The 72,089-nt window shown below is 47.4% G+C and overlaps 1 protein-coding gene and 2 long non-coding RNA genes across 5 annotated transcripts; 2 read left to right on the plus strand and 1 right to left on the minus strand.

Annotated features, from left to right (window-relative positions):
* Positions 1-13,899: 13,899 nt before the first annotated feature.
* Positions 13,900-49,106, minus strand: LOC123078222 (uncharacterized). Of its 3 annotated transcripts, XM_044500645.1 has the most exons (9): positions 48,547-49,106; positions 48,390-48,452; positions 47,093-47,800; positions 45,093-45,227; positions 44,183-44,266; positions 39,931-39,987; positions 39,723-39,809; positions 14,515-14,591; positions 13,900-14,389 (listed from the first exon to the last, which is right to left on the minus strand). In XM_044500645.1, exons 1-9 carry the CDS (start codon positions 49,006-49,008, stop codon positions 14,329-14,331), a joined length of 1,734 nt encoding a protein of 577 aa, XP_044356580.1. In that variant the 5' UTR covers positions 49,009-49,106; the 3' UTR covers positions 13,900-14,328. The 3 variants fall into 3 exon arrangements, with proteins under 3 accessions (XP_044356580.1, XP_044356579.1, XP_044356581.1); XM_044500644.1 differs by lacking the exon at positions 14,515-14,591 and having other exon boundaries at positions 48,547-49,105; XM_044500646.1 differs by lacking the exons at positions 13,900-14,389; positions 14,515-14,591 and adding an exon at positions 29,051-29,083 and having other exon boundaries at positions 48,547-49,105.
* Positions 14,811-16,266, plus strand: LOC123078224 (uncharacterized). Its single transcript, XR_006437191.1, has 3 exons — positions 14,811-15,307; positions 15,381-15,618; positions 16,031-16,266. It is a non-coding gene; the product is annotated as an uncharacterized lncRNA (long non-coding RNA).
* Positions 16,338-16,959, plus strand: LOC123078223 (uncharacterized). The gene is made up of 3 exons (XR_006437190.1): positions 16,338-16,402; positions 16,525-16,646; positions 16,745-16,959. It is a non-coding gene; the product is annotated as an uncharacterized lncRNA (long non-coding RNA).
* Positions 49,107-72,089: the final 22,983 nt, after the last annotated feature.

Consider the following 72,089-nt stretch of genomic DNA (forward strand, 5'->3'; position numbering starts at 1 on the left):
TTGGATCAGTGATGGATAATTATGTCGGATGCGATTCTTCATGCAACAGTTATAACATAGGGTGACACAAAACTAGCTCCAGTTCATCAATGTAATGTAGGCATGTATTCCGAATATAGACATATGTGCTTATGGAAAAGAACTTGCATGACATCTTTTGTCCTACCCTCCCGTGGCAACGGGGTCCTATTGGAAGGCCTCCTTTTAATAGAGTACCAGACCAAAGCATTAACACTTAGTGAATACATGAACTCCTCAAACTACGGTCATCACCGGGAGTGGTCCCGATTATTGTCACTTCGGGGTTACCAGATCATAACACATAATAGGTGACTATTGAGTTGCAAGATAGGATCAAGAACTCACATATATTCATGAAAACATAATAGGTTCAGATCTGAATTCATGGCACTCGGGCCCTAGTGACAAGCATTAAGCATAGCAAAGTCATAGCAACATCAATCTCAGAACATAATGGATACTAGGGATCAAACCCTAACAAAACTAACTCGATTACATGATAAATCTCATCCAACCCATCACCGTCCAGCAAGCCTATGATGGAAATACTCACAAACGGCGGTGAGCATCATGAAATTGGTGATGGCGGAAGGTTGATGATGACGACGGCGACGGATTCCCCTCTCCGGAGTCCCGAACGGACTCCAGATCAACCCTCCCGAGAGAGATTAGGGCTTGGCGGCGGCTCCGTATCGTAAAACGTGATGAATCCTTCTCTCTGATTCTTTTCTCCCCGAACGTGAATATATAGAGTTGGAGTTGAGGTCGGTGGAGCTTCAGGGGGCCCACGAGACAGGGGGCGCGCCCAGGGGGTAGGCGCGCCCCCCACCCTCTTGGACAGGGTGTGGGCCCCCTGGTCTTGATTCTTTCGCCAGTATTTTTAATATATTCCTAAAATATTCTCCGTGAAGTTTCAGGTCATTCCGAGAACTTTTATTTCTGCACAAAAATAACACCATGGTAATTCTGCTGAAAACTGCATCAGTCCGGGTTAGTTCCATTCAAATCATGCAAGTTAGAGTCCAAAACAAGGGCAAAAGTGTTTGGAAAAGTAGATACGATGGAGATGTATCAGGGAGCGATGACGACTTCGATGACTCACCACGCCCCCACGTTAAGAAGGAGGAGGACTCCGACTAGGCACTGGCGAAGCTGGAGCCGGGGCCTCGGGAGTGGCATACTCCACGAGGGGGTTTCTTTTGTTTTTCCTTTTCCTGCATTGGACAATGTGGGCCCCGTGAGGCCGTGTAAGAACTCTGGCGCTTGCGCCTTAATTTAAATGCTTTTGGCTAGGCTTTAAGTTGATCACGGCACCCCTCGCTTAGACTTAACCTTTTCTTCGCGATCGCGTTAATGCTCTGCGTCGCTAGGACCCGGCCCCGAGCAGGCCTCAGCCATCACTGGCATGTCAGGTCACGATGCCTTGGACAAGGCCACGAGGTGAGGGGCTCGAGGTCCGGTAAGAGCTCCTGAGGCGCAATGCTCAGGAGGTCCGCCTTCACGCGCAAGCGGCTCATGAGAGAGCAAAGGTTTCCGCCCCAGACAAGATTGCGAAAATAAGGAATGTTATTAGCAAGATTTGCGCGCCACATGAGGCAGTTAACTTAGCTTTTGGAGTGCGGCGTAGATATGTCGCGGCTCATGTGAAGCCCTTGCCACTCGCGGTGCGTTTCCACGAGGTCGGGCTTCCTACACGTCTTCTTCCTATGATAGATCAAGATAAGTCCGGTGAGGGGTGCGTGAGGAGTCACTGCCCTTCGCGTTTCAAACAATGCTTTCGTGATTTTAGTCGTGCGTCTCTTCCCCGCGTTTCCTCATGGGGCCCGCTTCTCTTTTCCTTGCTTGCCAAAGTGCTCTACACTCCCGGGGCCCGGCCCTCGCGCAAGCCTCAGCCGCCCTTGGAATGCAGGGTCATGATGCCTGGAACAAGGCCAAGGAGTGATGGGCGTCGAGAGCCAGTGAAAGCCCCCGAGGCACGATGCTCTGGGGCCCCTGTCAACGTGCAACGACTCACGCGAAAAAGAGGCGGCGTGCCTCGCCAAGGTTGCGTGGAGAAGGAGTTCGAATGATGCGATGCACCGCACGAGGTGGTTGTACTTAGCTCTTTGATGAACTACAGCACCGACCGAGTCGCCGCCCGCGGCGGGGCTGGCCGACATGTGCCATCCTAGGCCGGGCTCCTGGGGCAGAACGAAACGCTGGTTGCGCGGCATCTGGGCATATAGCTCCTCAAGCTATATGCTGACAAGTTAAGAGTCATATGGGCCGACGAGCGCCTGCCAACTTACACACGATTGTTCCATGAGGGACCTCGTGAGGTGACATGCATGGGGAGGGCCTGCGAGCCAGAGCTCGGTCGCTTGGGTTTCTCAGCGCTGCAGGGATGGACCCGAGCACATACGTCGTGCCAATAGTAGCCCCCGCCCATGGGACTTTCGGGGGTAGGGTTGTGGCGCGTGACGCTCGTGGTGGCTAAGCACTAGACTCACAGTATTATAACTTGGGCCGCGCCCTTACTCTCCTGTTCGTGATGGTCCCATGAGGGGACGGGACACCAAGGACCTCTGGAGGTGACGTGCACAGGAGCTGGCCCGCGAGACAGAACTCAGTAGCTTGGGTTTATCAGCGCTGCAGGGACGGACCCGAGCACAGACACCGTGTTCGGTCCCGGTCATGGGGTGGTCAAGAGCATAGTCACGAGGGCGTGGCGATCCAAATGGCGTCATGGCACCAGTCACACAATTTAAGCCGGTGAGAGAATTTCATCAAAGCATAACTAGGTCCATCACAAGACCAAAATTGACACGGCCGCGGGGACGGACCCTGACCGGCCTGAGGATGATGCAGCCCTAAGGGCGCCCTCAATTGAACAAACCAAAAAGTCACCTGGCAATCGTGCTACTGTGGAAGCACCGGGGTGGTCGACGAAGCGCGTTGCGAAGGGTCGCCCCTCAGGGGCCTGGCGGCTCCTGAGGCCCCAGAGGCTCGTGGGGGGCGGGGCCCCATGAGACGCCAGCGCCAAGCGTCGAGCCTTGTGAGACGCCAGCGTGAGCTGCGCGAGCCGCTGGTACATAGCACCCACATTCAGCAGGCCAAAGGGCATGTGGACGTAGTTGCAGGGGGAGCCCCCTCTTCGGTCGACGCGCGACGGCCAGAAGAGGTCCTGAGAAGCGGCCTTGTTGAGGCCCAGGATGTTGACGAACATGTGGAGCTCGCCGCCCTTGTCGGGAGCGGCAGCTAAGCCGGTGGGGTGCGTGGGGCGACGCTCGCCGCGCATGGCCCGAGCTTCCTGAAGCTCGCGAATCTCCTGGGCGATGAATTCTTATGCTCCTGGTGGCTGGTGTCGTGCTCCTTGCTTGTGGGGGCGCGCATCAAAGCACGCCTCCAAGTGGTGCTCGAGCACCTCCCTCCTCACACTAGTCAGGTCAGACGCCCTACAGATGGAAGCCCCCGAGCCTGCCTTGAGGGAGGCGCCGGGCGCGCCTTCCTATGCAGGAGGAAGGCACGCCCCGACGGCCTAGGCGGAAGTCTAGGCATCATCGCCAGTCGGCTGCTTCTTGGCTTCAGGGCGGCTCTTGGGAAGGAGCTGCTTCTTCCTCGTGGGGGTGGCTTCAGGAGGCTCGACGATGTTCTCGCCGTCAGGGTCGTCGGCCGCGGCGGCCGTGTAGGCGTGCTCGAGGGAGCAAATTGCATCCTTCTCATCGCAGGTGACGGTAATGATGCCGCTACAGCCATGCATCTTGAGGACGTTGTAGCCGTGGTGGGTTGCTGCCGTGAACTTGGCGAGCGCAGGGTATCCCAGGATGGCGTTGTATGGGAGGCCAATGTGGGCCACGTCGAAGTCGATGAGCTCAGTGTTGTAGTTGTCGCGGGTGCCGAAAGTGACGGGGAGGCGCACCTGCCCCAGGGGAGTGGTGGAGTCGTCGGTCACCCCTGAGAAGGGCCTGGTGGGCATGAGCTGGTCATAAGGCACTTGGAGCGTCTCGAAGGTCTCGATGGAGAGGACGTTGAGGCCAGCGCCGCCGTCGATGAGGGTCTTGGTGACAGAGACGTTGTTGGTGGTGGGCGTGCATAGCATGGGGAGTGCACCGACGGTGGCTGAGCACCTGAGGTGGTCCTTGGAGTCGAAGGCGATAGCGTACTGTGACCACTTGAGGGGCCCCGCGGCCTCGAGCCTCGGGAGGGCAGCATTTACATCGCGAGAGAACTGCTTGAAGATGCGGTTGGACGCGGGAGCCTGAGCTCCGCCGAGGATACAGGCTATCGCGCGAGGCTCCTGGTAGCCCCCAGCCCCCTCGTCATGCTGGTTGTCATCGTTCCTTCTGGGGGCGATGGCAGCGGTGGAAGGTTAGCGTTGCCCTAAGGGCGCGCCTCACGAGGCTTATCACTCCAGGTGCCCTCACGAGGCTGGTCATGCCAACCATCCTCGCGAGGCTGGTCACGCCAGGGTCCGTCGCGGGGCTGGTCACGCCAGGCCTGGCGCGGGTTGCCGTTGTGGTTGTCCTACCGGCCGCCGCCGCGGCCGCCTCCACAGCCAGCGCCACGATCGCCGTGGTCAGGACGACGGCCCGAGCGCTCGTCGCGGAGTGCCCTGAGCTCCTGGCAGTCGTTGGTGTTGTGGGTGCGCACGTTGTGGTAGGCGCGGAATAGGTGGCTGCTCCCTTTGGTCTCATCACGAACGCGGCCGCGCTTCTGCTCGGGCTCAGCCACCAGCACGACAGGGCCCTTGTGCTTGACCTCCTTTCCCTTGGCCTTGCTGTCATCGAGGGGCGCATCAGGTCGTTGTGGAGGAAGAGGCGGCCCTCCTCAGCCTTTGTGCACTTGTCGGCGAGGTTGAACAGCTCTAGCGCCATGCTCAGGTGGTCATGGATGGCAACCTTCTAGCACATGCGAACGTTGACTCCATTGGTGAATGCCATGATGATGGCCTCGTCCGAGGCGTGCTGGATCTTGTGACGCACTTGGCTAAAGCGCTGGATGTACTGGCGGATGGTCTCATCGGGGCGCTGCTTCAGCACTGGAGGTCGCTCATGGTGAGGGCACGGTCGTGGGTGCCTCTGAAGTTGCCGACGAACAGCTCGCACAGCTCAGCCCACGAAGAGATTGACTCTTCGGGCAGGTCCATGAACCAGGAGTGTGCGCCGTCCTTGAGGGCCATGGGGAACCAGTTCGCCATGACCTTTTCGTCACCTTTTGCCGCCTCAATGCTCAGCGCGTAGAGCTGGAGGAACTCTGTAGGGTTGGGGCCGCCATCGTAGCGCGGAGGCAGGTCCGGCTTTAACTTGGCGGGCCAAACCACCCGGCGCAGCTCGCGAGTGAAGGCCCGAAACCCGACCCTACTTGAAGGAGCGCCGTGTGCGAGGGCGGGCGGTTCTGGCGTTCGGCCGCTGCGACCTCCTAGACGGCTCGGTCTTGGCGTTGCTGCCGCTGCTCGAGGAGCACGTGCGCACCGGGCAACGCGCGGTGGATGATCTGGCAGCTGGCCTCGTCCCGGGCCGGTGCGGGCGTTCCGCGCAGCGGGTCACGCGGGCGCGTTCGCGTCAAGGCTCGACGATGTCGCCGCACAACGGAGGCGGCGGAGGTGCCCCATGCGCCACATCTCCGGCGCGGGACGGCGCAGCCTGGGATGGCGGAGGGCGAAGCGAGTGAGAGGGCGTCGGGGCCTCTCCTGCAGCGTTGACATGCTCAGTGATGCGGCCAAGCCAGGCGTCATAGCCCTCGTTGGTCGGGCGGTAACGCAGAAGCTCGCGCGCCATGAGAAGCGCAGCCTGCGCATTCATCGGCCCCTGAAGACCGTGGGAGGACGAGCCCGTAGCAGCGGCGAGTGACATTGTGGCGGTGTGACTGTCCTGCCACACAGAGGGGTGCAGGGAGGAGTCCTGCTGCTCATGGGCGGCAGGGTCAGTGGCGGCATTGGTCGTGCCGAGGCGAAGTGGCGGCGGCCACCGCGGCCCGCGGGCTCCGTCTGGGTGACACGAGCCGCCCGACGCTCGACTCGAGCACGACGAGCGTCGACCATGGTGGCGGCGGAGCAGAGGCCGGAGTGCAGCGGAAGAACTCAGGCACACCCCTACCTGGCGCGCCAAATGTCAAAACAGGGGCTCCAGGGACCCAAGAAAGGTTCAAACTCTGGGGTGTGCTCACAGAACTTTGCTACGCTTGGCCTCGCTGCTCACTGCCTCACGGCGATGCTCCGACGTGCTCGAGCGAGAGGGGAGAAGGATCAGAGACACAGCAGTTTACCCAGGTTTGGGCCACCTTGCGGTGTAAAACCCTACTCCTGCATTTTGTGGATTGCCTCGTGAGGGAGGATGAACATGCGAGTACAAGTGTGGGCTGCCTTTAGAGGCCTCGGGACTCGATGGATGGATCTCCTCCTATGGTGGTGCTCTACATGTACTTATACTAGCCTTGGTCGTCTTCCCCCCAAAACTCTAGGCGGGAAGGGTTGCCACAATGGCCAAATTCGAAGGGGGCAGCAGTACAGCTTATCCTGGCAAAAGCAGTCTCCGCCTGCTAAAGCTTCTGGGCATGACGCTTCGGTGGGCTCGGTGATGACCTCCGTCCTAGCGAGCCCGCAGTCCCGGTCTTGTTGCACCGGAGTGGCAACCTTTAGAGATTGCCTTGGGAACTGGCGAGCTGCCCTACTCCTTTAGCACGGAAGAGGAAAGCTCCACCATCCACGCCTGCTGGCACGGCTCTGGTGCCGCTTGTTGTGGCTCGCGTCACCCACATGCACCGCGAGGCGGGACTTGGCGCCCTCGGAGTATCCACCCGCGAGGGGGCCTCGGGAGGCAGCTTGGGGATGTCGCCTAGCACGAGGCCTCTGGAGCTCCTGTGTAGCTCGTCGTTGGGCGCCTCGCGAAGCAGGGGCCCTCGCGAGGGTCTTGCTCTTGAAGTCTTGAAGATGGGTCGTACTGGACTCGCACCGAGCGTCGTGCCTTGGGCCACAGGCAGACGGGCCTAGGTACCCCTAGTCCCATGGTCCCGACAGCAACACGGTAGATGGCTGGATCTCGCTAAGCATGGAGCATTAGATGTTAACGGACTGCATGGACCTGGTCGGATCCAATGTTGGATATGGGTGACTGGATCCGAGCTCAGATGGACATTAGGTCGGACAGACCCAGCCATGAGGCGCGGCGATAAGTCATCTGTGAGTAACTAGTACAACATTTGTTCTGTGTCCTAAGACCTGAGCTGGCGCATGGACTCGGGATGGTGACCGACCTACTTTGGGCCGACCAAACGCTACTCTAAAACTGTGTAGTTATAAAGGTTGGCTTTGGGCTTGTCCAGACCCATGTCGCGAGACATTGGTCAAGCAAGATGGGATTTGCCCCTCTGATCTGAAGAGATATACTTTGGGCCCCTCGTGTAATCCGACCTTGATAAGTATGGCCATGCAACATGAGTTTGAGATAATCCGGTTGTAGGTCGGCATCATTGGAATGAGAGAGTTCGAGCTGCAACAAGGATGACTGGTTCACCTTGAGCCCGACAACACATATCGTGAGGCAAAGGGAATAGAAGTGTGACACGTTGTACATGTTCACCAAACCGGCTTCATTGTCTGCTTGGTGCTTGGCATGCTTTGCTAGAGGCCGCTACCAACCGAGCAGGTCGAATGTGATCTGACTTGCGACCAAGCCGACATGAACCTAAGGGGTCGCACACTTAAGGGAAGGAACCTACGAGGTCTGATTCGACTTCATGGGTCGAATGTGATCCAACCTGAACTTGGATTTGGGCCGAGTAGACATGTGGGCTTTAGGATCCATGTGGGGCCCATGTGTTGAGCCCGCGATGGATGCTTATATATAATGGAGGTGCCGCACACGTATTCAGTTGATCGCTTCAGTGTTTTTTGTTAGGCTTTGCATGTGTTGCAATTAGCCACATCCACTCGTCGCTGGCTGTGCGATCGAACCTAGCGGTCCGCCGCACGATGTTCCTCCTGCATGCGCGGATATAGGTGGCGCACTTTGATATGTCTCTGACGTATCTATAATTTTTTATTGTTCCATGCTATTATATTATCTGTTTTGGATGTTCAATGGGCTTTATTATACACTTTTATATTATTTTTGGGACTAACCTATTAACCCGAGGCCCAGCCCAAATTGCTGTTTTTTTGCCTATTTCAGTGTTTCGAAGGAAAGGACTATCAAACGGAGTCCAAACGGAATGAAACCTTCAGGAACGTGATTTTCTGAACAAACGTGATCCAGAGGACTTGGAGTGGACGTCAAGCAATCAACGAGGAGGCCACGAGGCAGGGGGCGCGCCTACCCCCCTGGGCGCGCCCTCCACCCTCGTGGGCCCCTCGTAGCTCCACCGACCTACTTCTTCCTCCTATATATACCTACGTACCCCGAGAACATCAGAACAGGAGCCAAAACCCTATTTCCACCGCCGCAACCTTCTGTACCCGTGAGATCCCATCTTGGGGCCTTTTCCGGCGCTCCGCCGGAGGGGGCATCGATCACAGAGGGCTTCTACATCAACACCATAGCCTCTCCGATGATGTGTGAGTAGTTTACCTCAGACCTTCGGGTCCATAGTTATTAGCTAGATGGCTTCTTCTCTCTCTTTGGATCTCAATACAAAGTTCTCCTCGATTCTCTTGGAGATCTTTTCGATGTAATCTTCTTTTGCGGTGTGTTTGTCGAGATCCGATGAATTGTGGGTTTATGATCAAGATTATCTATAAACAATATTTGAATCTCCTCTGAATTCTTTTATATATGATTGGTTATCTTTGCAAGTCTCTTTGAATTATCAGTTTGGTTTGGCCTACTAGATTGATCTTTCTTGCAATGGGAGAAGTGCTTAGCTTTGGGTTCAATCTTGTGGTGCTCGATCCCAGTGACAGTAGGGGAAACGACACGTATTGTATTGTTGCCATTGAGGATAAAAAGATGGGGTTTATATCATATTGCATGAGTTTATCCCTCTACATCATGTCATCTTGCTTAAGGCGTTACTCTGTTCTTATGAACTTAATACTCTAGATGCATGCTGGATAGCGGTCGATGTGTGGAGTAATAGTAGTAGATGCAGGCAGGAGTCGGTCTACTTGTCACGGACGTGATGCCTATATACATGATCATACCTAGATATTCTCATAACTATGCTCAATTCTATCAATTGCTCGACAATAATTTGTTTACCCACCGTGCTCTTGAGAGAAGCCACTAGCGAAACCTATGGCCCCGGGGTCTATTTTCCATCATATTAATCTCCCGTGTGAACAAGTTATTTCTATTACCGTTTATTTTGCTTTCTTTACTTTTAGTCTTTATCATAAAAATACCAAAAATATTATCTTATCATCTCTATCAGATCTCACTTTTGCAAATGGCCGTGAAGGGATTGACAACCCCTTTATCGCGTTGGTTGCAAGGTTCTTATTTGTTTGTGTAGGTACGAGGGACTTGAGCGTGGTCTCCTACTGGATTGATACCTTGGTTCTCAAAAACTGAGGGAAATACTTACGCTACTTTACTGCATCACCCTTTCCTCTTCAAGGGAAAACCAATGCAGTGCTCAAGAGGTAGCAAGAAGGATTTCTGGCGTCGTTGCCGGGGAGGCTTACGCGAAGTCAAGTCAAGATTTGATTGCCCGACAACGAGCCATTTCTGGCGCCGTTGCCGGGGAGTCTACGCACAAGTCAAGACATATCAAGTACCCATCACAAACTCTTATCCCTCGCATTACATTATTTGTCATTTGCCTCTCGTTTTCCTCTCCCCCACTTCACCCTTGCCGTTTTATTCGCCCTCTCTTTCCGTCTGCCTCTTTTTCGCTTGCTTCTTGTTTGCTTGCGTGTTCGATTGCTTGCTTGTCACGATGGCTCAAGATAATACTAAATTGTGTGACTTTGCCAATACCAACAACAATGATTTTCTTAGCACTTTGATTGCTCCTCTTACCGATGTTGAATCTTGTGAAATTAATGCTGCTTTGCTGATCTTGTCATGAAAGATCAATTCGCTGGCCTTCCTAGTGAATATGCTGCTGCCCATCTAAATAACTTTGTTGATTTGTGTGATATTCAAAAGAAGAAAGATGTGGATAGTGATATTGTTAAATTGAAGCTATTTCCTTTTTCGCTTAGAGATCGTGCTAAAACTTGGTTTTCGTCTTTGCCTAAAAATAGTATTGATTCTTGGAATAAGTGCAAAGATGTTTTTATCTCTAAGTATTTTCCTCACGCTAAGATCATCTCTCTTAGAAACGATATTATGAATTTTAAGCAACTTGATCATGAACATGTTGCACAAGCTTGGGAGAGGATGAAATTAATGATACGTAATTGCCCTACACATGATTTGAATTTATGAATGATTATATAAAAAATTTATGCCGGATTGAATTTTGCTTCTAGAAACCTTTTAGATTCGGCCGCGGGGGGCACTTTTATGGAAATCACTTTAGGATAAGCTACTAAACTCCTAGATAATATGAAGAAAAGCTTGAATTGGAAGTTTCTATCCTTAGAAAACTTTATGATGAGTGGGAACCTACTATTAAAATTAAAATTAAAGATCATGAATGCTATGCTTTGTGTGATTTGGGTGCTAGTGTTTCCACGATTCCAAAAACTTTGTGTGATTTGCTAGGTTTCCGTAATTTTGATGATTGTTCTTTAAACTTGCATCTTGCGGATTCCACTATCAAGAAACCCATGGGAAGAATTAATGATGTTCTTATTCTTCCTAATAGGAACTATGTGCCCGTAGATTTTATTGTTCTTGATATAGATTGCAATCATTCATGTCCTATTATTCTTGGTAGACCTTTCCTTAGAACGATTGGTGTAATTATCGATATGAAGGAAAGGAATATTAGATTTCAATTTCCGTTAAGTAAAGGCATGGAACACTTCCCTAGAAAGAAGATTAAATTACCTTATGAATCTATTATGAGATCCACTTATGGATTACCTACCAAAGATGGCAATACTTAAATCTATCCTCGCTTTTATGCCTAGCTAGGGGCGTTAAACGATAGCGCTTGTTGGGAGGCAACCCAATTTTGTTTTATTATCTTGCTTTTTATTTCTGTTTAGTAATAAATTTTTGATCTAGCCTCTGGTTAGATGTGTTTTTTATGTTTTAATTAGTGTTTGTGCCAAGTTAAACCTATAGGATCTTCTTGGATGATAGTTATTTGATCTTGCTGAAAATTCCAGAAACTTTCTGTTCACGAAAACAATTGTTTAAAATCACTAGAACGTGATAAAATACTGATTCCAATTGCAGTAGATCAATAAACAAATTACCTAGGTCGTCCTATTTTGGTAGATTTTTCTAAGTTACAGAAGTTTGCGTTAGATACAGATTACTACAGACTGTTCTGTTTTTGACAGATTCTGTTTTTCGTGTTGTTTGCTTATTTTGATGAATCTATGGCTAGTAATAGAGCTTATAAACCATAAAGAAGTTGGAATACAGTAGGTTTAACACCAATATAAATAAACAATGAGTTTATTACAGTACCTCGAAGTGGTGTTTTGTTTTCTTTCGCTAACGGAGCTCATGAGATTTTCTGTTAAGTTTTGTGTTGTGAAGTTTTCAAGTTTTGGGTAAAGATTTGATGGATTATGGAACAAGGATTGGCAAGAGCCTAAGCTTGGGGATGCCCAAGGCACCCCAAGGTAAAATTCAAGGACAACCAAAAGCCTAAGCTTGGGGATGCCCCGGAAGGCATCCCCTCCTTCGTCTTCGTCTATCGATAACTTTACTTGGGGCTATATTTTTATTCACCACATGATATGTGTTTTGCTTGGAGCGTCTTGTATGATTTGAGTCTTTGCTTTTTAGTTTACCACAATCATCCTTGCTGTACACACCTTTTGAAAGAGACACACATGATTCGAAATTTGTTAGAATACTCTATGTGCTTCACTTATATCTTTTGAGCTATATAGTTTTTGCTCTAGTGCTTCACTTATATCTTTTAGGGCACGGCGGTGGTTTTATTTTATATAAATTATTGATCTCTCATGCTTCACTTATATTATTTTGAGAGTCCTACAAAACAGCATGGTAATTTGCTTAAGTTGTGAAATTAGTCCTAAAGTGATGAGCATCCAAGATAGGTATAATAAAAACTATCATATAGAGTGCATTGAATATTATGAGAAGTTTGATACTTGATAATTGTTTTGAGAAATGAAGATGATGATATTAGAGTCATGCTAGTTGAGTAGTTGTGAATTTGAGAAATACTTGTGTTAAAGTTTGTGATTCCCGTAGTATGCACGTATGGTGAACCGTTATGTGATGAAGTCGGAGCATGATATTTATTGATTGTCTTCCTTATGAGTGGCGGTCGGGGACGAGCGATTGTCTTTTCCTACCAATCTATCCCCTAGGAGCATGCGCGTAGTACTTCGTTTCGATAACTAATAGATTTTTGCAATAAGTATGTGAGTTATTTATGACTAATGTTGAGTCCATGGATTATACGCACTCTCACCATTCCGCCATTGCTAGCCTCTCTAGTATCGCGCAACTTTCGCCGGTACCATACACCCACCATTACCCTCAAAACAGCTACCATACCTACCTATTATGGCATTTCCATAGTCATTCCGAGATATATTGCCATGCAACTTACCACCATTCCGTTTATTATGACACGCTTCATCATTGTCATATTGTTTTGCATGATCATGTAGTTGACATCGTATTTGTGGCAAACCCACCTTTATAATTCTTTCATACATGTCACTCTTGATTCATTGCATATCCCGGTACCCCGCCGGAGGCATTCACATAGAGTCATATTTTGTTCTAAGTATTGAGTTGTAATTCTTAAGTTGTAAGTAAATAAAAGTGTGATGATCATCATCATTAGAGCATTGCCCCAAGTGAGAAAAGGATGATGGAGACTATGATCCCCCCACAAGTCGGGATGAGACTCCGGACGAAAAATAATAATAAAAGAGGTCATAAAAAAGTGAAAAGGCTCAAATAAAAAAACACTTACACCGCTCCAGCAAACCTGTTCGTGGGATCCAACGACTAGATGTTCGAGGAATCGACGAGGAGAAGACGACTCAGAAAACGTGATGCCCCAACTCTACTTCCGCTGCATGGCAACGCGCGACTAGTGATATTGATCTCGTGATCTGTCTCCATTAGCATGTTCCTGATTAATCTGCGCGTAGGAAAATTTTATATTGCAGCCAATGCACCTAGCACAGCCCAACAGCTAGGGTTGTCGGGCAACTAAGGGCAGAGGGAAGATGAAATTGGGAAGTGGACTGGACGGCCCCATTGAACGTGTGACATTAAAAAAGGAACGGGGGAGGTTGGGTGGCTCACGTGCAAGGCCTCCCACCCGTGTGGAATTAAATATGAGGTAGGTGGTGGTTGGATGGCCAACGTACGGACCAAGCTAGACACCAAGCTAATGTGCGTCATGTTCGAGCGGACACGCAACAGTTTGTCTGGTGTTTAGACCGGATATGCATCCACACGGACACGTGAGAAAACCAGACAAAATGGGCCGGCTTTACCCTCGTCACTCCATGTCAAGCAGCAATAAGGTTTATCCTCTTATTACAGTACGTGAACCGGTAATTCTGCAAATGGATCTCCTGAGCTCACGGTTCTGTAGAGTCGTCTTGGTTTGTCCTCTTATTACTGTATGTGAAGCGGTAATTCTGCAAATGGATCTCCTGAGCTCACGGTTCTGTAGAGTTGTCTGAAAACGGTTTATTCTGCTTCGCTTAACATTCCGCTCGTCTCTTGCACGATATATTTGGTTGAAATCACCTAGAGCCAACCACTTGGCCCTCACTGGTGGCTTTTGCCCTAAGAGTTTTTTAGTGCCAACCGTAACAAGAGTGAGAACAAAAGTAGCTTGGGGAAGTATGAAACTAGTTTATCGAAATTTTTAACGATAGACTACAAGAAAGTGTTGTCATCCTATTCATGCTTCTACTGAATGTTTAAGAGCTGCCGGTGTACAATCTCTGAAACATTGCAACGCCCATGATCATTCACTAATGACTAGCCGAAGGTGCAGAGGGTTCCTCCGGCTTTGGCTTGGTGAACGCCTTCTGTTTCTCCAGTGTGGGTGCAGAGGGCTCCTCTGGCTTCGGTTTGATGAATGATTTCTGCCTCTCAAGTTTAGGAATGGACGCCACCGTGTTCTTCTGGAGAGCATCAGCACTTGCCTTATTGTCTGGCTGATCCCGAGGGCTCACCAGCTGCTTCTGAAGGACATCAAACTTTGCTGTTGCCCAGGGAGCGGTGCCTACATTCCCACCAGAACTTGGAGTATCGACCGTCAGCGATGAGATGGCATCTCTTGACGAAAACCATGTGTAACCACAGGAAATACATTCAAGCTGAAAAAAAGAGGCAAATTCAATGAGACGGTTGTGACAAATTCAGGCTTATTACAATCGTGTGAGGGAAGAAAATTGATAGAATGATAGATGAAGTTTATCCTTCAGAAATCAGCCTTGCATACACTTCCTGCAGAGGAAAAGTGCTTGCGAGTCCACTTCTTTGAGTTAACAACTCTCCAGGCCTCCTATAGATGAGATACTGTACAAACAATTTGATTTGAGATTCAACTACAAGAACTCTTTTAAGTTTCGATCTAGCAAAAGTGAACTGCCTTTCCAACACATGCTCAACAGCCACCCTCCAGTAGGAAGCCAAACCAAGTAACATTATAACTAATACTGTTGCCAATGTATCTTCACGCTTTCAGCATTCGCTAACAAGTACACCGTATGTTATAACTATATAGTTATAGTTGACTACTTGTTCTAGGATTTGATAATGCGTTGGTGTCACTGAGCATAAATTCAGCAATATAACGAATCGGTTCACCTAATATGGATGAGCGGTAAGGCATTTTATTCACAATAGTCTCTACTATTAAAGGGGGATCGAACGTCGTGATGGTTCGACCTCCCCTCGTGGTTCGACCTCTCCAGCCTCGTACGTAACTTGTGCCCGTGAAGGAAAAATCGGACCTCCTCACAACCCCTCCGTGCACGATAGAAAAAAAGAAAAGAAAATAAAACAACCCACACGTACGCACGTCCCAACTCCCACCTCCCACCCCCTTCCACCAGACCCCTCGCTATCGATCCCGTGTCTTGCAGAGAGGAATCACCGCCGCCGGCCTCCTCCTAGATTGAAGCGGTGGATCCGCATCTCTTCTCTTCATCACCGAGTCCATGAGGTGCTCGATGTGGCAGGGGCGACGAACAGGAGTGCCGCATCAATAGCAGCGACGAACGACGGCCCAGGTAATGCCATCTCCTTACCCTCGCTCCACCGCATCTTCTCACGCCAATCAGTGGATATGCAACTGCAGCCCAGACTTGGTGGCCGAGCAGCAGCGACCTCGACGCGGCGCATGCGTGGTAGCTGATGCACGGCACAGCGACCGCGACCAGGACCGGTGGCGGGAGAACGGCGACGGCTGACAAGACCTGGCGTGACGGCCATGAAGATATCGACTCCGACGACTCGCCTCCGTTCAACAGCGCCCTGCTTTTCCGCATCGCCTCCGTCAAGCATCACCTTCTTTTCCGCGCGCACAGCACCTCGGTCACTGGTAAACCGCTGTATCTCTGTACTCTTTTGGCAGTCTGGATTTAGGAGCTCTGGGATTTGGAGAATGCACGAGCTGGAGTTGGGGAATAGCTCGGGCTTCCTTCAGAAGACGATAGGTCTTGTTTGGATTTTTTTTAGAAGAATTAATTTGATTTGGATGAGACTAATCAGTACGTCATGTGGGCCTCCAATCGAAATTTGTGGTGGGAACTTTCCTTCCATTCATCTTCTAATCAGATTTTGATATTTGTGCCATTGATTTGAGTGCTGATGAAGAGCTTTCTATGGACGAAGAGTCAACAATGCATTGGCATTCTCCAAGTCCATTCCCTGCTTTTAACTATTCAACTTTCTTCTCTCTTTTTTTGGAGAACTAACTTCTTTTCTTTGTGAAAAAACTATTCACGAATCAGAATCATCGAATTCACGAACTGCTCATCGAATTCACCCCACCGAACTCGATTCGTAGGCACTACCGAATCGCAAATCCCAAACCTGAATCAGTGGACTACGAATCCGGTAACTATGGCAGGGACTGGCAAGTGGCAACATACGTCTGGTGGCGTAAAGGACGACGGGTGGTGGTAGGGCTATGGGCGGAGCCGGTAGACGGAGGAGGTTGCATGTGGAAATCTGGCATGTGGCGGCATAAAGGTATTATGGTTTGATGTTTGCTTTTTACCTAGATGAATACTTATAGCACTGAATTTATGAATGTAAGCGTAAAGGACGACGGGTGGTGGTAGTGCTATGGGAGGAGCAGGTAGGGCTATGGCGGCATAAAGGTATTATGGTTTGATGTTTATTTTTACCTAGATGAATACTTATATATAGCACTGAATTTATGAATGTAGATTTATAGTATTGTGTTTTTGATGTTTACTTATTGTCGTAATCTCATGTATAGGTTGTGTAGAAATCACTCAAGTCTGCTTTTTATTGTGGAAGCTCGTTGTATGTGTAAAATTATTTATACTCTTGGTCCCGGCGCACGGAGCCTACAACACACCGAATGTTCCTGCTGCTGCTGTAAGCATTTCATTTGATTATGTTTTCACCTGTTGCTGCTGTGAACATCAATTATCTTTACTACTGAGTCTATCATATTTTGGTTATGTTGATGGCAGTACCAAGCAGGAAAACACCAGAATAAGTTCAACTTGGGGAAGAGCATGAAGGTGATGAACTCGCTCGGCGGCTTGTACCGTGTTTTGTGCTGGAGGAACATAAAAATCTCCGTTTCCTCGTTACTTTATTCTGATGGTTTATTTGCCATATGTTAGATTGGCGAGAGGTGGGGTACCAGAAAGAGGCGACGTTAAAATCGGTGCCAGTGACGACGACGGTGGACACAATGAGCTTGGCGACAGCGGCTGCCGCAACATTGTTGTACTTGGAGCCCATGCTATCCGAGCTCGACAATGCCAATAGCTCAGTCCTTTAGCGTGTTCATTGACAAGTTGTCCGTACAGTACCTTGGCGTCAACAACCACGGCCATGATGACGGAGTCGTGCTGGCCGACTGCCCTGCTTCCATGGGCCGAGCAGTCTACTGGTTTGAGATGACCATGAGGACTGCTGGGCTCAAGGGGTTGAATCGGGTTCACCACATGTGGGGTGGCAACCTGGGTCAGCTAACTTTTGTTGGCCCTTTTTGCTATTTGGTATCTCTAGCCTGGTTTTAGTGCTCTGACAGCACTTAACAATGCTAAACTTGAGACCAAAAGGAGTTGTAAGAAGTGTTCCTTAGAAATTGTACACTAAACTGCTTGCACGTTTTCATGCATGTCGGCACTCATCTTGGAGCACAATTAAATGGAAATCAGTAGCAAAAATACAATCTGCATAGTGGTAATCTAATCCTAGAATTTGGCTTCATTTATATATTTCGAAGTGGTTCCATGATTTTATATTTTGCGTACTATGTTCACACTAACTTTTTACCTGGGATTTTAAGTGCGCGAACAGTTGATATGGGTTACAATTGAAACTTACATTCGTTCTACTGAATAGAAGAAGTGGCTTCTGATTTACTAAAATTTGTTAAGAGCTATAGTAACTTTATTCTGTAGCAATCAGTTAATTTAGAAGTGATATTTCCCCCTTGCTTTGAAGTGAATGCAAATTTCGGGGCATACTCTTATTCATTGCAAGCATCACTAAGGGCAACTTCTGGAACTTTAATTTAATCAAAAGAATACTGAAAAATACTATTTGCATTAATTTTCTACTCCCTTTGGTACACCATGTCTTATAAATGTGATGCAAATTGTTGTAGGTTTAGTTTTACATTACATTCTCCTCCTTCCCAGATCACAAGTGTCTATTTCAATATATTCCCTTTTTTCTATTTTACAAAATACACTTTCCACCATGGAAGTGACATGTGTTATTCCTGAGAACTAGTTTAGTTTGAGTTGATACCATTTATTTTTTCTTTTCCATTATTGTTAACAACATCTCCTTGATTCATAGGTCGTACCTTCTGCTAGACTGTTTTATTTTCTTCATTGGAAGACTTATGTAATACTTGATGTCTTTTTTGTAATAGAAACTTCATCTTTGCTTATAGTTTTGTTGGTGTTGTTCTGCGCATGATTCCTTAATTCGAATAGACAGTTAAAATTATGATACAATATCATATCATTCTTTTGGGAATATCAAAAGAGTAACTTTAACTTCTCAGCACACGTGCATTTTTGACTGCTCTTTGTAAACCAGAACATAAGAAAACCAACAGCCAGTTAAAGATTAGCCAGATTAACGCAAGTGATTTTTTGTCTTGTTCAGTGATATGCATTTCATCAACTATTGTTTATCGCCATTGCCGGCTGTAGTGATACTCCAAATGGAAATGAAGTGATCAAAGTCGACAATTCTCGCCATATGGCTTGATTACCGTAAAATTTACTACAAATCTTGACCTCCGTTGTGTTGCAGTAATTTCCTCGAGATTATCTTATTAGCATGCTATCATTTTTACAGCCTGACAAAAATAGGTGAATTGTTGAACTTCAGACTGCAATGGAGGTGCACTGGATGAACCGGAGGTGATCATTTTGGTCTGTGCACGTATGTTCTTCTGTTAGGTCTAATGGTGCCTGCTTAATAGATCAAACAACCACATATAATATTTGATAAAGCTTTCTTCTTATAAACATTTTATATGCATAATCGAAATCCAACCCTTTGTTGTGGCACAAACACACTGACATCCAAAGAATGGATTAAGTGCTAGGGAGAAGGGAGGGCCAAGATGAGCTGTGTAGATGTCCTTGGTGTAACTAGAGCGTTCTTTGACCTTGTTAGAGACTTAGTGATAGAGCAATAAATTATTTTGTTAGGATAATAAATTGTGTGTTAGGTTATTCTTTTATATGGGTGATTTTAATCCCGAGGTAGGAGTGTTTGTACAAGTGGAACTATGAGCTCTCATGCAATGTTTAGAAAAAAATGGCGACTGATAGGCGCCGGTCGACCGGCCGAAAGTTGGGCCGGTCGCCGCGCGGCCGTTGGATCTGCAGCTCGAAAGTCAACCGTCTCTCCCTGTCATCTCCCCGAAATCAGATCGTGCGCACACCTTCTCTGCCCCCCACGCGCAGCATGGACACTGTCCCCCGGCCACCATCCTGGCCTACCGTAGCAGATCGCCGCCGCTCACCGTCGGACAGATCGCCGCCGCTCGCCGTAGCCTTGCCCCCTCGTCTGATTCAGATCGCACGCACACGTCTCTGACCCCCACGCGCAGCGCGTGCCCCGGCCACCATCCTCGCCTTCCATAGCAGATCGCTGTCGCTCGCCATCGCCGCAGATTGCTGTCGCTCGCCGTCGCCGCAGTGTTGTGATTGTAGCCTCACCAGTACTCACCGGTTGCAACAAATTTTGCACAGATTTCCAGCAAATCCAATGACTGTTTCCAGCAAAAATTCCGCGAGCGTCACCGTTTGAAGCAAAAAATTCCGCCGGTTCGAGCAAAAACTGAAACCACTTCCAGCAAAAAATTCATTGCACAATGTCTGATTGAAGCTTTTTGCATCTACGTTGAAGCTTTTTCTGTCCAATGTTGCGATTTCTTTATTTCATAGTGCCCGGTTGAAGCTTTTTCATCTAAGAGTAGAAGCTTTTCTGTCAACGGTTGTAGCACTGGCCAGCCCCAGCTTCCGCGCCATCTCGGGTTGAAGCTTTTTCATGGCCGGTTGTAGCTTTCTCGGATGCCGCTTGCAGCTTTGTGGTTGCACATGTTAGGAATAAGCAACTTGTATTCCCATGAGGCCATAGGCCGATATATATATACATGTACAGGTGTGGAACATATGCAGGAAACCCCTTATACAACGGGATAAATACAAAGGGATACATGACTTATATTATAACTCTAACACCCCCCTCAAACTCATGGTGGAGGAACAACACTGAGTTTGGAGAGATAAAAGCCATGTTGTGCTCTAGTCTGGGCCTTCGTCAGGAAATCTGCCAACTGTAACTCGGAAGGCACATACTGAAGAGCAATAACCTGATCCTGCACAGCAGCGCGCACATAGAAAGCATCAACACCAATATGCTTGGTGAGCTCATGCTTCACAGGATCGCGCGCAATGCTAATAGCACCTGTACTGTCAGATAAGAGCAGAGTCGGTGTAGTGACAGAAACACCAAAGTCCTGAAGTAACCACCGTAACCAAGTCACCTCTGCGGTCAAAAGAGCCATGGCTCGCAACTCAGCCTCAGCACTCGAACGGGAAACTGCAATCTGTTTCTTCGTCTTCCAGGCAATAAGAGAACCGCCAAGAAAAACACAGTAAGCAGAAAGCGAACGGCGATCAGAAGGATCACTAGCCCACGTAGCATCCGAATAGGCCTGAAGCTGTAAAGAACTGGAGCTAGGAAAGAAGAGACGGTGAGAGATCATGCCCCGAAGATATCGGAGAACACGAAGAAGATGGCTATAGTGAACCGATGTGGGAGCAGAGACAAACTGACTCAGAATATGAACCGGATAAGAGATGTCCGGACGAGTGACAGCTAGATAGACAAGACTGCCAACGAGATGACGATAACGCGTCGGGTCAGGGAGAGGATCACCATCAGTAGCACGGAGGTGAACATTGAGCTCCATAGGAGTCTCAACAATGCGCTCGTCAGTAAGAGCAGCACGAGCAAGAAGATCCTGGATATACTTCCTGGGATATAAAAAAGCCATCAGAGGTAGAGAAGACTTCAATCCCAAGAAAGTAGCGAAGAGGTCCAAGATCAGACATAAGAAACTGCTCACTAAGATGGGCCTTTACAAAGGCAATATACTCGGGGTCATCCCCAGTGATGATCATGTCATCAACATAGAGAAGAAGAAGAGTCCGACCACGAGGAGAAAGGTGAATAAACAATGCTGGATCATGAGCACTTGCTGAAAAACCAGCAGTAGTGACCACAGAGGCAAAACGCTCAAACCAGGCGCGAGGGGCTTGCTTAAGGCCATAGAGAGAGCGACGAAGACGACATACCATGCCATCAGGAACAGAATACCCAGGTGGGGGCTGCATGTACACCTCCTCACGCAGCTCACCATTAAGAAAGGCATTCTTAACATCAAGCTGAGATATAGACCAGTGGCGTGCAGAGGCAACGGCAAGAAGTGTACGAATAGTGGTCATATGGGCCACAGGCGCAAAAGTCTCGTCATAATCACGACCATGCTCCTGCTGAAAACCACGAGCCACAAGACGAGCTTTGTGACGCTCAAGAGAACCATCGGAGCGAGTCTTAACCTTGTAGACCCACTTACAAGTGATGGGACGGACTCCGGGAGGAAGAGAAACAAGATCCCAGGTACCAGTGCGTTCAAGAGCAGCAATCTCCTCTGCCATCGCAAACTGCCATTCAGGATGAACAACAGCCTGACGATAAGAAGTTGGCTCAAGAACAGCAGCACTAGCGGTGGGAAATCCAAAGCGATCAACAGGCGGACGAGGACGAGAACGCAAGCCATAAGTAGGCTGAGAGGAAGAGGACGACTCATCCAATGAGGCATCCACAGGTCGTGAACGACGAGTGTAATGCTGAGGATAAGATGGAACAATAGAAGGAGGAATCGCCAAGGTAGGATCGGGGGGTGGTGACGAAGAAGTCACCGGAGAGGAAGGCGTAGAATCCTGTGACATGCTAGACGAGGAGACCGGAGAGGATGGTGGCTGCAAATCGACGAGAGGTGGAGAAGCAGAAGGAGTGGAACGAATAGGCACAGGCGCGACGGGGGTGATAGGTGAGTCAGGAAAAGTGAGGAAAGAGATATCCTCCACTGAAAAAAGCGAGGAAGATGGGCGTGGGTAAAAGGGACGAGACTCATCAAAAGTCACGTCTCGAGAGATACGCATCCGACGACCGATAGGATCCCAACAACGATAGCCCTTATGCTCATCACTGTAGCCTAAGAAGACACACTCAACAGACTGAGCGGTCAGTTTGGTGCGTTCGCGAGGGGCAAGAAGAACATAGCAAACACAACCAAACAAGCGAAGCATCGAATAATCGGGAGAACGGTCAAAAAGATGCTCAAAAGGAACACCACCCTGCAAAGCAGCAGACGGCTGAAGGTTGATGAGATAGGCAGAAGTGGAGATAGCCTCGGCCCAAAAATGAGGCGGAAGAGAGGCAGCGATCATCATCGCACGAGCCGTCTCAAGAAGGTGACGATGCTTGCGCTCAGACACGCCATTCTGAGCATGAGCACCAGGACAAGAGAACTGGGCAAGAGTACCCTGCTCAGCAAGGACACCACGCAACATCTTAGAGATATACTCGCCAGCGGAGTCAGCACGAAAAACACGAATGGGTGAAGAAAACTGTGTATGAACCATGGCAGCAAAACGCTTATAAATAGACAACAGCTCACTACGAGAAGTCATGAAATAAAGCCATGTGTAACGAGAGAAATCATCTATGAAAATAATATAATATTTATGACCACCTTTCGAAGAAAAAGGAGCCGGACCCCATACATCAGAATGGACTAAATCGAAAGGACGCTTAGACACTGACTCACTATGTGAATATGGTAACTGAATCTGCTTGCCAAGACGACAACCCTGACACTCTAAAGAGACATCTCCTGAGACAGACCCCAGAAGACCTCGACGAACTAAAGACGACAACCGAGAACCACACAGATGACCAAGTCGATGGTGCCACTGCTTGAAGGAACCAGTAACAGAGGCGACAGAAGCGGAGGAACTGGCGATGGTGGTGGCAGCGGAAGGAACATGAAGCAAGTCCAACTCCCAAAGACCCTGAGAATCACGGCGGCGAGGGCCAGCCCCAACCAGAGTGTGCGTGCGACGGTCCTGAACAGAACAAGAGTCAACATCAAGGATGACACGACAACCAGAATCAGTAAGTTGACCAGCAGAAAACAGATTCATAGTAAGTCGAGGAACATGAGTAACATCAGAAACAGAATAAGGAGTGGAAAGATTGCCTCTACTAGCAACAGAAAGTGGAGTACCATCAGCAGTGAAGACATGAACAGGAGAATCCAGCGATCGAAGAGAGGACAAAGCGGAAGAATGAGAACACATATGAAAAGAAGCTCCAGGGTCCAGAACCCATGGGGATGTACCTGACTGTGTAGAGGGCGGTTGCGCAGTGGGGGAAGCATCAGTCACAGAACCAGCAGTACCCGTCGAGGAAGAACCTGAAGCCGCGAGCAGACGCTTAAGTCTCAGAATATCCTGCTCAGTCAAAGCAATGGCTGAAGCTGTCGAGGGAGATGACGAAGTCCCTGAGGATGGTGATCGCGCCTTGCGCAGGTGTTTCCGCTTTGTGTAGCACTGGGACTCAATATGACCATCATTGTTGCAGTAGTCACAATGTGGACGGGGGCGACCTGAGCCTCCAGAAGGAGTGGGCAAAAGCGGCGGAGCACTGGAGCGAGAATGAGTCGGTGCAGCAGGTGGAGTGGAAGAAGCCCGAGTAGCGAGCACAGAGGGAACCTCCAGCAAACCAGCACCACGTAAGCGAGTCTCCTCAGCACGAATCTCCGAAAGCGCCTCCATGAGAGAAATACGGCCACGAGCAAACAACTGAGCACGCCGGGGCTCAAACTCCTTACGGAGCCGAGACAGGAACTCGTAGACGCAATGAAACTCCAAATTGGCCTGGACAGCCTGGCAGCAGGGGCAAGTACGACAACCAGCACTGCGGAGAGAATCAAGCTGGCGCCAGATAGCAGAACTCTGTGCATAAAAGTCATCAACAGTAGAGTCACCCTGCTGAAGAGCATGCTCCTGACGAACCACAGAAAGGTATAAGGCATCACCAGAGGGCTCATAGCGCTGACGAAGACAGGTCCACATCTGAAAGACAGTAGGAAGGCCCAGAAACTCAGAAGCAAACTGAGGCAGAACACTAGCAGTAAGAACAGCTGCAGCACGAGCATCATCATCAAGCCACTGGGTGTAAACAGACAAAGCACCATGATACGTCTGAAGAGCCTCCTCATAGGCCAAAACCCTCTCATCATAGGCACGATCAGCAGCCTCATCAGCAATCTTAGCCGCATCCTTGGCGGCCTGATTAGCGTCCGTAGGAAGAACCAGTGGAGTCGGCGGAGTAGGGGCCACTGGAGGAACCGGACGTGGCGGACAGCAGACCTCGCCAGAAAGAACACCCCAGAGACGAATGCCATGCATGTGAATGCGCATGAAGCCAGCGAACTCGGTGTAGTTAGTACCATCGAAGATCACCGGACAGCGAGGGACAGAAACATAGCCCGATGCAGCAGACTTTTTTTTAGCAGAACACAGGCCTATCAGCCGAGTAGCACGGCGGCCCACCAGCAGCCGAAGCAAGCAGAATAGCACGGCCGTGGATCACGCGAGCCCGACGCAGTCAACGCACACGGGCTGCACCAAGTGGAGCACGGGAACCGGCAGAGATCTTGAGCGGATGCGGACGGCGGCCTGGGCAGGATCCGGTGGCCGGCGGCCGAAACTTGGACGAGAGCCAGCGATCTCCAAGCAAGGCGGCCCACGATCTGGACGCCCACGGTAATCAATAGTGGCCGGCGCGAATCGACTTCTGGCGGCTTGAGCAGAAGAGTTGCTGAAGACGAGATCCGATAGGTGGCGGTCTCGATTGAGGCAAGCAGTGTAATCTCCACGGCCGGCAGCACGAACGGGGAGCGGGAGGGAGCGACGGCGGCTTCGAGCGGGAGGGAGAGCGGGAGCAGCGACGGCGGCTTCGAGCGGGCGGGAGGCGTCGAGCGAGAGGAAGACGGATCAACAGCACGAGTTGCAGCGTGCAAAAAATTGACCTAGCTCTAATACCATGTTAGGAATAAGCAACTTGTATTCCCATGAGGCCATAGGCCGATATATATATACATGTACAGGTGTGGAACATATGCAGGAAACCCCTTATACAACGGGATAAATACAAAGGGGTACATGACTTATATTATAACTCTAACAGCACAGAACTGGTTGTAGCACCCACGAAGCAAAAAGCAATGCTGATTCAAGCAAAAATTATCATCGGTTCCAGCCAAAAATCTCTACGGTTGTAGCATTGGTGGGGCAGCAGTTTGAGGTGTGTGGGGGAGGAGATGCTTGCAGCGGGGAAGGAGGCGCTCGCAAAAGGAGCCGGAGGTCGCGCCATGGGCGCTGGCGAGCTCACTGTGCATAAGGTGAGAGAAAGAAGCGACTAGGCGAGAGGAAGAAGAAGCATAGGAAAAAAACGTGATAATATAAGAAAGAGATGAGGAAAGCGACATCTCGCTTGAGGCCCACCTAGCATACGAGGCCTGTTCCCGCGTGAAAAGAGCCAGCGAGCGAGGGGAGACCGGCCGAGCGCTCGGCCGGTCGTCCGGAGGCAAACGTTTCCCAAGAAAATAGGCTCCTTTGGGATTTCTGACGTATAACATTGCAAAAAACAAAATTGGGTATCAGTTGAATTACTCAAATGTTGTGGTGTGCAGTTGCAAACCATATGAAGTTAGTGACATTGGGAATGACTTTGGCAATCTGGCATACTTGGAGAAAACTCGTGCAATTTTCTAGCGGGGCTGGGAATAGCAACGGTAGTTTGCAGGACTTGGAGAAAATATGGCAGATTCGGAGCAGGGTGACAACATACCAAAGGACAGTGTGATGACCCAAGAGCTGTAGCCCAGGGCTCGCCATAGATTCATTTGTTGGCCCGTGGCAACGCACGGGCATTCAACTAGTGTGATCTTATTGGGCAAACATAGCATATAGATACACCCTCCGTTCACAAATATAAGATGTTTTGGATATTTCAATATGGACTACAGACAGACTAAAATGAGTGAACAAACATATTAAAACGTGTCTATATACATCCGATTCAGAAAAAAAAAAGTTAGAACATCTTATATTTGTGAACGGAGGGAGTACAATTTTAGAAAAATATAATCATGACAATTGGGTCATTCGATGTGAAGAGAATACGATGAATTTTCGTCTACCGAGAGATTTCCCAACAGGTATAACGGCCCATAGTTACCAGGAACCTGGTCGATCAGATCAAGGAATGGGATCACAGAACATGTGTCATGTCTGAATAAAAATGCAGGTGAAAGTTTGCATTATTCGCGGCGCTAAGACATGATCCCAACAAATCTGAGACAACGATACAATTACCAAGCTTCTAGTTAAGGTGTGCCATCAAACTTATCTAACATCGACTATATATATATAATGATAGTTGAGATTAGTTAAATGAGGATAATATTATTCAAAAATAATAGCACGAGTAATACGTTTGATTTGTCATGAAAAATATCATAATTATGTGATTTTCTATTTTTTAACAATATATTCACATCATAGTAATGGTCGGAGTTGCATCTTGGAGACTGTGTCCATATTAACAGTGATACATTTCAAATGAACACAAGCAAAATAGGCAAAGAACAGAGAACAAGCGAAAACGGGCCAACCCAGCCCCACATGTCCATCTTCCCATCTGTAGCCCAGATTTAAGTAGAAGAGGCGAAGGCAAGAAAGTGAAGGTATGGTGGCCAGGGACGGAGCCAGCAGGGGGCGAGCCGGGGCCATGGCTCCCCCCATGCTGTGAAAAATTCTCAAACTACACCTATGTAGTGCGTGGATTTGATGAATTTGACCACTAAATTCGTATGTATGGCCCCCCTCAATGCTTTAGATGTTTCATTGGGCCCCCTCAAATAAAATTCCTAGCTCTGTCCCTGATGGTGGCCCAGTCACAGTGATGGCCTGGTGGGAATCAATGTTAGCACTGGGCCTACATTGACTACAAACGACGTGCAACCTTCATCACCAAGGAGGGCCAGCCCAGTAAGAGAGCCCAGCGGGAGAGCCCGTCAGCCATTGACCCGTAATGGGGATTGTGTCCTAACCTGAGGATTATAAATACCTTCGTTGATTCCGTATTAGGTGGCTAATTGATAAACGGCTAGCAGCCATTGACTTGCAATCCTTTCCTTGTCCCTTCCCTTGTAAGCAAGACAAACACCCCACCTAGTGAATTTGAAATGATCCCATAGCCTACCTCCGATTCACCATCCTGTAACTAACAATTGGTAGAGCCAAAAATTTCACCCACCTCACGTCGGATCATCTGCACGACACGCGTCTGGCGGCGACAACAAGAGCTCATGGAGTACTTGACTCCAAACGGGAGGCGATCTATGAGACGCTCAGTTAGGCGAGCAAAGCAGCCCACCTTCGTCACCAGAAGGAGCTAGCTCGACGCGCTCATTGTGACGGCGATGGGGAGCGCGGTCCGTGCGGCGGTGGCGTGTTCTGTTGATGCAGTGGTCGACGGGGCGGTTGGTGCAGCGGTCGGCACCATCGTCAACGACATGCAAGCTAACACTGATGGCGCCAAAGCGGACCTCCTCAAGCAGATCCACGAGCTTCGAGCTGCCGAGGGTCTCACCTCCTGCATCGGCAAATTGGATCTGTTTGACAGGACGCCAAGGGGAGGCGCGGAGACCGGCCCAGAGGCACCGCTTGTCTACGACTACACGGGGACGGGATTGGGCGCGACAACGCCTTACATCCCTCCTCCAGCACGAGCTATTCGCCGATTTACCACACCCGAGTTCGTCCTTCTCTAGTCTTTTGCAACACGAGAGGAGTGGTTTGTCCTCGTCATCAGGCCACTGAAACCACCGTCAGTGGATTTTCTGCGATTCGATGGCAAGAATCGTAAGTTGTGATAAACCAGATGCGTTGATTACTTTGAGATGTTTGGTACCAACCCGGATCTATGGATCGCGGTGGCTGCAATGCAGTTCAAGGGAGCAGCGGCACGCTGTGTGCGAGCCTCATGGGATGATTTCTGTGCAGCGGCAATTAGCCGATTTGGACGCAATCACATGATTCCTTAGTGCACAGGGTGTACTATCTTCGATAGACTGTTTCTGTTGAGGAATATATCAGTCAGTTTTCTGAACTTATGGATCAGTTGACAGCTTATGAACCTGATCCAGATATGTTGCACTATACTACTAGATTTGTAGATGGTTTAAATTCAATGTTCATATGATTGTTGCCGTTCAAAGGATTGTCGACTTGGATACTGCGTGTTCAGATAATGTCATGGCGTTTGGGTTGACAGGAGCACTAGGAACATTCCACAGTCAGTCATGAATGACAAACTGCCACTTTTGATATTGTTTTCTTCGATGATATCCTTATATACAGTGCCACTTTTGAGGATCATCTCCAGCATGTGTAGCAAGTGTTACAATTATTGCAGCAGCATCTGTAGAAGGTCAAAGGATCCAAGTGTGCTTTCCCTCAACACAGTATCCCTTATTTGGGATATGTAGTCTCTGAGAAGGGTGTTTCCACTGATCCAAGTAAGATAGCAGATGTGAATAATTGGCCTATATATCTAACAATTTGAATTTCTTGGGTTATCAGGCTACCACCTTAAGTTTGTTAGATACTATGGAATGATTAACCAGCCTTTAACAAAACTTCTCCGGAAACATGTTCCTTTTGTTTGGTCTCCAAAGGCAGTCTACTTTTGAGCAACTGAAGTTGGCTCTCACTACTGCACCTGTTTTGTCCTTGCCAGATTTCAGCCAACAGTTTGTTATTGAAACAGATGCATGTGATGCTGGAGTAGGGGCAGTATTGCTTCAAAAAGGCCATCCAATCGCTTTTATGAGCAAAGGATTATCCACATATGAAAATGAGTATATGGCCATGTTACTTGCAGTGGAACAATGGAGAACTTATCTACAGCATGTTGAATTTCTCATTCTAACTGACCACAATAGTCTGGCACATTTAGAGGACCAGAGCTGCACACAACTTGGCAACAAAATGTGTTCACCAAACTATTGGGCCTACAGTTCAAAATAAAGTACAACAAAGGAGTGGACAACCGTGCTGCGGATGCTTTGTCTCGCAAACCTCATCTTGATGATCAGTTACTGGCTATATCTTCTCACCAACCTGCTTGGATACAAGAGATCTTAGATGTCTACCAAGAAAATATTGAAGCTCAGGAATTACTAGTCAAATTAGCAGTGCAAATTTCTGAAGACGATCATTTTTCTCTCAGGGATGTAAAGATCGTATCTGGCTTCCTCCTGACATGGACCTGGTCCCCAAATTGTTGGATGCCTTTCATACCAGTCCTATTGGGGGCCACTGGCATTCCAGTTACTCTTCACCGTCTGAAATAACTTTTTTACTGGAAGCACATGAGGGCTCAGGTGAAAAAGTATGTTCAAGAGTGTATGGTTTGTCAGTGAGCCAAACCTGATCGAACTTGCTATCCAGGACTTTCAGAGCCTTTGCTTGTTCCTTGCAAGTTTTGGCAAATGCTCACGATGGATTTTGGAGAAGGGTTGCCTCACTCTGTACGTTTCAACTATGTTCTGGATGTGGCCCACTTAACTGAGTCAATTGTGATAGGTCAAGACCGTATCTTTCCAGCCGGTTTTGGAAGAAAATGGCAGCAATCACACGGACCAACCTACGCATGAGTTCTTCTCACCATCCCCAAACTGATGGTCAGTCCAAGAGTCACTGAATGCCTGGAGGCCTATTTGCGTTGTTTTATTCATGCTTGTCCAGTTAAGTGGGCTCAATGGTTGTCTCTTGCTGAGTTTTGGTATAACACCAGCCCTCATTCAGCGCTTCAATGGAAATCACTGTTTAAAATTGTATGGCCAGTCGCCCAGAACTTTTGGTTTGTCTGCAGACGATACATGTTCTGTGCCCGATCTTAATACTTGGCTCCCATACCTCTCATGAGTTTATGGAAGACTTGAAGGAGGCAGATTTGTGTGCTGCACTTGTTGTAAAGGGAGAAGAGCACCTGACTGTTGAAATTCCAGCAAAGGTACGTGGTTTATTGGCAGAATTTCAGAACATACTTGGGGAGCCACATGGCTTGCCACCGATGAGAGGAATTCAACATAGAATTGACTTAATTCCGGGAGCAAGTCTTCCTAATCTTCCACACTATCGAATGAGCCCAAAGGAGCATGGTATATTGAAGGAGAAAGTGGAGGAATTGTTGCAAAAAGGGCACATTCGAGAAAGTATTAGCCCATGTGCTGTACCAGCCCTACTCGCGCCAAAGAAAGATGGATCTTGGCGCATGTGTACGGACAGTAGAGCCGTTAACAAGATCACCGTAAGGTATAGATTCCCTATTCCCCGTCTGGACGATATGTTGGATCAGCTTAGTGGAGCAAGAGTGTTCACAAAGCTAGATTTAAGAAGTGGATATCATCAAATCCGTATAAGACCCAGGGATGAATGGAAGACCGCCTTCAAGACAAAGGAAGGGTCGTTTGAATGGCTAGTCATGCCATTTGGACTCTCAAATGCACCAAGTACCTTTATGCACTTAATGAATCAAGTCCTTAGACCCTTCTTATCCCACTTTGTTGTGGTCTATTTCGATGACATCTTGATCTATAGCAAGGATGAGGATGAACACTTTGATCACATTCGGAAGGTGCTAGAAGTACTAAGGGAAAATGAGCTCTACGTCAACTTGAAGAAATGTGTTTTCCTGCAAACACAACTTCTTTTCCTAGGATTCGTCATAACATGTGACGGCATTCGTGTTGATGATTCTAAGGTTGAAGCAATCCGAGAATGGCCAACTCCTAAGACCATTTCTGAGGTAAGAAGCTTTCATGGCCTTGCAACTTTCTATAGGCGATTTGTTAAGAATTTCAGCACTATCATGGCACCAATTACCGAGTGTTTGAAGAAAGAAAAGTTCCAATGGGCAGAAGCAGCTGAAGCTAGCTTCAATGAGATTAAACAAAAGCTATCACAAGCTCCTGTCTTGGTACTACCTGATTTCAACAAGACTTTTGAGTTGGAGTGTGATGCAAGTGGAGTAGGCATTGGAGCTGTCCTATCTCAAGAAAGGAAGCCCATTGCTTTCTTTAGTGAGAAGTTAAGTGAAGCTAGACAGAAATGGAGTACCTATCAGCAAGAATTATACGCCGTTTTCAGAGCGTTGAAAACTTGGGAAGTCTATTTGTTGCCTAAAGAGTTCATTGTTTATAGCGACCATCAATCCTTGAAGCATTTTAGAAATCAAAAGCATGTTGACCGCATGCTAGCAAGATGGGCAGCATATCTTGAGAGGTTTAACTATCTCATCGTGCATAAATCTGGAATAACTAATAGAGTGGCCGATGCTTTGAGTCGTCGTGCATGCCTCTTGACTGCTTTTGAAGCTGAACTTCCGGGCATGGGTCAAATAAAGGAGTTGTATGAGGGTGACGAAGACTTTGGCCATGTTTGGGTAAAGCACGCAAGGGGCCAACCATTAGGTGATGACTATTTGATGCAAGATGGATATCTCTTCAAAAATGATCGTTTGTGCATTCCAAGAAGTTCTCTACGTGACAAGCTGGTTAGAGAGCTCCATTCAAGTGATCTTAGTGGCCATGTTGGACAGGACAAGACTATCGCTAACCTGGAAGCTCGCTACTTTTGGCCACAACTAAAGAAAGATGCTGGAAAGTTCGTTCAACGGTGCCCCGTATGTCAGACCTGCAAAGGCCAAGTCCAGAACACAGGGTTATACATGCCTTTGCCTGTTCCTGTTGCTCCATGGGAGGACATTTCTATGGACTTCGTCTTGGGCTTGCCAAGAACAAGACGAGGAAGTGATGTTGTATTTGTGGTCGTGGATAGATTCTCTAAGATGGCTCATTTCATCCCATGCCGCAAGACAACGGATGCTCATCATGTGGCAAACCTATTCTTTCGAGAAGTGGTCAGACTTCATGGAGTTCCAAGGTCCATTGTCTCAGACCGTGATAGCAAGTTTCTTGCTGCATTTTGGCTCACTTTGTGCAAGCAATTCAACACTGAATTGAAATTTTCTAGCACTGCTCATCCACAAACAGATGGACAAACGGAAGTGGTGAACAAGTTTTTGGGTAATCTGATCCGTTGCATTTGTGGAGAAAGAAAGGGGCAATGGGATTTGGCTTTATCTCTTGCAGAGTTCTCCTACAATAACTCCAAGCATAGATCCACAGGAAGGAGCCCTTTTTCCATTGTCTACACTAAAGTTCCAACACATGTGGTGGACCTGGTGAAGCTGCCATCAAGGGGAAACTCAAAATCAGCATTGTCCTTTGCTGATAATTACACCGAGTTATTTGAAGAGATACGCGGCGCTTTGGAAGCACAAAATCAGAAATATAAACAACTTGCTGATTGCAAAAAGAGGCCAAAATCATTCCAAGTCGGTGATAAGGTGATGGTCTACCTCCGAAAAGAGAGGCTGCCTTTAGGTGTTAAAGGGAAACTTAGGCAGCGAAGGTATGGGCCCTTCTCTACCATGAGGAAGATAAATGATAATGCTTATGTGATAGATCTTCCAAGTGACATGGGTATCTCCAACACTTTCAATGTTGCGGACTTGACTCTCTACCATCCAGAAGAAGCGCTCTATGAAGATAACTCGAGGGCGAGTTCCAAACAACTAGGGGAGAATGATGAGGAACACTAGATGAGAAGAAAGAAAACACATGCCAGATCTGTTTGGCTACTTCTAGATGCTTCCACTCTAGTGTAGTATTTCTTTCCTTTTCTTTTCTATCCTACCTACTGTTTTCTAGAGTCTTCTAGTTGTGAGTAGCTATGAGTAGAATGGTGAAACTTACATAATGTTTTCTAGAGTATTCCAGCTATAAATAGAAGTATGTGAAGGCTTCCCAAAGCCCTATAAATAGAGGTCCTCACCTCTACTTTTAAGGCAGACTATGTACCCCTACCTATAATAGAACTTGTTGTTCTTATCTAAGATCTTGGAGTAAATCTTGTGCCCTAGGAGTTCTGGATTGAACTCTTGCTGCCCTATCAACCTACATTCGCCTCTAGAGCGATATCTAGCGCAGCACGTTGAAGCTGTTCCTTCAACACTTGTGCTGTACACATTGTAGCAGCAAGGTGGAGTTGCTCCTCCACAAACTTTGTGCTGCTTCATCATGCTCCGTTTACTCCACCAACATTTGGAGAGGGTTCGAACTCGCATAAAGCATCAAGCCGACAAGAAGCATTCTGACAGGTTTTTGCCGTGGGTGATTCAGTTTTCCTGAAATTGCAACCATACATCCAATCCTCTATCGCTCCTTGTGTGCATCATAAAGCTGCTGTTCAAATACTATGGCGCCTACACAATCCTGAAACGAGTAGGTGCTTCGGCATATCAGCTGGCGTTGCCTGCATTTAGCAAAATTCATCCAGTACTTCATGTTTCCCAACTAAAACTTGCTCTTGGACCACACTGTCAAGTTCAATCTGAACTTCATCCTCCAGATGCTCAGTTTGCAGTACCAGTAAGGGTGCTTCAACATCACTTGCGTCGTCGTGGTGATGAAGCCGTACCTCAATGACTAGTCCAATGGTTGGATCAACCGGATTCCTTAGCAACATGGGAGGATTTGGAGGAGCTAAAGCAACGCTTTCCACGAGCACCAGCTTGGGGACAAGATGGTCATCAAGAAAGGGGGAGTGTTAGCACTGGGCATACATCAACTACGGACGCCACCAATGCAACCTTCATCACCAAGGAGGGCCGGCCCAGCAGAGAGCCCATCAGACATCGACCCGTTATGCAAATGGGGATTGGGTCCTAACCTGAGGATTATAAATTCCTTCGTTGTATTCTGTATTACGCGGTGAATTGGTAAACAGCTAGCAGCCGTTGGCTTGTAATCCTTTCCTTGTAAGTAAGACAGACACCCCACCTGGTGACTTCGTAATGATCCCATGGCCTACCTCCGATTCCCCATCATGTAGCTAACAATCATTAAGCAGTAAGGCACCCTAATCATTATCTTTGCCCGAGCCGCCATTGCATCCTTCGCCTGCCCTCTCCATTTATGGCATGTCTCATTGCAGTCCATGATGGTAGCAGTGACAAAGGCAACAACATGGCTTCTCTGATTTACAGGATTTTCAAAACACATGAATAGGAAAAATGCAGGATTGGAATGTCTTGTCCTCTTCCATCCTATAGGATTGGAGAACTACAGGAATTTGCATCAAGGAGTGTTTGACACCATTGGAGATACAAAGAAATTGTAACAATAAGAGATTGATGGACTCTTTGATTCAAAGGATTTCCAAAGGAACTTTGGACGATTCTAATCCTTGGGAATTTTTCCTACTTGTTTGATTCGTAGGATTGCAATCCATGGGATTCATTTGCACAAGATTTCATAGGAAAGTTTCTATCCACTCAAAACTCTTTCTTTTCATGGATCCTCTTAAACCTCTTGCGAAAATTCCTGTGTTTTTCCTGTGCACAATCAAATGTTCATGCAATCCTGTAGAATTTAAGACGGCATGACACTCTATTCCAATGTTTTCCCTATTCCTGCATTGTAAAAATTAATGAGAATGGACTCAGTCACTGACTGACGTATTTTCTTGTGTTGATAAGTCACTACTGATTATCAGTATAATATATAAACTATAATACTTGGAACTGTTAAGAGTTATATTGATGATGGCCTTTGGCCTTTTGTATTCTTGCCTTTTGGCATTCTCATGTGCATCTATATATGGTGGCTTTGGCCTCCTAGTAATACAAAGTTGCATATTCGTGACATGGTATTAGAGGTTTAGGTATTGTTTTTGCACGCCGCAACTCGTGCTCTCAATCCATCTCTCGCGCCACCGTCTTTCTCTTGGCCGTTCGCTACTGCTTCTTTGCCCCGTCCCCTCCCGTGCCTGATTAAGTCTTCATGGCTGGATTCAACTAGTGCCTGGACGCTGCTGCCCGCCCCGATTCAGATCGAGTCGCTGCAGATCAACCCGTTGCTTCGATTAGGGCGGTCCCGTGCGCTGCGGAAGCCTGCGTCCTCCAGCCGCCGCCCATCTCCTCCGGCTGTCCGCCTCCGCCTGGATTGGGACGGTCCCGTGTGCTGCGGAAGCCTGCGTCCTCCGGCCACCGCCCGTCTCCTCCGGCTGTCTGCCTCCGCCGCCATGACCGCTGTCTCCTCCAGCTGTCCGCCTTCGCGCCATCTGGCCGCCTGTCTCCTCTGGCAGTCCGCGTTCGCCGCCATCTCGCTGCCCGACCGTGTGTGCACATGGATCTGCCTCGATCTGCCTGCGTTGATCCGTGTCGAGGGCTCGAGGCCGCTACGTGCGTTGGAGCGTGGCAGCTCGGGCCATGTTTTGGGCCTCGGCTGCTGTCAAGGCTGATTCGCTGCGGTGTGTTCCAGCGAGACTTGGGCCCTGTTTCGGGTGTGTTCAATTGGACTGCCCGATTGAGTTTTCAAAAAACAAAAAGAGAGTACAATGCTTTCGTCAGGCACATCTCTTCCTCGCTGCTCAATGTTTTTCGACGGTGTTCCATACATTGATCCCGTCTCGCACATGCGCCTTTTCTCGGTGCTTGGTGCTCGCCCGCTTGGAGGTGGTGTTTGTCGCTCTACTTCGACACCTTTTGCGACTTCCGTCGGTGCTGCTGCCGCTCTACGTCAACTCCTTCGGCAGCTGATCCGCCTCTGCTGGCCGGTGTTGGTCGTTCTTCAGCAACTCTTCACACGACTTCTGCACCTGGTGATTGTCGCCCTACGCCGACTCCTCTCTCGACTTCCACGCGCGGCGGAGACCGCTCTACGTCGACTCCCCGAGTGGCTTCCGCATGCGGTCCTACGTTGACTCGCTACTCTCGGTCGACTCTACACGCGGGCTTTCACGAGTGGTGGCGACTGCTCATCATCGGCAGGTGTTTCTACCTCGATATCTTCGGCCGTGTCCCTCTCTGCGTGTGAGATTGCGCAGCTGCGATGCCTGCTTGATGCTTGGGATTCTTCACCGACATGTTCTGCAGTGGCTGACTCTTCTGGCACTGAGAAACCATCATCTACTCATTCAGGTACATCTCCATGGATTCTTGATACTGAAGCGTCTTTTCATATGACTTATGATTCTTCCACTTTGACCTCCGTTCGACCTGTCGAGTCTCCAGTTCATGTTCTTACGGCTGATCGCACTCCCCTCCCTGTAGCTAATCGAGGCACTCTTAGCACCTCTTCATTTCATGTTCCCTCCGTCGCTCATGTTCCTCGACTTACCATGCAACTCATATCTAGTGGTCAGATTGTTGACTCTAGTTGTAGGGTCATTCTCGACTTTGATTTGTGTTCTGTTCAGGATCGTCGCACGGGCGCTCTGCTTGGTGCCGGCCCTCGACGCTCTGATGGTCTCTGGGAGCTTGACTGGCCTCGTCTTCCCTCCACTGCCACCGCCGCCAGTCTCGCAACTCCTGTTGCTGCATTACCAGCTCTTTTCAGCAATGGCATCATCGTCTTGGCCATTTATGTGGTTCTCGTCTCTCGTCTTTAGTTCATCATGGTGTTCTGGGGTCTGTCTCCGGCAACGCTTCATTGGATTGTCTAGGTTGTAGGCTTGGTAAGCAGATTCAGCTGCCCTATCCTCACAGTGAGTCAGTGTCCGGGCGTCCTTTTGATCTCGTTCACTCTGATGTTTGGGGTCCGGCTCCCTTCGCTTCGAAAGGGGGTTATCGATACTATATTATCTTTATAGACAATTTTTCTCGGTACACTTTGATCTATTTCATGTCTTCTCGTAGTGAGGTCTTATCTATGTACAAAAAATTTGCTGCCATGGTTCATACCCAGTTTTCCACTCCTATTTGTGTATTTCCCGCAGATTCAGCTGGTGAGTATATCTCCCACGTGTTGCGATGATTCCTTGCTGACCAGGGTACTCTTGCTCAGTTCTCTTGCCCCGGTGCTCATGCTCAGAATGGTGTGGCTGAGCGCAAGCATCATCACCTACTTGAGACGGCACCTGCGATGATGATCGCCGCCTCTCTTCCGCCTCACTTCTAGGCTGAGGCTGTTACCACTTCCACCCATCTCATCACATTCAGACATTTGCTGCTCTAAAGGGTGGTATTCCTCTTGAACGTCCTTCTGGTCGTTCTCCCGATTATTCGGCCCTCCGTTTGTTTGGTTGCGTTTGCTATGTTTTGCTTGCCCCTCATGAACGCACCAAACTGACCGCTCAGTCTGTTGAGTGTGTCTTTCTCGGATACAGTGATGAGCATAAGGGCTATCGGTGTTGGGATCCTGTCGGTCGCCGGATGCGTATTTCCCGGGATGTGACCTTTGATGAATCTCGTCCCTTCTACCCGCGTCCATCCTCCTCGGCCTTTTCCACAGAGGGCATCTCTTTTCTTACGTTTCCGAATACACCTCCCTCTGTGACCAATATTCCTACTCCTCGTCCCGCTGTTGCAGATCCGACGCCGTTCTCTCCTACGATTTCTTCTCCTCCCTCATCGCATGACTCTCCACCTTCATCACCGATACCTTCCCCTTCCCCACCTTCATCACCGATAGATTCCCCGTCTCCACCTCCAGTGATTCCACCTCTTCCCTCCTTTCCTTTCCATTATACTCGTCGTTCACGTGTTGTGGATGAGTCTACCGATGCGCCCTCTTCTTCTAGTGTGTCGTCTTCCTCCTCCCAACCAACTTATGGTCTTCGCTCTCGGCCTTGTCCGCCCCCCTGACCGGTATTCTCCTTCTCGCTATGGTCTTTCGACCGTTCTTGAGCCGACTTCTTATTGAGATGCTATTGTTCATCCTGAACGGCAGTTCGCGATGGCAGAGGAGATTGCTGCCCTTGAACGCACCGGCACGTGGGACCTAGTTTCTCTTCCACCCCATGTTCGTCCCATCACTTGTAAGTGGGTCTATAAGATTAAGACTCGCTCTGATGGTTCTCTTGAGCGTCATAAAGCTCGTCCTATGGCTCGTGGCTTTCAGCAGGAGCATGGTCGTGATTACGATGAGACTTTTGCTCCTGTGGCCCATATGACCATTGTTCGCACACTTCTCGTTGTGGCCTCTGTTCGCCACGGGTCTGTGTCTCAGCTTGATGTTAAGAATGCCTTTCTTAATGGTGAGTTGCGCGAGGAAGTATATATGCAGCCACCACCTGGGTATTCAGTTCCTGGCGGCATGGTTTGCCGTCTTCGTCGCTCACTATATGGCCTTAAGCAAGCCCCCCGCGCTTGGCTTGAGCGTTTTGCCTCTTTCGTCACAGCAGCTGGTTTTTCGCCCAATGCTCATGATGCAGCGTTGTTTGTCCACCTTGCTGCTCGTGGTCGCACTCTTCTCCTTCTATATGTTGATCACATGATCATCATAAGTACATTGCCTTTGTCAAGGCCCGTCTTAGTGAGCAGTTTCTTATGTTTGATCTTGGTCCCCTTCGTTACTTTCTTGGGATTGAGGTTTCCTCCACCTCTGATGGCTTTTCTATTTCTCAAGAAAAGTATATCCAGGATCTTCTTGCTCATGTGGCTCTTAGTGATGAGCGCACTGCTGAGACTCCTATGGAGCTCAATGTTAACCTTCGCGCTTCTGATGGTGAGCTCTTGTCTAATCCGACGCGTTATCATCATCTTGTTGGGAGTCTTGTCTATCTTGTTGTGACTTGTCCGGATATCTCCTATCCTGTCCATATTCTAAGTCAGTTTGTTTCCGCTCCCACTTCAGTTCACTATAGTCACCTTCTTCGTGTTCTACGATATCTTCGTGGCACGGTCTCACGTCGTCTCTTTTTTCCTCGTTACAGCTCCAGGCCTATTCGGATGCTACGTGGGCCAGTGATCCTTAGGATCGCCGTTCACTTTCTGCTTACTGTGTTTTTCTTGGTGGTTCTCTCATTGCCTGGAAGACAAAGAAACAGACTGCAGTTTCTCGTTCGAGTGCAGAGGCCGAGTTGAGAGCTATGGCTCTTCTGACGGCAGAGGTGACTTGGTTACGATGGCTACTAGAGGATTTTGGTGTTTTTGTTACTACACATACCACCCTCTTGTCCGACAGTACAGGTGCTATCAGTATTGCGCGGGACCGCGTGAAGCATGAGCTTACCAAACATATTGGTGTTGATGCTTATTATGTGCGTGCTGCTGTGCAGGATCATGTTATTGCTCTTCAGTATGTGCCTTCCGAGTTACAGCTAGCGGACTTCTTCACGAAGGCACGGACTAGAGTGCAACACAGATTTCACCTCTCCAAACTCAGTGTTGTGGATCCACCATGAGTTTGAGGGGGGGTGTTAAGAGTTATATTGATGATGTCCTTTGGCCTTTTGTATTCTTGCCTTTTGGCATTCTCATGTACATCTATATATGGTGGCTTTGGCCTCCTAGTAATACAAGTTGCATATTCGTGACAGGAACAAGAGCCTCGAACAAATCAGTGAACAATGGCAGTAAATAGGAGAAGGTTTGCACAATCCAGCACTCCTAAAGAGATCTGGAAGCATGTGCAAGGAAAAGAATAGATCTGGAAGCCCACAAAGGCACCAACCAAACAAGTGTTTAGAGGCAGGTTTGAACTATTCAAAGTTGAAACCATTCCCTGCAATGCCAAAATTAGCACTACTTTTTATCCATTTATGGAATTATATTATTTTAGAAACGGAGTACCTGTAAGATTGTACAATCAAAATGGAAAGGCCCAACGTGGCTTCCAGAAAAATAGAGAATGTAAACCCATCTTGATAGCCAAATGAAATAAAGAAAATAAAATGAAAAACTAAATACCTGATATCGATCTCCATGACCAGCATGAATAATATCAGAAATGCCTACTCTCTTTTCTGTGCACCTTTCACATCGTGCATCAGTCATCTAGTTAAAACAAACACAAGATATGAGAATCACTAGTATAACTCCGCATTAAAAATTAGTAATCGTACTGAATATTCTTCTTTACTCAGTTTTGACTAATTACTGAATTGATGAACAATACCTGCAATCGCCTTGCTTCTTCTGGTTCAGACGTTTTCTCTGCTGGTGTCAACCCAGCCTGAAATGCTCAAACAGCTACCATTAGAATTGGAGAACATCTATTTAAACCCCTGAATTTAGGATGCATCTACTTAACCCACTCAGCTGTAAGGACTTCTACCCCCCGCATCCACCCCAAACCCGAAACAAAAAAATGATATAGATGTGGCTGACGAACCCAACATGGCAATGGCACAGGCAATATTAAAGAAATAATTCATCTAACAAGTCCCACATATCAATGCACTCTGTCATTTTCTTCTTCTTTTTTCACTGTTCTCAATCATATGATCATGATGGCCTGCAACCACCTTTAGAGCTCGACATCACTGGCATGCCATGCATCCCCGAGTAATAATTCCTTCTACTCCCATTGGACTATGCACTTTCAGCCGCAGAGCATGTGCCCCTGTACTTCCCCTCTGTCATGGCAAGCTCAACACGTCAAGATCAAGCTATGACGAGCATCACTCTCCCCTGCTTCCCCTATTCCATTTCTATGCCAAAGTCAAAAATAAATTCTTCATTTTCCTTCTAATTTCATTGTCTGATATTTATCTCAAAACAAATTTTACACTTTCTGCAGAATCATTTAAAGCTTTTTTTGTATTTATTTTCGTTCCAACAAAAGCCGTTTGCATAAGATATGCTCCATGTTTAAATTTAGAAGCTAAATGCTTTGTACTAAATAGAAAAGTTTCAGTCTTGTTATCCTTTGCCCTATCAACTGGATACAACTTACTCTATTGCATAGCCCAAGGGGCAAATATATAGTACAAAAGACTTGGGGTACAACCGTACAAGGAAGATTATGTATCAAGTGAAGATGGTTTATCAAAAGACGATGGCACATCAAGAGAATGAAGCACTGCGCAAAAAAGTAGCCCAAGAAACCGGGGGTGAAAGAAGCTCAGCGGCAAGAGAATGGGCATGGATCAACAACAATGCAAAAAGAGGCCACAAAAATCCAATAGAAACAATAAGGACCAGAAAGGGCACGAAAGTTGTATAGAAAGGACAAGATCAGAAAAGGAGGTTGGCATATAATGGTGTGGTGGAATCGCATGCATGAGAAACACGAAAGAGCAACGGATGTCGTGGACGCATCGGAGACATAGAAAGATAGAAGCTAGGACGCATACGCGAGACAATGATGCAGGACCCATCATGTTTGCAGGGGAGACTGCGAAGGAGGCCATACAGGTGAGATGCCCACGAGTAATCACACCCAAAGGCTAATTCCACAGCAGGGGAAACAGAGGACCAGCATCCAGCAAATAGCACAAGGCGTGCTCGGGCGTGCTTGGGCATGGCATGCGTGGAGCAGGAGCACAATGCATGGCGAGTCGCTGGTGGAGTGGTCGCCAGGGTGGACCATTGCAAGGAGTAGTTGGCCCGGCGGCTCGATGTGTCAAGCTGGGGGCCGGCAGACTGGAGGTGCGGCTGCCCTGGGCCGCGGTGGACGAGGCCCGGCGGCTCGATGTGTCAAGCTGGGGGCCGGCAGACTGGAGGTGCAGCTGCCCTGGGCCGGGGTGGACGGTGAAGCGGTCAGCCTGGGTGCGGATGGACCGTTGCGGTACAGCCGGTGGCTGCAGCGGCCAGACTCTGAGAAGGCAGCGGCAATGCGGATCGTGTCTGTTATGAAAGCAACTTATCTGTATTACAAGGCCCAAGGGGCATATATATTACACAAGACTTGACGTGCATGGAAAGGAAACATAGTCTAATAAGGACTCCTAGACCACAATACTAATACTTCCTACCCCCCCCCCCCCCTCCCCCCTCAAATGCAAAGCGTATGCAACAGCACTGCATTTGAAGAAGTGTAATACTAGAAAAAATAAATGATAATCCAAATCCGCGTCTTGAGAGTGTCATCGTAGCATGAAGAGTCTTCAAAATCTGTCGAGTCAAGCCAAAGGGGATAACAAAGAGATGGCACATCACAGGAAGACACCACACCACTAGAAGATACATGATAAGTATCAAGAGAAGATGGGTTGTCAAAGGAAGATGGCACATCAAGAAAAAAAAAAGCATTGCACAGAAAATCATAGCCCACGACAACCGACGAGCGAAAGAAGCTCGGCGGCTAAGGCACAATGGGCGTAGATCGACAATGCAAAAAGAGTCCAGAAATCCTAAAGAAACAACAAGGGTAAGCAGGCCACAAAAGTTGTATAGAAAGGATCAGGACCAGAGAAAGGCTGACGGACAAAGGTATTGGGGTCAGTGTCCTCGCCAGCCATGTCGTCGAGGAGGTTGTCGACGTCGGGGAAGAAGTCGTCGTCGGGGAAGTAGTCGTCGGAGTCCGGGGCGTCCGTGACGAAGAAGTCAGTAGTCGCGCGAAGCGCTCCCCAAAAACCTTATCACCCTTCTCCCGTACAGGACTCAAAGAGGTGCAGTTTCGGAGGCCTACTGTCCCGACCTGCGGTGCACGCCGCAAGCCGGGATGGGGAAGGACGTAGCAGCAGCACAGTGCTCAGGAACTTGTGGCGAGAGGAAGAAGAAGTTCTGGTGCGTCTCTCTGAGAGGAGCAACCTCCCTTTTATAGGCGCAAGAGGAGGAGGTGAGAGGCTGCGCCGGGAGCTGAAGGGAACACGGGAGACGAAACGAACAGGCAGCATCCGAAGGGTGCAGCGTTCGTATTCAATATCCACTACAGCAAAAACTTTCCAGCTCCCGAGTGACCTTTCGTATACCCGTAGTGCGTGGCAAAAATTTAGACACACTCGGAGCGGTCAGAGCAGGCAGCAGACGTGAATGCAAAGTGCGGCAGGCTCCACTGAACAGGCCCAGCCTAGGAGAATCTGAAATAGTTATGGGCGTCCAATCGCAATAAGGAGGTCAACCCAGGGAGCTGCAGCAGCAGCACGCACAAGCGGCGCTTGAACAGGCCCAGCTAGGAGATCTTCAATTGGTGCATCGGCCAACCAGGCCCAACCCAACCATGGACTTGAGGCGATCTAGACCTCGAAGATGTTTGGCACGGGAGCTAATGGGCAACATTCAATCGAGCTGGAAGCTCAAATCGACAGAGGAGGCGGATTGGAACAAGAACGGCAGGACGAGATCAAGAATAGATCGAGGGAGACCTAAACCTAGGCTCTGATACCATGTTATGAAAGCAACTTGTCTTTATTACAAGGCCCAAGGGGCATATATATAGTACATAAGACTTGAGGTGCAAGGAAAGGAAACAGGGTCTAATAAGAACTCCTAGGCCAATACTAATATGAGGACAGCGGCAGGAGCAGCCTGCGAGGCGGAGGACGATGAGGGCGGCGAGATTCCAGCAGGTTCAGTAATCTGGGCGGCATGCTGCGTGGGCATGGGGATGTGCTTCGTACAGGTGCCAATCGCGGACGATTTGCTCGGTCGAAGGCATGGGGCCTGGATCAGGAATGGAGCCGAACGAGCTTGCAGGAGCATGCTGACAAGCAGGATGGCGACAGCGACTGGACGTGCAGGAGATGGTGGGCCCATGCCGAGGGGTTCGGCGGAGACCTAGGGCAGGCAAAGGGGAATCGATCCCAAAGTGGCAGATCAACGGAGGCCTATAAATAGACGATAACACCACCAAAGCCTTTAGTCCCAAACAGTTGGGGTAGGCTAGAGCTGAAACCCATAAGATCTTGCAACCAACTCATGGTTCTGGCACATGGATAGCTAGCTTCTACGCACACCTACCCATGGCTAGTTCTCTGGTGATATTCCAATCCTTCAGATCTCTCTTTACGGACTCCTCCCATGTCAAGTTTGGTCTACCCCGACCTCTCTTGACATTATCAACACGCTTTAGCCATCCACTATGCACTGGATCTTCTGGAGGCCTACGCCTCTTGTCACAGAAAACGCCAGAAGCTTGGTGCCACTTCATCCAGAAAAAAAATCGATTGGGTGGAATCGATCTGAGAACAGGATCGACGGAGACCAAGAGAGGAACTCGACCGGGCGGGCGAGTTGCAGCGTCCGGAGAAAATATCCTAAACCTAGGCTCAAGACACCATGTTATGGTTGGAGAGCAAATATATAGTACACAAGACTTAGGGTACAAGGAAGGAAATATAGACTAATACGGACTCCTAGACCAATACTAATACTCCTTAACACTAGCAAGCAAAATATAATTATTGTCGTGAAGGAGATATAGAAAATGGTTAATTGGTTATTATAAGGACAAAATGTAAGGCACGTGAAACAAATTACTAGACCTTTAGTTCATCTGGAGACATGGTTAAAAGAACTGGAGGGTCAAGCTCCTTGTTCATCAGTCGCCTGCGCAGTACAGGGCTATTCTGCGGATCCAAAATAAACAGTATGAGTTAAAGATCTATATGACAAAAGATCCCATGATAAATTGTCAAGGAGCATATCATTAATTGGTATGAAATAGTAGCATGGTAATTACAGCAACCATAGAAATGAAAATAACGATAGAATTTTCCAAATAGTTCCTTCAAAGAAATATGATGTATCTGGGATTATCCTTGGATAATTCAGGGATAAGTTAGACTAAGCATTGGTAGGAAATAAAATAACTATTTTGATCTTGATTGGCATTGATACATGTCCCCCGTCATATGAAGCTGGATAACTTGGCTCCTATGGAAGGAACTAATCCTAACTTTCCTAACTGTTGGGATCTTACTGCGCATGATTGTATGTGTTAAATTTACACTTCTACTCATAGGGAACAATCTGAAATAATTAGTTTTCCCAATATTTAAGATCCATGCCAGGTAAGATGAATATATGTGGAAGCATGAGAAATGCTTGAGCAGACATATGATGCCCATCGACATAGACATGCATACCCACAGTAATAAACTATCGATCTTGAGGGAATGATGGCTAACTCTTGAAGCTCCAGTCCTCCTAATTAGCTAGTTGAGCAGATATATGATGCCCATCGACATAGACATGCATACCCACAGTAATAAACTATCGATCTTGAGGGAATGATGGCGAACTCTTGAAGCTCCAGTCCTAAGTAGCTAGCGTTACAGTTATTCAGTACTAGCATATAGCATGGACATAATCATATCAACTTTGGCATTTAAGGTTGAAAATAGATGTTCCCAAGAAACATAGGCCAAAACGAAGGTCTGGATACTTATGTACCTTGATGTTGAATTCTAATTTTCTCATTTTCTGATTATACTTCTGGAAGTCAGCATGAAGAGCGTCATATGTAGACCTTTCTAAGGAGGCCATTATTGAAACAACCACATCTGGTGGATATGAATTTTCATTATCCTGAAAATAGAAGATCATTACCAACCATCCAAGGAGGAAAGATAAAGGATGAAAAAACAGGGATCCAAGAAACAAGTAGAAGGCTCATCTAGATCTTTTATGAAATGCAACAATAAGAGAATACAGCAAACCAGCATGAAAACAGAACCAGAACTTATTTTAAGGCTGTGTCTGGCACTGACGTGGATTATGATAATCTAGCTTTCCTAAGCTTTTAAGTATTTTCTGTTTGGCTCACCTACTTTTTCTACCTTTGTGTTATTTTTCACAGCAGAATATAAAGTAAGTTCCGCACAACATGGTTCAGCAACCGCAAAAATCGAGCCTAAAACTAGAAAAGGAGTTTCAGCAAATAATTGTAGATGCATGCACTATTTTGTTAACAAGTAAACGTAGGACAAAAGGATGGACCTTAGTTTAGCATGCCAAAATTAGCCATAGGAAAAGCATGCACAGTTCACATTGTTGGCTGATAATAATATATTTTTAACTAAAAATTGGAAATAATTGTAGAGGAAGTAGAAGAATTAGGCCAACAATATGTGAATAAAAAAATAACCGAGACATGCCAACAATATGTAAATAACAAAATATAATTATAACTGAAACTTTTCATATGTAGGAAGTAGAAGAATCAGTTTAGCAGACAACAGGCACAATGAAATTAGCTAGTGAAACAATATATGGCAGATACCTAACTGGATTAAGTCATACAATGGCCAACAATCCAATAACGTTATCACACTACATATAAATGTGACTATTGTTGTTTTATGACTCATATCTTACTTTTCTTATAGCAATTTTTGTGTAGTGAATCAATATGAACGTAACTATTCGTATACCAAACATAAATTCTGAATATGAACGTAATTATTCGTATACCAAACGTAAATTCTGAATGTAATGATGTAAACAAACCTCGGGTGTAAAGTAACTTATTCTGCACCCTGGGTGATGAATAGCATTACACCCATGGTTTTCTTTACGTCATTACATTTAGAATTTACATTTGTTTACGAATAATTACGTTCATATTGATTCACTACGCAAAATTAGATATAAGAGAAGATGTGAGTCATAAAACCACAAAATTTACATTTATATGTATATTTTATACTATATTTTTACGTTCATGATTTTGCGTCACGTGAAATATCTCTTTCGACCGACACACATTTTCTGACCTTCTCTTTTCACGTCCGATGTAAGACAAAATTACAAGACATAAAATGTAGGGTAGTGATGTAATAAGAGAAGGGTGAAGAATAACAATTCTTCACCCTTGGTGATGAATAGTCTGACCCAGGTATATAAGATGATCCAACGGAGTGATTGGGAAAATACAACTTTGTGTACCCTAGATGAAAAATAACAACTTTATGATTGTTATTTTTACCAAGGGCACATAAACTCATATTTTTCCCAATCGCTCCGTTGGATCATCTTATATTATAGGTGTGATTTTTCAGTATTTGTTTCATATTGTTTGAGAACTTCTAAACCATTAAAACCTCAACAAGCCTTAACGGGTTCCCCAGACAGCATTGATACATACAATTTTACCTACTATTGTATATATACAATAAGAATTACAGATGATAAACCCACAAGGTTCACTAGGACACCTATGTATCTTGTAGACCTCAAAACCGTTTTAGGATATGAGTTTCATCTTCACAGTGGAATTTTGTCAAGTTTCAGAGAAAATGTTCTGTACCCCAACCATGTAATGCTACTCTAAAAAACCATGTTCTACTTTCTAGTCCTAATATACCTACATAGTAGATCCCTACTACTTCTACTAACTATGAATTTGACGTGCAATAGTAAACAATTCTCGTTACAAGAAAGGAGCAACTTACACTTGAACTAGGATCCCTTGCAGATGAAGAGCTATTTGAAATTTTGGCCACACTGCCAGCATCGGCATGAGAAGCCTCAGCACCTTCTTTTGATGTTAATGGAATAGTGTCTACTAGTTTATCAAGCCACTTATCGCGATAAGTGGCGTTAGTGACAGCTTTATATTTGGCGAGGATGGCATAATGCTTTAGATTATCACTCCCGGGTGTCTCTGCTTTTATGAATTGCTCGGGTTTGCCTGTTGTATCTCTCGACACGTCTAAAGGGTTCGGAGGTCTCTTTCGTAGACCGCGTTTATTTGAGAACTGATCAGTACTGTCAGCAGGTACATCTATAGGTTCACGGTCAGGAAGCTGTCCAATACGGTCCACTGTTTTCTTCACGAGGAGATCGATTTCGTGTTGCTTGTTATCCTCATAATCCTTATCTGTTAAGTTCCACAATTTCTTCGCAACTGTGTCGTAAACTTTTTGGACAATGAATCCAGGGTGTTCCTTTCGACTGGGAATCTGCTTGTTCAGTGGAATGAAATGGACTACACATTTGTGCATAACTGACTCCGCTGGCACATCATCTATATGAAAACTATAAAATAGCTCTCTTGTGTCACTTGCTGTCCAATTCCCACCACCCTTTTTGTCAGCTTCTTCTGGCCTATAAAACCACTGACCAGTTACCGATAAGCTCCCATCATTTTCTGTTATATCCTGCTCCATGATAAATAAAATAAATGAGCATACATCATTAAGAACAAATTGTACCAGAGATGAATAGATAACAGAAAGAGGTAACAGAAGTAAGGACAATTGCATTCATAGAACATTCATGCAGCTCTAAAGAGATGAGGGATTTTGGCTCCACAACTACTGAGAATAGCCAATAGCCCCAATCATAGAATGCAAGCTAGGCCGTACAAAAACCGCCCAACATAGATCATTACCTAAAGCCTGGTATAAAAGCATTGTTCAACCATGGAAAAAAAAAAACACAGGGTAAAGTGCAGCCAAAACCAAGCCTAGAGCAGAGAGCACAGTGAACATGTGGAGTTCTAAACGAAGAAGTCCATTTTCAACAATTGACTGCAATGTGAAGCATATGAGCAAGAAAACATTGTTAAATTTACGAAAACTAGCTAATAATTCAGTATCTTAGCAAAAAATGAACTACCTAACATAGAAATTTTCTGTGACTATCTGGAAAAAGATGACACAAAATAGCATATCCTCTATGTGAATTCTATGCATGTCAATGTACTAATATCTTAGAAACCGCAAAATTGTGTCACCAATTGCAGACCTTGATGATGGCGACATAGGGCTTCTCTTTCTGCTGCTCGGGCGTGAGCAGCACCGGGTCCTCCTACACAAATCCATAACAAAATTTACAACCTCCAAAAACCCTATAAAATCGAACAAAAAAAATTTTGTTTAATAGAAGCAGGGCGGCCGCTTACAAGCTCGAAGGTGTTGCCCTCGTACTCAAAGGAGAGGTAATGCCTCCGCTGCTTCTTCCCCTTGCCGGTCACCTTCAAAGGTTCCCCGACGGGTACCGCCTCCGTGCTATCCTCCTCGCGGGACTCCTCCTCCTCCTCTGATTCCGCCTTTTTCTCCTCCGGATCCTCGTCGCTCTCCTCGGCGGGGCGCTTGGGTTTGCGGCCCCTGCGGCGGCGGGTCTGCGTCTCCTCCCGTCTCTCTTCCTCCTCGTTCTTCCTCAACTCCGCCAGGTCCTTCTCATCCTCTTCCTCTTCCTCGAGTTCCAGGTCGTCCTCGTCGGCACGGTGACGCTGCTGCTTCTTGGCGCCCGGGGAGAGGGGGGCTGTGGGCTTGGTGGTTCTGAGCGGCTGCGGGACGGCTTCGTCGTCGTCGTCGTCGTCGTCGCTGGTGGGCTGCTGCGTGAACCGGCGGCGCCTCCCCATCTCTCCTAATGTCCGATTGAGAAGCTGGGGCCGAAGCGGCGCAGTCTGGACGGGGTTTCTGTTGGGGCTGGGGCTGGGGAGTGGGGAGTGAGAGGAGTCGAGTCGAATCGGGCGAAGCCGGTCGGTGGATATGTCTTTTGTGAAAACTAGACAGTTCCCCGGGAATTACTCGTGGCAGCCTCCGCGTCCGGGTCCACCTCCGCCTCCACCGCCAACTGATCTCTCTGCCGCTCTAGCATTTGGTAGCGACGGATTGCACTATAATTCTAACGCTAGTATCCAAAGAGTCGATATTCAAGGTCAACGTCTTGGCGTCCTCCACATTGGCGGCGATCTTCACCCTCTTTTCCTCGAGCGTGGCCTTCTTCTCCTCGAGCATCGCCTTCCTCTCCTCGATCATAGTCCTCCTCTCTTCGAGCTTGATCTTCTTCTCTGTCGCATCCATCAACTGCTTGAACCTCTTCGCCTTCCGCTCCTCCTTTATGTCCGAGCGCCTCACGCATGCCTCTTCCTTCTTTGCCAAGATCTCCTCGAACCTCTCTGTCAGCTTGGCCGCCGCACCTTCTCACTTTGCCCTCTCCTCCTCCCACTTCTTGCTCCGAAGATTTCTTCTAACCTTCTTCGGTGGTTCTTGGGCTGGGTCGGTAGGGTCACCGGTTTCTTCCTCGTTGGCTTGGGTGGCGGTCTTGGCAATGAAAAGGTTCCACTTCAGCTGCTCATTCAATTTCAACCAATAATGCATGACGGTGAAGGACCTTTTCTCCAACTTCTTGTACACCACACAAGCACGAGCAGGCTACTAAAGTGAACATATCCGTCTAATGAGCAACAAAACAATACATGTCTGGTTAGTGATCAACAAAACTAAAGCATATCCGACTAGTGATCAACAAAACTAATGCATATCCAGCTAGTGATCAACAAAACTAGAGCATATCCGACTAGTGATCAACAAAACTAATGCATATCCAGCTAGTGATCAACAAAACTAGAGCATATCCGGCTAGTGATCAACAAAACTAAAGCATATTCGGCTAGTGATCAACTTACTTGCTCGGTGATTTGTGCACCGCTAGGTCACCGATGAGATGCATCAAGTGCCCGCTGACGGTGTCCTGGACTAGGGGGTACCACCATGTTGTCACCCGATCCGGTGGATCGGGCCGAGGACCCCGTGGCGGTTTGCTCATGGGCCACTTTGGGCAGCCCATGACGCATGCAAGCAGGTTTCCACAAGACTTGGTGCACAAGACAAGGACTCTCCTAGACCCTAGGCCTCTGGTGCATTGTATAAACCGAGACCAGGCTAGTCAATAGATGAGGTCATACTGATTAGAACAATCTAGTGGCGGATGCATGTACTCTGTACTACACCCTATATGAATGCAATCAAAAGGAGGATGTAGGGTATTATCTCTTTGAGAGAGCCCGGACTTGGTAAAATTATGTGTTCGTGTTACCATCGCTCCAAGACGCCTAGCTTAGGACCCCTACTACGAGATATGCCGAATTTAACATCGACATTGGTGTTTTCATTGAGAGCTTGCTGGGTGATTGTCACGGATCAATAAGATGATCAGGTAATGTTCTTTCAGTCAGATCTGTTTCGTACGAGTTAATTTTTGTGAGAATTATTCATGTTGGTTCGCATGGAGTTTTTGTTTGCAGTTCCGATTACCGATCTGTTTCTGTGGCTGTAGCTGCTGGCGGAACAGACGTACAAACGCGCGGATCCGGTCACTCCTCGGCATGCATCAACCGGTGGTACCTGTGGATTCCTTGGGAGTTGAGTACTATTAGGAACGATCCATCTCAATCTAATTAAGTGTTGCTGATTTGTTGATTCCTCCTCACGTGGGATCCTACTACTACTACTAAAAGTAGTACTCATGACTAGGAGATCGGGGTGACCCAGGCATGCATAATGACATCCGGTGTTGGTTTCTGTTCGGATCGTTGCATCCACCATAGAATAAATTAGTTACTATTTTTTCACTTAGATCTATTCGTTACAAATTGATTCCTTTGAGAATTACTGTTGTCGGATTGCAGCTTTATTCCGCAGGCTCGTCCAAGATAGATTTCAACCTTAGATCGAATCAGAGAATGTATATGTCGGCCGCTGTCAAGCATCGCGTTTTGCCGAATAGCGTTGGCCTTGTGCCCCACGTGATCCCGGGTCCCGAGCGACCCGAGTAGCCTGAAGCAGCCCTCCTCACGCAACGCGTGCGCAAGGATGATTATATGCTCTTCTCTTTTTTATTATTGTTATTATTCAAGTAAGCGTCTAATGGTCCACCATGCTGGTTTTCCTCACAACTGTAGGGTATAGCTACAAGTTCCGAGGTTGCTGCCGCTCCTGTTCTACCAGACACCGGGTGCTGTTGGAGCATCGTAATGACAGGGATCAGTCCAGTCTAGTAGTAAACTAGACTGGTTTTACTTTCTTCTGGATCAAAGTACAATAGTACAATTCACGGGGGAAGATCAATCACCCATGAAATCTAGTTTTCCAAAACTAGTATTAGTACTCTACGTACACATTACTACTCTTCACGCGAACATCCAGAAGATATTTTTCTTTGATAGGATTGCATTGTTAAATTGCTCTTAAATATTTTTCTCGGGCTTTCACTCTATCGCTTTTAGGAAATTTTCAAGCAGTCGCACGATTGTACGACATTTGCAGTCTACCTGATCCCATCAGTACTGCAAATTCAAGCAGTCCTCTTTGCCCGTGGTCCGGCAGACACCGCTCCACACCTCGCGACACTGACATCATCAAGCCGAGCTTGTCGGCCGGGCTATATTTCTAACTTTTTTCTCCGCTAAATTAATTAAGCAGAAGAATTTTATTTAATATATATATATATATATAATTATTATTCCTGGCTTGCACTACTTATATGTGCGCAGCAAAACTACTCTACCTGCGTCGGCATCGTCATGCCGTCGTTTCTTCCAGGACGTCCACCATGCCGACCAACTCCAACACGTCGGCTGACATGGCGGCTCCAGTGTTACCTCACCGACCTGCTTTGTCAGCTCAGCTGGACCAGGGGTGAAGGAAATATGCCCTAGAGGCAATAATAAAGTTGTTATTTATATTTTCTTATATCATGATAAATGTTTATTATTCATGCTAGAATTGTATTAACTGGAAACTTGATACATGTGTGAATACATAGACAAAACAAAGTGTCCCTAGTATGCCTCTGCTTGACTAGCTCGTTAATCAAAGATGGTTAAGTTTCCTAACCATAGACATGTGTTGTCATTTGATGAACGGGATCACATCATTAGGAGAATAATATGATGGACAAGACCCATCCGTTAGCTTAGCATAATGATTGTTAAGTTTCATTGCTATTGCTTTCTTCATGACTTATACATATTTCTTTGACTATGAGATTATGCAACTCCCGAATACCGGAGGAACACCTTGTGTGCTATCAAACGTCACAACGTAACTGGGTGATTATAAAGATGCTCTACAGGTGTCTCCGAAGGTGTTTGTTGGGCTGGCATAGATCGAGATTAGAATTTGTCACTCCGAGTATCGGAGAGGTATCTCTGGGCCCTCTCGGTAATGCACATCACTATAAGCCTTGCAAGCAATGTGAGTTAGTTGCGGGATGATGCATTACGGAATGAGTAAAGAGACTTGCCGATAACGAGATTGCACTAGGTATAAGGATACCGACGATCGAATCTCGGGCAAGTAACATACTGATGACAAAGGGAATGACGTATGTTATCATTGCGTTTTGATCGATAAAGATCTTCGTAGATGTCGGGGAAAACAACACCTATGAGACCACGGGGATCCCTTCTACGGTTTGGCAGGGAACAGTGGCTAAGAAAAGAGCGGATCTAGTGATCAACACCACAGGTCTTTACCCAGGTTCGGGCCGCTGAGATGCGTAAAACCCTAGTCCTGCTTGATTGTGTATTGAGTGTTCTTGAGCTTCGGCTCGTTGCTACGCATGCAAGCTGGGCCGAGAGGTCCAAAAAACCGACCCCCCCCCCAAGTACACCGTGGGCCTCCTTTTATATGACCAAGGGGATGCCACAGTGGCATACAGGAGGTGTAAAGTAACTACAATGTATGCAGGAGTTGTAAACTGCTATAGTACACATGCTTATCTTGGTCATCTAAGGACAAACGCATTAAATGCGCCACTTACGTGCCCTCTAGCTTTATCGGGGACGGGTAGAGTGCCCGTCCCGTCCGTTGTCACCGCCCCCTCCCCCGTCTTGACACGCGTCCATGCCGATGGGGCATGCAGTGCCAAGTTGGCTGGCCAGCTGCTGCGCTGGAGAGGTGGAAGGGTCTTCACGAAGATCTGCATGCCTCCACACAGGCGCCTACCAGGCTGACAGGTCAGCCCCCGCACTTGAGTGGTGACTGGGCAGCCGAGTCTGGCCATGGTCTTGCCGATGTCCCCGTCAAGGATCTTGCTGGGGCCTCGTGGGCGTCCTCGACAAGGATCTTGCCGGCGTCTCATCTTCTGGCCTTCACAAAGATCTGCACGCCACTACGCGCGCGCCCTTGGATTCTGGCCTTAACGTTGTCGATGGTGTCAGAGCTCTCAACCACAAGGGTGGTGCTCTGGTTGGTGCTATGTAAGTCGTCCCGGCAAGGAACTTGCCAGGGTCTCGCAAGCCGCCCCGGCAAGGGCCTTGCCCGGGACCCAGCTCGTCCTCTGTTCTCTGTCTTGACTGTTCTTCTTTGTCTTGTATCTGTCCCCAATCGCCCTCTTCGTGCTTCGCCGCGCGTGGGGTTACGACTGCCCGTGCACAAGTATGGCGTGCTAAAGGCCCAAACTTTAGTACACCGATAGGAGCCCCCGGGCCTGGGCCACACACGAGTGCGAATCGTCGTTGGGCCAGGCCCAAACAGTGCGCGGGCACGCGTGGAAGGGGATAACTGCTATAATCTTCTCATTGTCTGCGCTTGCGGTGGCCCGTGAACAGCCTTTATTCACGGGGCGGTAATCGCTGTTCCACGCTTCCCACTACGCCTGCCTTTTTCGCCACGTACGCCGCATGCATGGCGTGGGGTAGGTGGCGGACGCACGGGATACGGGAGGGCGTGCCATGGTAGATATCCATGCGCCTTTGATTGGCGCGGGGAGGGCGGTCGACGGCCTCGCTCGTTGCCAATGGCTTTAATGAGCCGAACTTGAAAGGACTCTTCCGAGGAGGTGTAGAGCCAGCCCCCAGCCCTCCCCTCTTGGCTATAAAAAGGGGATTGGGAGGAGAGGGGGGCATCCCCTCGCGGCTTCTTCTTCCCCGTTCTTCACCCACCACCATGCCGAGAGGGCGCGGTCGCGACCGACCTTCTGCGAAGGCGACTAGATCTTCCTCTCGTCAGAGAGCTGCGACAGTTAAGGAAGAGCCAGACGCCTAAGGCGAAGGTGCTGGACGGGGCCGCGGTCGGCGAGGTGGTCGAGGCAAAGGTGGACGTGGAAGGGGGGCACATGCGGCGTCACCGTCTCCACCGCCATCTCCTCCTGCTTCGTCGTGCGGCCATGTCGGAGACACGGTGCTGGAGTTCATCCTGCAGCTGCGCGAACCGCCGCGTAGCCGCCTCCGTCTTCCCGAGGCGTTCGCGAGGGTGCTGGAGGTTGACCAGCCATCGAGGTTGAGGCTTCGCATGAAGGGATGTTGCAATGGCGACATGTGGGCGAACGTGAAGTTCCCCGTCCCTCATGTAATGCTTCTTCATCGTGGTTGGAAAACCTTCGCACGCGCCCACTGCCTGATGAAGGGGCACATCCTCCGCTTCAAATTAGTGGAGGATGACCTGCTCTCCATCAAGGTTTTTGGGCGCTCGGGAATCCGACTAGGGTGCTACGCGGGGAGCTCGACTGATGATGAAAGCTCCTCCTCGAGCGACAGCGACAAGGAGGAGACCGGTGGGGAGGATGACGGGGATGGGCCCGACTAGACGTCGGGTACCCCGTCCCTAGGCGACGCTGGCAGCACCATCATCTGCACCTGGCCTTCTCCCTGGCAGAGCGATTTGCCGGGGGGTGGTTCTTGGCAGTGGCTTCCCAAGCCAGCTCCTTGAACTTCTCGGGGCCGCCGCTTCTAGCGGCCGCGCTGGAAGGCCGGAGAAGATGAAGAAAACGGGTGGCGGGCCGCCAAGTCGGAGTACGATGGCACCGTCGCCTTCATTGCGTATTGCCGGCCCGCTGCTTCATCTTTTGGCTCCTCTCCCGGGGCCGTCATCACCGGGATGTTATCTTGGTGTCTTCTGTCGCGCGTATCTTGCCTAGGCGCTCCTTTTGCCCTCCTGCTATCTTAGTCCGCTTCCTGAGGAGAGGGACAAGAAAGGATTATGGGCATCTTATCTTTTTTTAGATCTTAAGCCTGCGGGCACTTGTCGAATTTGAACTCTGTAACCCTTAGCTGATGCTTACATTCCGTACGAATCGTACTTGTTAAATCAATGTATTAATGAAGGAAAAGGGTGCTTGACGGGTTCTTTTGTGCGCAAGCGAGGCTCACACCAAGGAACATGTCCTTGTTATTATTCATTAAATAAACAAAGTCATCCCGGCAACAGACCTCGCCGTTCTCCCGCTTCACACCATGACTACGCTCATGCCCTTGGCGGAGGTAGGGGCAAAGTAGGATTAGGCCCTTCGCCCATTCCCTTTTCACCGCAACTACAACCAACTCCCGGCCCAAAAGGGGATTTTAGGCACAAGAAAAAGGGAGCACGGCGGCATGAGATAGAGCGAAGTTTGATACGTCCAAGCTTCATACGGAAGTGTGTAATGGGAAGAAAGGACTTGTATGCTGCCCCTGGCAACATTGGCTTGCCGGGGTCGGGACGTCAGCTTGTCTCCTTTCCCCCAAAAAGTCCTGCTGAAGTGCTCACGCGGCCTGCGAACCAAAAAGGACGGGAAGGTACACAAAGACACATATCCACCCTCTGAGCTAGGGGTTAGTTGCCGCTAAGCACTATCGACCCTACCAGAGAGAGACTCAACCTAACATGCATGCTAATTCTTAGGGCGCCAGCGCTTTGTTTATTCATCTGTTGCTCAGGGTCTACGCCTGGCTTTGTACAAAGGGTCACATGCCTTGTCGGCAAGGCTTGTACAAAAGGTGGCCTGCCGGGGGGGGGGGGCCCGGCAGCCGCGCCTTACGGGTAAAACTTGTGAAGATGTTCGATGCTCCAGGAGTTGCTCACTGGGATACCGTCTTCGGTCTCTAGGCGGACCGCGCCAGGCCTGGTGACTCGTATTACCCGATAAGGGCCTTCTCACTTTGGCATCAACTTGTTGGAATTCTTGGTCGACTGAACGCGCCGAAGAACAAGGTCACCTTCCTCAAAGCTTCGGGCATGAACCTTGCGGCTATGGTAGCGGCGCAAGGCTTGCTGGTAGCGCGCAGCTCACACAACAGCCTGAAGACGATCTTCCTCAAGGAGCGTGACTTCATCTTGCTGCAACTGCTCTTGCTCAAGCTCATCATAAGCGAGCACTCGAGGTGACCCGTATGTGAGTTCCGTGGGGAGAACTGCTTCTGCCCCGTACACGAGGGAGAAGGGTGTCTGGCCGGTGGCTCGATTTGGCAGCATTTTGATTGACCAAAGAACCATCGGCAACTCGTCAATCCAGCTTCTTCCGCACTTGTGCAGCCTGTCGAAAGTCCTCGTCCTGAGGCCTCGCAACACCTCAGCATTTTCCCTCTCCGCCTGGCCGTTGCTTTGTGGATGTGCAACAGAAGCAAAACATATCTTGCTGCCGAGGTCTTGGGCGTATTGCATGAAGGTGCGGCTTGTGAACTGCGTGCCGTTGTCGGTGATGACTCTGTTTGGTACACCAAAACGGCAAACTAGCCCTTTGAAGAACTTGACGGCTGACTGTGCTGTCACCTTTCTCACTGTTTCCACTTCTGGCCACTTTATGAACTTGTCGATTGCAACGTACAAGTACTGAAAGCCCCCGACAACACGGGGAAAGGGGCCCAATATGTTGAGCCCCCAGCCGAAAATGGCCAGGAAAGAGGGATTGTCTGAAGAGCTTGAGCTGGTTGATGGAGTTTCTTCGAATGGAACTGACACGCTTCACACTTGGTTACTAGTGCAGTTGCATCCTGGAGAGTAGTGGGCCAGAAGAAACCTTGCCGGAACGCCTTGCCGGCAAGGGCCCTTGACACTATGTGAGAGCCGCATATGCCTCTGTGTATCTCTGCCAACAGCTCCAGTCCGTCCTCCCGAGGAATACACTTCAATTTCACGCCGTTCGGTCTTTTCCTGTACAGGACATCGTCCACAAACTGGTACATGGCAGACCAACGGGCTACTTTCTCCGCTTCTTCCTGTTCTTCAGGGAGTTCCCCTGTTTGGAGGAACTGAACAGTGTGTTGCGCCCATGCCGGAGCCTGAGGCTCGACGGTAAGGACTAGAGGCATGTTTTCTGCCGTGGGAGCGGTTGCCTCTACGGCAAGGGCTTGAGGCCCTGCCGGAGCCTGCCGCTCCCCGGCAAGCTTGGCGTCCCCGGCAGCATCCTTGCCGGCGGCTCCTGGGAGCTCGGCAGGAAGGTACTTGCCGGGGCCTGATTTCCTTCGCTTATTCTGCCCTGCCGACGGATCGACGGATGGCTGAGTCAATTGGAGCACAAAGGTCCCTGGTTCCACAGGTAACTTGAGGGCAACATGTTTTGACAGGTCGTCAGCAATGTTGTTCTCTGCTCGAGGAACATGCTCTGCTTGTAGACCGTCAAAACATTCTTCCAACTTCCTCACTTCATCCAAATAAGCTTCCATCAGCGGGCTCTGATAATCCTTGTTCACCTGCTTCACCACGAGTTGTGAATCCCCATGAACGATCAACTTTATGATCCCAAGGTCTACCGCGATCCTGAGACCGGCGAGCAGCCCCTCATACTTCGCGGTGTTATTCGTCGATCTCTCCCGGGGAAAATGCATTTGGACCACGTACTTGAGGTGCTCTCCGGTGGGATGCCATCAAGTCTGGGGCTACTCCTTCAAAGCCCAAGACTGCCCCCAAAGCTTCTGCTCTAGCTCCAAATACTGCACCCAAGAGGAGCACAAGGAATATTCCAGCTGCTGAAAAGAACAAGGCCCCAGTGCCTGTGATTGATGAAGAAGATGTTGAAGCCCAAGTGCTTAGGAAGCTCAAGCCCAAGATCCCTGACCACGATGATAGTCATCCAGTGGCAGAAGACATGAACATCAGGAAGGATGCAGGTCTCAGACTTTGGAGACAAACTGATCCATATGTTGTGAGGAGAAGGACTATTGTGGATTACAGGTTCCACACCAAGGAGCAGCAGGACTTCTATGAAACCATCTTGCTTGATAAGAAGCCCATTGTTTGTGATATGAAGTGGGCAGATTGGAAATACATTGATGAGAATGAAGATCATTTTCCAGGTGTGCATGAGAGCTTTAGGCTATGTGGAGTGGACAAGTTTGTGGGTCAGAAGTTGACCAGGTGGAATGATGAGCTCATTATGCAATTCTATTTTACGGCTCATTTCTATCCTGATGGTAGAATTATTTGGATGTCTGAGGGTACAAGGTACCAATCAACAGTCGCTGAGTGGGCAAAATTGATCAATGCCCCTAAAGAGCATGAGGAGATTTGGATGTCTATGCCAAGAAGAAGAAATACCACAACTCAATGGCCAACATGTACAAGGAAATTCCTGACAAAGCCTTGGAAACTCATAAGCTAGGCTCTGTTATCTGGTTTGGCCACAATTAACACCATCTTGAGGCATACCTTGTTGCCCAAATCTGGAGATCACAAGATGATCAGAGGCCATTCCATCAACTTGCTGCAATTGTTTGATGTGCCCCAAAGATTCAAAGTCATGAGCCTGATTGTGGAAACCATCAAGAGGACGGCTGCAGATCAGAAGAGATCATGTGGGTATGCTCCACATATTCAAATGCTCATCAACTCCAAGATGGGCACAGGTACCTACTTGTTAGATAAGGAGCATCTACCCTTGAGACCAGATTTTGAGGACAACATTGTTGTCATGAATGAAGATGATCCCACATCTGTAGAGGCACAAGAAAAGAGAGAGAAAGCAAAGACTGAGAAAGCTGCAAAGATGCTAAGTGCTGAAGAGGCATCTCAAGTGTTTCTCAAGACCAAACAAGATCAACTTGCATATCTGATTCAAGCAACCTTGAGAATTGAGAAAGGATTGGCCACCCTGACTCAAAACCAAGAGAGCCTGGAAAGGATCATTGAGACTAAGTTCTATGATCTTGATCTAAAAGTGACAGATATGCAGACAGCAGTTGAGCAGCTCCGGGAAGAAGCTGAGGAGAGGAAAGCGCAGGCTACCACAGATGCCTTTCAAAGAGTGCCAAGAGGTCAGAGATCTGCTGCAGTGCCCATGGCTGACACAAGAGCAACTTCATCAGCACCTGGAGCCACAGCACTAGTGCCACCTCCAGTTGCCACTCCACCAGCTCCATCAACTTCCACAGATGCATTCATCCTTGGAGTCCTCTCAACACCACCTCCCGAAGATCAAGCCTAGAGAGACGCATAACACTATGCATTTTCAAACTTTTTGGTAACTTGTTGCCAAAGGGGGAGAAATGTATAGATCATAGGCTTCGAGAGAGAGTGTTTTTGCTTCTTTTGCCTCTTTTGCTATTTGCTTGATGCTTTTGTGTGCTTTCTTGATACTTTATGTTTATGTGTTTGAGATACTTATTTGATCATGTGCTTGATCATATCACACGTTAATGCTTATGCTTGAATGATGTTATCTTTATATCTCTTGTATGATCATTCACTTTGCCTTAGTGATGAGTGCATGTTTTTACTCTCTATCATTTCGAGCGCTCCACCAAGATGTATGTGACATGGAAGAGTAACCCATGATCCTAATCGATTGTGCATTTGCATTCAAAAGCAAATTTTAAATAATGCACAAATTTAGGGGGAGCTCTTACTTATCACATACTTCTCAAAGCGACGATGCATTTCAATCTTATTATCATTTGTCGAAGCTTTGATCTATATGTTGTCACCAATTACCAAAAAGGGGAAGATTGAAAGTGCAACTATCCCTGGGTGGTTTTGGTAATTCCTAACAACATATAGCTCATTGAACTAATGCTCTTTCAAGATGATCATTTCAGAAAGTTCAATGATTGGCATGGCATGGACTAGGAATGGGACCCCTCAAAATGATAAGGACACATATTGGCTCAAGCTCAAGACTCTACATTTTCATTTTAGTGATCCAAGATCACATTGAGTTCATAGGAAAAGCCGATACTGTTAAAAGGGGATGAGGTGTTGCTTAATGGCTTGCTTGCTCAAAATGCTTAGTGATACGCTCCAAAAGCCCTCAACCACTTTCTCATATCCACATATGTCCCAAACCAAAAGTCAAAATCGGCCCCACCAATTTGATCTATCCGGCGCCACCGAGTTCATTTGACATAGCCACTGCCAGAAACCCTAGTCAGTTCGGTCTCATCGATAGGGATATCGGTCTCACCGAGATGGGATTGCAAACTCACTGTTTCCCTTCGTAACGTTTCGGTCTAACCGAGATGAGCAATCGGTCCCACTGAGTTCGCAATGCAAACTCTTTGTTTCCCTTTCGTAACGTTTTGGTCTCACCGAAATGAGCGATTCGGTCCCATCGAGTTTGCCCGACCAACTCTCTGTTTGCCTATTACAGAAATCGGTCTTACCGAGTTTATGTGATCGGTCTCACCGAGATTATGTTATGCCCTAACCCTAATGAAGTCGGTCCCACCGAGTTGACATGTCGGTCCCATCGAAAAGCCTAACATTCACATTTTGAACTAAATCGGTCTGACCGAGTTTCATGATTCGGTCTCACCAAGTTTGGTGAATTGTGTGTAACGGTTAGATTTGTGTGGAGGCTATATATACCCCTCCACCCACTCTTCATTCGTGGAGAGAGCCATCAGAACGTGCCTACACTTCCAGCATTCATTTTCTGAGAGAGAACCACCTACTCATGTGTTGAGACCAAGATATTCCAATCCAACCACAAGAATCTTGATCTCTAGCCTTCCCCAAGTTGCTTTCCACTCAAATCATCTTTCCACCAATTCCAAATCTGTGGAGAGAGTTGAGTGTTGGGGAGACTATCATTGAAGCACAAGAGCAAGGAGTTCATCATCAACACACCATCTATTACCTTTTGGAGAGTGGTGTCTCCTAGATTGGTTAGGTGTCACTTGGGAGCCTCCGTCAAGATTGTGGAGTTGAACCAAGGAGTTTGTACGGGCAAGGAGATCGCCTACTTCGTGAAGATCTACCCTAGTGCGGCAAGTCCTTCGTGGGCGATGGCCATGGTGGGATAGACAAGGTTGCTTCTTCGTGGACCCTTCGTGGGTGGAGCCCTCCGTGGACTCCCGCAGCCGTTACCCTTCGTGGGTTGAAGTCTCCATCAACGTGGATGTACGATAGCACCACCTATCGGAACCACGCCAAAAATCTCCGTGTCTACATTGCGTTTGCTCCCTCTAAACTCCTCCCTTTACCTTCATATGCAATGTTTTTACATTCCGCTGCTATACTCTTAGACTTGCATGTGTAGGTTGATTGCTTGACTTGTGCTAAGTTGCTAAAATCTGCCAAGACTTCAAATTGGGAAAAGGATAGACTTTTATTTGGTCAAGTAGTCTAATCACCCCCGTCTAGACATACTTTCGATCCTACACCCTCGGACCTGGTCTTCGTGCGCCCCTCCCGAGCGAGAGCTCGGCGAGTAAAGGTATGGAGGTCTGTTCGTATGTCAAGGGGGACTCCCGAGCATCGCGACTCAGGAGCCTAACTGGTCATGTAGTCCCTCACCCCTTAGTCTCGTCCTGGTGATCCGGACGCCCCAACGGCAGCTGAGGTATGCGCGGGGCCGGGCCATGCCGACGCAAAATGCTAAGACTTACACCCGCATCTCCTTCCCGAGGGTTGTTCGTACATCAAGGGGGACTCCTGAGCATCATGACTCAGGAGCCTGATTGCTCCCTGACTATAGCGCCAGAAAGCTCCTGTCTGCTAGGACTACGTCGGTATTTCCCCAAAGAGGAAGGGATGATGTAGCACAGCGAAGGTAGGTATTTCCCTCAGTGATGAAACCAAGGTTATCGAACCAGTAGGAGAACCAAGCAACACAACGTAAATGGCACCTGCACACAAATAACAACACCTCGCAACCCGACGTGTTAAAGGGGTTGTCAATCCCTTTCGGGTAATGATGCCAGAAATTTGTAATAGATTGAAATAATAGATCGCAAATAAAATAAAGTGTAGCAAAGTATTTTTGTATTTTTGGTTCAATAGATCTGAATAAAAATGCAAAGGAAAAGTAGATCACAAGCAAATATATGAGAAATAAGACCCGGGGGCCGTAGGTTTCACTAGTGGCTTCTCTCGAGAAAGATAGCAAACCGTGGGTAAATGATACGTCTCCAACGTATCTATAATTTTTGATTGTTCCATGCTAATATATTATCTGTTTTGGATATTCAATGGGCTTTATTATACACTTTTATATTATTTTTGGGACTAACCTATTAACCGGAGGCCCAGCCCAAATTGCTGTTTTTTTGCCTATTTCAGTGTTTCGAAGGAAAGGAATATCAAACGGAGTCCAAACGGAATGAAACCTTCGGGAACGTGATTTTCTGAACAAACGTGATCCAGAGGATTTGGAGTGGACGTCAAGCAATCAACGAGGAGGCCACGAGGCAGGGGGGCGCGCCCTCCACCCTCGTGGGCCCCTCGTAGCTCCACCGACCTACTTCTTCCTCCTATATATACCTACGTACCACGAAAACATCAGACATGGAGCCAAAACCCTATTTCCACCACCGCAACCTTCTGTACCCATGAGATCCCATCTTGGGGCCTTTTCCGGCGCTCCGCCGGAGGGGGCACTGATCACGGAGGGCTTCTACATCAACACCATAGCCTCTTCGATGATGTGTGAGTAGTTTACCTCAGACCTTCGGGTCCATAGTTATTAGCTAGATGGCTTCTTCTCCCTCTTTGGATCTCAATACAAAGTTCTCCTCGATTCTCTTGGAGATCTATTCAATGTAATCTTCTTTTGCAGTGTGTTTGTCGAGATCCGATGAATTGTGGGTTTATGATCAAGATTATCTATGAACAATATTTGAATCTCCTCTGAATTCTTTTATGTATGATTAGTTATCTTTGCAAGTCTCTTCGAATTATCAGTTTGGTTTGTCCTACTAGATTGATCTTTCTTTCAATGGGAGAAGTGCTTAGCTTTGGGTTCAATCTTGCGGTGCTCGATCCCAATGACACTAGGGGAAACGACACGTATTGTATTATTGCCATCGAGGATAAAAAGATGGGGTTTATATCATATTGCATGAGTTTATCCCTCTACATCATGTCATCTTGCTTAAAGCGTTACTCTGTTCTTATGAACTTAATACTCTAGATGCATGTTGGATAGCGGTCGATGTGTGGAGTAATAGTAGTAGATGCAGGCAGGAGTCGGTCTACTTGTCACGGACGTGATGCCTATATACATGATCATACCTAGATATTCTCATAACTATGCTCAATTCTATCAATTGCTCGACAGTAATTTGTTTACCCACCGTAATACTTATGCTCATGAGAGAAGCCACTAGTGAAACCTATGGCCCCGGGTTCTATTCTCCATCATATTAATCTCCCGTCAACAAGCCATTTCTATTGCCGTTTATTTTGCTTTCTTTAATTTTCACTACAAAAAAAAATACACGTCCGTGATGATACGTGTTTGTCACAGTAGGTCACGTTTTCTGTCATGCATGTACATCCATGACAAATTTATGACAGAATCAAGATAGTCATACCTGTGCTGTCGTAGAAGTGTTCCATGACATTACCAAAATATCATCACGGAAGTGTCCACTTCCATGACGATAAATCGCGCGTCAGAAGTGCTTTCGTCAAGGGTGACCAACACGTGGCATCCACCGTAATGGAACGCCGTTAAGCTATCGGGTCCGGTTTTGGATTCGATAACCCGTTAACAGCCCCGACCAATGTGGATTTTCCACGTGTAAAATCATCATTGGCTGGAGGAAACACGCGTCGGCTCACCGTTGGGACAGATGTCATCCACTCATTGGACCCAAAGCGCCTATGATACGTCGACACGTGGCACGGCCCAACAGAGGCCCATTCCTGTGAAAAGGCCGGCCTGTTTAACTTGGTCAAAAGGTGGCGGGCCGGCCCACGGCAAGTCTGTTAACGACCTGTTCGCATATATCCCATTTATAGCCCGCTAACCCAGGGCCCGTTTATGGCCTATCCGAATTAGGCCCAGTAGCGTCATTTGGGTCGTCCAATATAATTCCAGCCCGTTTTAACTTCCGGCCCATGTATGGCCCATGACGTCTTTTGGCCCATATGAGGCCCTTAGTAACTTCGGCCCATTAACGGCCCGTGGTAAAACTGGCCCGTAATGAACAGTGTATCACTTTATACCCATTAACGGCCCATGGTAAAACTGGCCCATAATGAACAGTGTATCACTTTATACCCATTAACGGCCCATTATTCAGTTGGGCCGTTTCCAGCCCATGTTATCTTTCAGCCTTCTCAGGGCCCATTTATTCTTGGGCTCATTTCCAGCATTCGTTTACTTACGGCCCGTTACCGTCATTTTCTGCTTGTGGGCCAAATTCAGCCCGTGGTTACAGTCAGCCCGTTTGTGGCCCGTTAATACGTTGGGCCATTTTCATAGCGTCATCAAATACGGCCCATGAACGGACGATTTCAACTCTAGCCCATTTACGGCCATAATGTGGTCTGTTATTGGCCCATGTTTGGCCAACCGATCATACGGCCCGTAGAAGGCCCATTGATGATACGGCCCGTAGAAGGCCCATTGTGTCTACGGCCCGTATAAGGCCCATTGTTTCTACGCCCCGTAGAAGGCCCATTGTTTCTACGGCCCTTAGAAGGCCCATTATTTCTATGGCCCGTAGGAGGCCCATGTTAACTACAGTAAATATGTAGCCCATGGTTAATGTGGGCTAGTTTTAAAAAATAGGTTATTGCGGCCACTAGCAAACCACGGAAGAACTGCACTGACTACAAGAAAACAAATAAACAAGACAATAAGGAAATAAATAAGCAAGCAACTTACGCTAGGCTATCACGGCTATTACACATATTACATCCACTGGGCATCAAAGTTCGCCACCAGTGCAAATATAGGGAACACCCTACACTATACAAAAGGAAGGTTGGCATAAAAGTTAACAGTCTAGCAGATAAATGCACCACCAGAAGTTCAGAAGCTCAGTTCATTTGACCTGACCGTTACGTTTTCATGTTGTATTGTCCGATGGAGCACCATAACCTTCGCCTTCAGTTCTCCTAGGCTCCTGAACAACATAGCAAATGTTTGATAGTCTGGTTTCAAAACCATGCATATCTTGACAACATCGAACAATGTCTCTCCTTGTTTCACAAAGGGTCTCTGTTAGGGAATGGACTTGTGTCTGGAGCGCAGATACAACATTGTTTTGAGCTTGCATATCTTGATCATGAGGCACTTTGGACGAGATTGCCTTAACAACCAAGCCAGTATTACGCAGGAACATGCTTTTGGCACTGTTAGTGGACAGGTACTGACCCACTGCAGCAAGAGTTGACATTGCGGTTATAGTTGCCTCGCCACCTTCAGAAGGTGGCGGTTCCACCATTTTTTCCACAGCTCGCTGAAAAGTTGAGGTTTTACATTAGTAGTACCAGAACAGAAGATATTAAGGAGGCAGCAAAACCAAACAAAATAGCTTTGGTCTATATATAGAACTTATTCTGGTGAACCCATGTAAAATAATAGTTGTATTTTATTGCAAAGTACATAATAAAACCAGGTTCCAAACATATGACCATGTACCATCGCTAATGTATTGTCTATTTCTTCACATTGTATTGAGGGCTAAGGATAAAGAGACGAAGTTTATAATACCGTAAGCATAGTATGACATCATTCATATCACAAAACAACTAAGAATAGACAAACAGGCAATTGTAACATTGTGTGGGCAAGTCCAGCACGGAACTGGATTACAGGTCAAGATCAAAGGAACATCACTCCTCTCTTTTAAACCTTGTAAGGTGCAATGATATGCTAAGACAATTGTGTATAAAATTGAAAAGAGTAATAGACATTGGCTGCAAACCATGCAGTTCAAGGCACAAGTCAGAGTAAACAGTAGTTAAAAGGCATGAGGATTAAGGACTTACAACAACGGCTTTGACTGCTGTAGTCATGCCCTTCTTCTTGCTGGTGTGACAGTCCTTGAAGATTTCCACAACATTTGGTTCAGGTACTTTTTGGTCCTTGCGGGCTTTCCTCTGCATTTGGAATAAGTCAATATAGATCTGATAATATGGTACAGCGAAAAGTGTGAAACAGCAGCTAATTACAAGAGCCTCGCAGTGTGCAATATAGCTACGAGATCCTGTCGTCTGTTGGAATTTCACTTTCGTACGGTTGGCCTTGTTCTTTGAACATTTCACCTACAAGAAGATAGATTTGTGTGGCACATGCGTAAATAGGACTTCAACATGTGATCTGATCACATATATATAATGTACCTGATACTTCGGATCGGACCAGTGTTTAACGAGGCCTCTCCAGTCTTCATCAGATATATTTTCCACTGGAGATGTTTGGGCAAGTTCACTGTTAGCCTTGCCTTCAAAGTGAGTTTTCCTCAAGTTATACCGATACTGTCTCAGAGCAGACTTGAAAACATGGGTGCAAGCTTGTCTAGTTGCATCATCTTGGCTATCCAACTTGAACCTCATCTGTTGAAAATTATGGGAGTCTCATTATCAGCAACCTAGAAAGTATTGGACAGAGCAAGACGATATTACTAGTTTCCATACATAACCATACTTACAGATAAATGGTCGAGGAAGGTGTTGAACTGGGTTTCGTCTTTGTCATTCTTGTACTGAATCCATGTTGGGAGGATACGTACATGACACCTAACAGCAACCGCTGCCTCTGATACTAACTTGGCTGACTTTATAGCATCACGTGGCCTTTTTAAACCTGCCTCAAAACGGATCTCCATTCTTCCTCCTCTAGATTTAGTGAGCCTATCGAGCATTATCCTTGATGTTTGTTTCCTCTTGTGCCTAGGTGCTAGTCCAACAACAAACATAGGAAGTGTTAGTGTACATCAAACTGTGAGACTACATATAAAGAAGCATGCAACTGTAACTTGACTCCAGCAACTACCTTCTTGCTGTTGAAGCTCACAAAGTTCATCTGATCTTGCCAACTCATCTTGTGTCAAGAGTGCTTCGGAAGTAGTGTCAGGTGGCAAGGGAGCTTGGGAACGTGCTGCTAGCTGAGTTGACCAACGAGTAAATTGTGCAGCTGGTGGTACCGTGGAAGGTGTTGCAACAACTAGGGTTGTCTCTGCTTGTTCGGTGGCAGCTATTTGTTTCTGTTTGGCTTGTTCTGTAGCTCGTTTAGCACGGGATACCCTGTTGGTACAATTTTCCGCTGGACTTTGACCTTCTATTGCACCATCAGTACCAGCAGAATCTGCAGGATTCTTCCGCTTCCCTTTCCCTGTCGTTCTGTCTTGCTTCCTCTTTCTCTGTGCCATGTTAAGTCAAGCCGACAAGAAAAATGAATAACAATTTAGTTCTTCAAAACAAATTAATGCGTGATACATACGAACTGAACTTTGATGTTAGACAACCACATGATAGGAGGATGTAATATGTAAGAAAAACAGGACGACATGAGATAACCAGAACTATGATGTGTAAACTAAGCAGAAGACATTTCACTAAATTAGAAGCAATGCAATGGAAGGTAGACACCATATGAAAGATGCTACAAATATCGCTCTGCCAAGTTAACAGTGTCTCATCATAAATACCGTTTAAACAAATGTGAAGCAGTACAAGAAATAAATCATATGCAAGATGCAAACAACATCATACTATCAAGCTAAAGGTCTCTCGTCATTAGTGCCATTGCATATTCACAGCTTATGATGTGTAAACTAAGGAGAAGGCATTTCAACAAATTAGAAGCAATGAAAGCTAGACACCATATGAAAGATGCAACGAATATCACTCTACCAAGTTAAAATTGTCTCGTCATAAGTGCCATTTCAACAAATTAGTAGTACAAGCTAGAAAAGAATGCGAAATGTAACCTATATCACACTCCGAAGTCAAACGTGTCTTATGATAAGTGATTGTTGCAGGTTACACAACAGTAGTAATTTGATGTAAGAACATGGTGTGATAGACAGATATTGTATGTTCTAAAAACAGGAACACGTGACTTATTCAAGTATAATGTGTAAAGTAAGCAGATGGAATTCAACAAAATTAGAAGCAATACAAGCTAGACATCACACATAACATGCAACCACATATGACAGTGCCAAGTTAGAGGGAGCACCGGTGATGGTGCACTAGGGGAGACGTGCTCATCATAAACACAACCACGTTGAGTGTCTATGCATGTGTTGTCTTGGACATCATCTTGGGGGGGGGGGTGGAGGAGTAGAAACTGTAGAGGCCCTCCGTTTGGAAGGAGCACCTTTATCCGCTGCCTTGCTAACTTCCTTCCGCTTTATTGATTTTGAATTGTTAAGTAAAACCTACAAGAAAAAGCAATAAAATTCTCTCTTCAGAACTCATTCATGCATGATACTGACAATCACTACTTTGATGTAAGGCGAACACATGATACCAGGATGGAATATGTACGAAAACCAGGATGGCATGGCATGTTCACAACTGTTTGTGTAAACTAAGCAGAAACCATTCCAACAAATAAGAAGCAATGCAAGCTAGACACCACATGAAATATGCAACCAATATGACTCTGCCAAGTTAAAAGCGTCCCATCATAAATGGAATTTCAACAAATTAGAAGCAGCGCATGCTATAAATCATATGAAAGATGCAACTAATATCGCACTGCATATACTAAAGGTGTCTCATCATATTGATTGATGCGGGATACAAAAAAATAATAGTTTTATGTAAGGACATGCTTAATAGACAGATGTACTATGTACTAAATACAGGAAGGCATGTCACATTAACAGGTATAATGTATAAGCTAAGCAGAATAGCACATGCAGTTTAACCAGATTGGAAGAATTACAATCTAGACACCATATGCAACATGCAACCACATATCACGCTGCCAAGTTAGAGCAAGCACCTGCGATGCTAGTGTAGGGGAAATGCGGTAATCAACTACAGAGCTACGTTCACTATCTTCATCTAGCCTTGCTGTTTCTTGAGAATCATGTCGGGAGGCTGACGCTGCATTCTTTAAATGAGGAGTAATCCACTTGCCTGACTGCCTCATCATAAGTGATTAATGAGGGATACACAAGAACATTAGTTTGATGTAAGAACATGGTTAATACACAGATGTACTAGTATGTACCAAAAACAGAAAGGCATGTCATATTCAAAGGTATAATGTGTAAGCTAAGCAAATGCAATTTAACCAAATTGGAAGCAATACAAGCTAGACATCCGGCTGGAGTGGTGAGCATGATCATCTAGGACCTGAGAGCCTGGTGGGAGGCGGGCTGCTTCGCCACCATCGCGGTTTTTTAGTTGGCTTCCAGGTGATGCCTCTCTTCGCTGGGCTTGTCACTGGCTCGGCCAGTGCCCTGACCAGCTATTTGTCTTCTGGTGCTCACGGGATGGTGGTTCATGTAAAAAATATCTTTCCTTATCTTAATAAAGACCGACTTCGGCCTTTCGAATACAAGCTAGACACCATATGGAACATGCAACCATATATGACACCGCGAAGTTAAAGCAAACACTTGGGATGGTGGTTCATTGCGAGCGAGGTCATCAACTCCAGAGCTACGTTTACCGTCTCCATCTACTGACGCTGCACCTATTATAAGGCTGAAACGTGTCTGGCCTATCCGCGTATGACGCTGGAGCGACTTCTCTCTTTTCTTTTTTGCTTCTCTCATAGAAGCAGAGTCTGAAATACCCTTGCATAAAAACACAATAGTGAGAGTATGGGTGAAGTGTGTGCAGAACTAGTGCACTGTAAAAGTAGCAGATAGCACGTGGCTGAAAAATAAATGACAGGAGACATATGATAGCTCTACAACATTGCATGGCAAACAAAATTAGATTCTACTCCGTATGATTTTGTAATATATGAGCACAGGAAATGCAGGTACTCCTCCAGCACACCACGACATGTGGTCATATCAAGATAATAGTCGACTAAAATAAATAGGTCAGTCGATTTTTTTAATGAACCGTCCGATCTATAAGGAACGGGCAGATGGCCTTCGTCTACCTCCGGCCAGTCACTGTTGACGATCTTTCTCGAACCGCCAGCGACCACCGGCCCAGACCCCTGCCTCCGCCACGCCGCCCTCCCCTCGACTTCACACCACCGCCGTGCTTGGCAGCTCGCCGAGGCCATCCCTTTAATCCCGCACGACCTCCAAATCGGGCGCCAGTAGCTCTAGGCCCCACACGCCCCTAAGATAAACACCGAGGCGCTGCTTCCGCGGTGATACGTCTCCAACGTATCTATAATTTATGAAGTATTCATGCTATTATATTCTCCATCTTGGATGTTTAATGGGCTTTACTATGCACTTTTATATTATTTTTGGGACTAACCTATTAACCCAGAACCCAGTGCCAGTTTCTGTTTTTCTCCTTGTTTCAGTGTTTCGCAGAAAAGGAATATCAAACGGAGTCCAAACGGAATGAAACCTTCGGGAAAGTTATTTTTGGAACGGAAGCAATCCAGGAGACTTGGAGTGCACGTCAGGGGATCAACGAGGAAGGCATGAGGCAGGGGGCGCGCCCACCCCCTGGGCGCGCCCTCCACCCTCGTGGGCCCCTCATGGCTCCCCTTACGTATTTCTTCCTCCTATATATACCAATATACCCTAAAACCATCGTGGGACAGAATAGATCAGGAGTTCTGCCGCCGCAAGCCTCTGTAGCCACCAAAAACCAATCGGGACCCTGTTCCGGCACCCTGCCGGAGGGGGGAACCCTCACTGGTGGCCATGTTCATCATCCCGACGCTCTCCATGACGAGGAGGGAGTAGTTGACCCTCGGGGCTGCGGGTATGTACCAATAGCTATGTGTTTGATCTCTCTCTCTCTCATGTTCTTGAGGTGATACGATCTTGATGTATCGCGAGCTTTGCTATTGTAGTTGGATCTTATGATGTTTCTCCCCCTCTACTCTCTTGTAATGGATTGAGTTTCCCCTTTGAAGTTATCTTATCGGATTGAGTCTTTTAATGATTTGAGAACACTTGATGTATGTCTTGCGTGGGATACCCGTGGTGAGAATGGGGTATTCTATTGATCCACTTGATGTATGTTTTGGTGATCAACTTGCGGGTTCCGCCCATGAACCTATGCATAGGGGTTGGCACACGTTTTCGTCTTGATTCTCCGGTAGAAACTTTGGGGCACTCTTTGAGGTTCTATGTGTTGGTTGAATAGATGAATCTGAGATTGTGTGATGCATATCGTATAATCATACCCACGGATACTTGAGGTGACATTGGAGTATCTAGGTGGCATTAGGGTTTTGGTTGATGTGTGTCTTAAGGTGTTATTCTACTACGAACTCTAGGGCTGTTTGTGACACTTATAGGAATAGCCCAATGGATTGATCAGAAAGAATAACTTTGAGGTGGTTTCGTACCCTACCATAATCTCTTCGTTTGTTCTCCTCTATTAGTGACTTTGGAGTGACTCGTTGTTGCATGTTGAGGGATAGTTATATGATCCAGTTATGTTATTATTGTTGAGAGAACTTGCACTAGTGAAAGTATGAATCCTAGGCCTTGTTTCCTAGCATTGCAATACCGTTTACGCTCACTTTTATTATTAGTTACCTTGCTGTTTTTATATTTTCAGATTACAAAAACCTATATCTACCATCCATATTGCACTTGTATCACCATCTCTTCGCCGAACTAGTGCACCTATACAATTTACCATTGTATTGGGTGTGTTGGGGACACAAGAGACT

Source organism: Triticum aestivum, chromosome 3D (assembly GCF_018294505.1).
Source record: "Triticum aestivum cultivar Chinese Spring chromosome 3D, IWGSC CS RefSeq v2.1, whole genome shotgun sequence".
NCBI classification, from domain to species: Eukaryota; Viridiplantae; Streptophyta; class Magnoliopsida; order Poales; family Poaceae; genus Triticum; species Triticum aestivum.

Bases quoted from the DNA above. Each gene is read 5' to 3' on its own strand.
- LOC123078222 (XM_044500644.1), bottom strand. From the start codon at position 49,008: ATGGGGAGGCGCCGCCGGTTCACGCAGCAGCCCACCAGCGACGACGAC. The intron at 47,801-48,389 runs GTCTGCAATTGG...ATCATGGAGCAG, and splicing joins CCTATGTCGCCATCATCAAG to GATATAACAGAAAATGATGG. The intron at 14,390-39,722 runs GTATTTAGTTTT...TCTTTTTTTCAG, and splicing joins GTCATGGAGATCGATATCAG to CTTGAATGTATTTCCTGTGG.